This window comes from Ailuropoda melanoleuca, chromosome 16 (assembly GCF_002007445.2).
Source record: "Ailuropoda melanoleuca isolate Jingjing chromosome 16, ASM200744v2, whole genome shotgun sequence".
NCBI classification, from domain to species: Eukaryota; Metazoa; Chordata; class Mammalia; order Carnivora; family Ursidae; genus Ailuropoda; species Ailuropoda melanoleuca.
Window position 1 is genome coordinate 6,955,849 of NC_048233.1, and position 71,179 is coordinate 7,027,027.

The 71,179-nt window shown below is 49.6% G+C and overlaps 1 protein-coding gene across 2 annotated transcripts; it reads left to right on the forward strand.

Annotated features, from left to right (window-relative positions):
* The first annotated feature begins 3,257 nt into the window (after window positions 1-3,257).
* On the forward strand, window positions 3,258-35,588 carry CD9 (CD9 molecule). Of its 2 annotated transcripts, NM_001304912.1 has the most exon segments (8): window positions 3,402-3,467; window positions 23,952-24,054; window positions 30,238-30,335; window positions 31,045-31,119; window positions 32,832-32,930; window positions 33,082-33,171; window positions 33,844-33,927; window positions 35,032-35,097. In NM_001304912.1, coding segments are annotated over 8 exon segments (681 nt in total).
* The last annotated feature ends 35,591 nt before the right edge of the window (window positions 35,589-71,179 follow it).

Here is a 71,179-nt window from a genome sequence, read left to right on the forward strand (position 1 = left end):
TCCTCTCTCACTCCCCCTGCTTGTGTTCCCTCTCTCGCTGGCTGTCTCTCTGTCAAATAAATAAATAAAATCTTTAAAAAAAAAAAAAAAGGAGGGGGAAATGCTGCAGTAGCAACAGCAGAAGGGAGAAAACGGGCCCCGAAATGATCGCTGGTGGGGTGTCCAGGAGGGCAGTGAGTGGCCCGTAAGAGCGTGGGTCCTGCCTGTTGCCTCCCAGAGCTGGAGGGATGAGCAGTCCCAGGGAGATGGGTGTGGCAGGTCATTCGCTCGCCTGGCCCCTGAGTGTTCAAATGTTACCACCAGGGGGCGCACAAAAGCTAAAGTGGACCTTCAGCCTGAACCCGGGTTTTTCCAGAAACAGGATGCCCTGAGGGAAGGGAGGGGAAAGTTTCCCACTCCCAGCACCACTAAGCCTGGAAGCCCTCTCTGCCTCCATGTGATCTCTGACTCAGGGGCTTACCCAGATTTTCCCCTTCCAGCTAAAGCAAACCGTATTTTTTCCATCTCTCCCTTTCCGGGTTGCCTGTAGAACTGCCTATAATAAACACACTTTGGCCCAGAGGCTTTTTGCACCACAGATTGTCAGAATGCGGGGGACCCTGCCATCTCCTCATCCAAAATGCTCATTCTACAGGTGAGGAGCTCCACGCCCAGAGACAGGAAGTGACTAGTCCACAATACACCCAAGGGTCAGCCCAAGAATTCAGATGGCCATACTCACATTATAAGGACCCCCTTGACTGTATGTAACTTGGAGCTTCTCCATACCCCCCTCCATTGTTTCTGTAACAGTAATAGTAACAATTACTAACATTTCTAGTGCACTCGCGTGCCCGGCAGTGTACCAAGCCCTCCCAGGGGATTACCTCATGCAATATGCACATTACCCTAAGAAGTAGTTTCTATTATTAGCTTAAATATTTACCGAACTCTCCTCCCACCTGTGCTGGTTAATGGGTGGGGTGGGGGGAGGAGAGGAGAGAAGAATATCAAAAGCTAAAATCCTCTTTCCCTCGACCTGTTCTCCCTAGATAGGTGGCCGCTGCCTGAGACCAGCACAATGGGACATTGTCTGATTTGCTACTGCCCCCACATACTGCCCTCCCCCAACCGTCCTCAGTGGGACACTAGATTAGGGTGAGTGACAAAGGTGAAGCATGACCAAAATTCCTCCACTGCACCGCTCTTGGTATTATGCAACCCTGAAGGGAACCCTGGTCTCTGCTTCTCCTTCCTCAGCACAGTAGGCTCCCAAGAAGCATTGGAACACGTGAATGGAGTTCCCCATAATCTGGTTCCAGCTGTTCTGGCTAGGATCTCCCCGGGCCTCCTGCCTACACACGCAGACACACACACACACACACACACACACACACACACACACACACACGGTCCTCTCTTGGGGTTTTGCTGCACTCTCTAGCCTACACCCCATCACCCCATCTTGTTCACTGCTCTTTGTTTCTCACCTGACCTATTCTAGAGCCTCCTGACTGCTCTGTCACCTGTCACCTTCCTTATAATCTCCCAAAGCTCTGAGCCAAGGTCAGGACAGACAAACAATAGTGTTTATCCTGGAGCAGCTTGCTGCCTGCACCTCCCGCCCTCCCCCCCACTGCCTGCAATACAGGTAGCCATCAACCTAAATCTCGCAGCAAGGGGAGGCTCCCCCTCACCTCACCAGCTGGGGCTCCACCTTGACCTCCCGCGTCCCTCCCCCAACTCTGAGCTCCAGCCCACACCCCGGACAGCCCCAGGCCCCAGACTTGGCTGAAGATTCTCTTGTGAAACAACTTGCCCTTCGGTTCTGCAACATCACTTCCCCGTCTGTGTCAGGGGCCCCTCCTTTGTGCTCCCTCAGCCCCCGGCCCTATCTCTGTGGCCCCAAACAGTACTCTGCGCCATTGTCTGGCTGCCTGAATCCCCCCACCGGTGGACACGCAGCTCCTGTCCTAACGATTCCCCTTATGAGTATAGATACCGGAAAATGTTTTTGAACGAATCAATGAGACACCTGAGAGTGACAATAAGCAACAAAAGAAAGCTACAAAGTGCGACACCCTCTGTTTCTAGTGCGTGAGATTTAAGTTAGGTTCTTTTTTTGCTTGTTGGTATTTCCTGATGTTTCTTGCTTTTATAAGGGAAACTTCATTTTGAAAAAAAAATACAAAGGGGTTTGGGGACTTCAAAAGAAGAGGGAGTCTCCTCATCCTTTGGTGAGAAACAGGAGAGGAATGTTTGGGGAGCCTCGGAGTTTCTACAACTCTTAATAAGAGGGTAGGGCCAGGCAGCCAGAAAGCACACACCGCATGCCACAGGCAGGGCTAGGCCCGCAGAGGAGGGCAGCGTGCGCCAGGTAGAGCAGCGTTCAGCACAGACACAAGAGGAGAACAGACCGCAAGATGGGGAATTTCAACTTGGGGCACGGAGTGTGCGGAGTTACAGAAATTTGTTGAGCGGAGGAGACAGGGGCTCAGAACTCAGCATCCAGAGGTCAAAGGGTAAGAGGGACGGTGCTAGGGAGCGGAGGCAAGAACAGAAGCCTGGCTACGAACTCGCTCTTCTCTCAGGGCATCTAAACCCCAAGAGGAGGCACTCCAGGACTACCGGACTCTCAGCCATATTACTGTTCGGGAAACATATTTGAAAATTACTCCCATAAGCCTCCTACCTCTCTTCCCACCCGGACTGCCAGCTTCTAATTCCTGCTCGTCCACATGATGTGCCAAATGAAAGAGTGTACTCCATGAATGAACGTTTCCGAGGAGCTGCCTCAAGGAGAAATAAAGCCAGGCAGTTTCCCTTCCAATGGACCCCAGAGCAGGAAGAGCTCTCATTCTGCGGGCAGCCTGCCTTGAGTAAGGGGACTCGACCCCAACCCCCAAGAGACCTGAGAATGGTCTCCCAAAGTAGAGGGTTGCGGCAGGAAGACCAGAATCAACAAAGCGAGAACTGAAGGGCAAGGTCTCCATAGAACTCTTAGGTAAAGCAGGAGGGGGCTCAGGGGGTGGGGAGAGGGCAGTCTGGAATGATCCCAGGCCGGTTGAGAGGAAAGGGGACGGTAGGCTGCGGGAAGGAGGGTATGGTCAAATTGGTGGGGGAGAGGGGCGTGCGGGCTCCACGACTGCTGAGCCCCGACTCCCCGCGGAAGCTGGGCTGGAGCCCGCCTCGGGGCCTGGGCGGGGCAGGTGGGGCCAGGGGCCGGGTCGGCCGGGGGCGGGGTCCACCGCACATGCGCACCGCAGCCACCGCGCGCAGTAAGGAGTAGCACTTTTTAAAAGTGCAGCCCGGAGGCCAGCCCCAGCCGCGGAATCCTCGGTGTCAAGTCTGGTCCTCATCGTCCCGGCCGCGCGCCCTCCCAGTTCCACACCAGTCCGGCCCAGGCCAGTCTAGCCCGCACCATGCCGGTCAAAGGAGGCACCAAGTGCATCAAATACCTGCTCTTCGGATTTAACTTCATCTTCTGGGTGAGTGAGCGCGACCGCCGCGCGCTCCTCTTCGGAGCCACCTGTTCGTCCCGGGGACCCTGTCTGCGGTCGGGGCTGCCAGTAACTGGCACTGCCCGCGCCAGTGGACTCCGGGCGGGAGGAGACGAGGCACCGCGGCCGCCAGCTGGCTCCTCGACCGGGTCCGGGGACGAGCGGGGCGGGCACGATCGTAGGAGGCTCCTCCGAAGCCGAGCTGGCAGCGGGACGCGGGGGTCCCTAGGGAGCGGGGGCGTGAAGACCGGCCCTGGCCCTCTTTTTCGCCGAGGGTTTGGGGTAGAGATCGTGTCTGCTCCCCCCGCCCCCCGCGCCTCCGAGTGCAGGAGGGGAAGGCGGCAGGGAGAAACGGAGCACCCCTCTTCTGGGAACTTAAGGCCCTGGCCAAGGAGGACTGTAGCGGGCAGTACAGTTCGTGATCTGGGTGGGGTCTCACAAGTGGCCGGGGCCGCCAGGAGGGGGGATGCCGGCGCTCTGAGGACTTCAGTGGGGTGCGGAGAGCTCAGCCCAGAGCTGTTGACACTTTTACACTGGAAAGGGAGAGGGAGGGAGTACTGGGACCCCGTCCCTGAGTGAGAGTGGGAGACCCCCTCCACCCTCGAGGAGGTGCCTGCAGGCTTGATTCTGAGCGGCCGTGAGAAAGTCGGAACTCCCTCGAAACTACCTGAAGGACGAGCTTGTCTTTTTTTTTTTTTTTCCAAAGGCGATAAGTATCTGAACTGGAGAGAACTCTGGGAGAGTTGGGGAGAGGTGGGGCAAATGCCTGTTGGCGCTTTTAGTCCTGTGTTTCTCCATTTCCGGGGGAAGATCAGGTGCCATCCGCCCACTGCCAGCCCGGGTCCTCCCGCCTCGCCTACACCCCTATGCCACCCCACCCAGTGGCTAGGCGGGGCCACGGAGAGTGGTTACCTGGACAGGACACCAGCCGGGAGCTGCAGGACTCCCACTGCTGGCCGCACTCAGCCTATCTGCAAATGGAAAGCCTGAGGGAGGCAGCGGAAAAGGGGATGTCCTCTCCACACCTTATCTTGGGGGATTAAGGGACCACCCAGAGACAGAAAGAAGCAAGGAATAGGGAGCCTTTGTATCCTAAGTCTAGGGCCACATCCCCTGCTCACGGATGGACAGTATTTGCTCCTTTGCAGTCAGGAAGGAGTGTGGAAAGGCAGCCCCTGTACCACTAGAGAGATGGCTGTAGAAACAGGCATGCCACCAGAGCCTTGTAACAAAAAATATACTGTATTTATTCCCCGGGAGCTGGTCACTGGGGTCCCCATGAGCCTTGGGGCAAACCTTTTGAGATTTTAATCCTCTCTCCAGAGCTGACGTAAGAGACTGACCTACTCTTGGCAAGAGTCACCATGCACAACGCATGTTCTAGGAAGGATGGCACATAGAAGTGCCCCTGCCCAGCACTTGGCCTGTTTTAGGGAGACCCCCCCCCCCAGCAGTGGGCATTCCTCCCTCCTGGTGTTCCCACCAGCCCCCAGCAGCCAGCCTGCTCACTCCCAGGCTTGGCTTCCTCCTCTTACCAACCTCTGGCACCAGAAAAGAATGTGAGAAGGCGGGCTAGTCCTGCCCCGCCCCACCCCACCCCACCCCTGTCCTTTAGGGAGTCTTCCTCTCCCCTCTCCAGCACAATCTCCCCTGTCAGGCTGTTGCTTAGTCCTCAGCTATCTGCCTAGGGTGCATCAGGGGTTCGGGGCCAGGAAGGAGCTGCAGACTGCCATGTCTTCATTACGCACACACACGCACCCATCCATCTGCCTAGTGGCACATGCAGGAGCCTGATGGGAGGTATCTTCTAGGTCTCTTACTGTGTCCAGCTTACCACCCCACCCATATTCAGAGCTGCCCCTGCCTGGACCAGGCGCTGCTGGTCCACTATGTCTTCTGAAACAGACATGACTGAATGTGGGAATGTTTGGGTCCAGAATTAGGAATGACTTTGGTGATCATCCAGTCCAGCCCTGGTATTCACAGTGAGGAAGCAGAGAACCAGAGGGGGTGATGGCCCAGGATCCCAGAGACCAAACCAATATCACAAGCCCTGGGTCCCTGACTTGAGCCCAGTCCTCTTCTGTCTCCGTCACGAGATCAACAAGGGGACCTGGTAATGGGCTATGTTTTCCTGAATTAACGATTGTTCAGTAGTCCTGTATTAAGATTCCTGTAGAGATGATAGAATAAGGGAGTATCAGGATGCACTTGTGCAGTGTTTTACAGTCTGCAAAGGCCTCTTCCAAGTCCCATGATATAAGCCAGAGCAGGAAGCATTATCCCCATGGTACCAAAGCCAGGAAACCTGTCCCCAGAGAGGTTAACTTATCCAGGGTCATGTGGCAGGATAGCATCAGAAGTAAGTTTGAAGGCAGTCTGGTTGGCTTGAAGTCTAGTCTACTTTCCATCCCAACCTGCCGCCAGGCCCAGCTGGGCAGAAACAAGTTCTCAGAAATACCTGGAAAGGGACCTGGAAAGGGAACGGCTCAGATTGTTATGATGGCACCGGTTACCTTTCTCTCTTGAGACCAGGAATTTATAAACTTGGCATTTGGGACCTGATGTGGGCCTTCACGAGAGTTGTGAGGCCAGGAGGCACCAGCACCTCGTGAACAAAGGATGCTGGGAGGGGTGGCCTAGCAGGGACCCAGAGAGAAGAAGCCCACCTCAGTGGCAGTGGGGTAATTAGGGTGGGGAGATGGTACACCTCTGTGCTGGCCTCAGCCCCATGGGACCCCAGGTGACAGCTGAGCTTGCCTTCCCCGAGTAGGGCCTCTGATGCTCACAGCCGGACCAGCAACCAATCTGTTCACCCAACACCCCCACAACCCTAACTCCTTGGCTCTCAGTTGTTTCTCTATTTTCCTGTAGACCGCCCTGCCTGGCCACCACCCCGCACCCCCTAGACAGTGGAAATCTGGACAGGGACCTGGGTATTAGTCTAGCTCTGTCCTCACATCACTTCGACACCTTGGGGAGGTGGCTTTTGTAGTCCAGACCTCAGTTTGCTCGTCTGTAAAACCAATGGCTTGAGAGAAATGGTCACCAGAGGCCCCTTCCACTCAGTCTGTGAACCCAGCCCCAGTGCCTGCAGCAACAGCACTTTCCCACTCAACCCAAAACCCGGGTCCCGAGATGGAAATGCACAGGGAAATGCACATTGGGTCTTTACCTCCAGGGCCTGATTCTTGGTCTCTTTCCTGTTAACCTCACATTTCCCTCTATCGCCTGGGTGGGGTCCTTCTGTTTGGGGGTTCTCTGTTTTCCTGGCCCTCAGCCACCCATGGTAGTCCTGCCCACGGGTCAGCGCACAGCTCTGGATTCAGTCCCACCCTTCCCCATCACCACACAGAGCTGGTGTCTACTGGGGTTACGGGAGAGAATGTACGGGATGCCCTGGGCCTCGTAGCCTAGCCCCAGAACATAGTAAACTTCCAACCGAAGCCATTGTTACTCCGCAGTTGAGAAAGTAGATGGAGAGGGTGAGAGCACTTCCCCTAGAAGTGTGGAAATTGAAACCAGGGATGTAGGCAGGCATCCACACTCCACACATAGCCCCCCCNCCCCCCCCCCCCCCCGTCCTTTCCTTCTTTCCCTGCATCACTGCCAGACTCGTGATCCACCCACCTCCGTGATTCCCGCCTCAGGACACCCACTCCATTTCATGTGCAGCTCCACATTTGACTGTGGGGCGGCCGTACTTCCGAAAATGCACGACACGGCAGAGAAACCCTAAGACCTCAGGCTTCTGGGTCTGGCCAGGGTACGGACCTAGCGGGGTCGGCAAGGGGCAAAAGCCCCTCCCACCCAACTCGCTGCTTCCCCCAGAAGCTGTTGGCCTTCAGCGTTGGGCCGAGCAAGCAGCTGGGACTGCTGCCTAAAATGGCTCCCCACCTTTGGCACACAGACAGCGGGGAGCTCTGGTAAAGCTGGCCGTGTTTGCACTGAGGCTGGCAGGTCTGGGGAGAGGTGAGGCGAGGCCAGGTGTCTGCCTGTGCTAAGGAAGAGAGGGCTTCTCCCCTGCCCGGAATCTTGATGGCTTGCGCACTCTTCCCTGCAATGGTTGTCAACAACAAAACTCTGACCCCTGATTTTGGGGGGAGGGGAATTCCTCTGCACACACACCCCCTACCCCTTTCCTTGGCACCCCTTTCCGTGGCACCATTCCAGACCTTACTCTTTTGTACTCAAAGGAAGAGGTTTTGGGATTTGGAACCACTTCAATAAGCAGCCCCACGGAGGGCGGTCCTTGCCAGGGCACCTAACTAATTCTGCTAAATGAGTCCTCTGTGGCTTCACACATCACAAGTCCGCGTTCTCACACCCTTGTGTATTAGATGGGAATCTTCCCTGTTAGACGCAGAGCTGGGTGTCCCGTGTTTGATTTGTGTGTTTGCTTTCCGGCTCGATGCAATTTTATAAGGAGGTGTGGCTTTCGGTCACACAGTTTGAAACTTAATAATACACCTTGAACTTGCAGAAGCACCTTTTCTTCTGAAGAACCCAAGCCTTGGCAGTTCTTTCCTGGGTGCCCTGGCTGTGGGTAAGGGTAAGGGACCTGAGGTCAGGGGTTATCGTGGCTTCTGTGGCCTGTTGTCTCCTTGGTAGGCAAGGAGTATTCTCAGTAGACCTGTGTCCAGTGGGGGAGAAGAGAGTGAAGTTTGAGGAGGTGCATGTTTATATTCTGCATTCCCCCCTCCCCGGGGGCGGGGGGTCAGTGGGACTGACTCTGGGCCCACCACAGGTCTGTTTGACCAAAGCCGAGCAGAAACCGGCTCTCCGTCGCTTCCATACCGGAGAGCTTTGACTGACTTGTTCCGGGGTTTTGAAACTCTGGGCAAGAGCCTGTTGGCCCCGTTTTCTCAACTACTCGGAAATGTCCTCTGCAACTGAGGGAATTCAGGAGACCAGAAGGGCTAATCTTAATAGTATGTGTTTTTTTTGNTTTGTGTTTTTTTTTGTTTTTTTTTTTTTTTTTTTTTTTTTTACGGATTTATGTTTTTGAAGTCTGACTGCAGATCACTTGCCTGTTTCATTCTGTGGAAAAAGTAATGCTGGTCCAGGGACATTTTCATTTTCCATCAAGTGATGGCATGCAGCTGTGGAAAGCAGCATCCTGTCTCCAGATGAGATAATTTTATAATAATTACATCCATCCTGTAATTCCAGCTCCCCCCCCTTGCCCCCAACCACCACCACCACCACCCCGAAAAAGTACTTCGTTCTGAATCATTTTTAAGTACTGTGTGCCACTGTCCTAGACTCATGGACTTTAACCTTTTTAGGGAATTCCATAAAATCAGTGAGACCTTCCTCCAGAAAAATGCTTTTGCCTCTTTTCGGGGGGGGGGCTTTTTTCTGGAGGCCAATGAACACCTCATATTGGTTTTTCTCTTTTGGTTTCCAAGCAGCCTCTTCTCTGTTCTGAGTCCTCTGTTTCAGCCATGAGCAGGGGGTTGCCTCACCACTACCCAGGGACCGTGGGGGGGGATGCGGGGTGATTTGAGAAAGGCTAAGTTTCCTGATTATCCAGAGCAGCCTAGGCTGGAGAGCTCGCCTCCCCACCCATACTTGCTCTGACTCTCAGCTTAATCATTGCCCAAGGAGTGGCTTTGACTCTCGATTAATTTAATGAGTGTTCTGTATTTCTAGTCCACATGAAGAATCCGACTTTAGGAGCTTCTAGCCGTTTTGCTTCTTGGGTTAGGTTTTCCCATAGTTTGGGTGATTTGTGTTTGTTGAGGAAGAACTGAGTTCTGTCTTTCCCTCCGCCTCCTTCTCAACAAGTGGAGACTAGTATCAGCCAACCTTCCCCGTGCTTGCCCTTGAGGACTTTGAAAAGGGAGGAGTGTTCCCCTGGGGGAGGGGGTTGTTTGGGGATTTGGACTCCTGAGGAGGTGATACTCAGTTTGGTTGAATAGCAGGGGAGGGTGCAGTCCTCTGATGGAGAGGGGCCTGGCTTCATTTGATTCTAGCAAAGATCCCTGGGTGGAGAAGTGTGGGGACTATTGACTTGGAGAAAAATCAGAAATGGGTTTTTAAAGGTCCTTCTTGTTCAGTCTTCTTGTCAGGCATTGTGCAGGGATGCTGAAACGGTGTCTCTTGCTGGCTCTGCTAGGAAAGTCACCCTTCAAAGCTTAATCCTGTTACTGTTATGTTCAATGTACATTCCAGTTTCCAGCGAAAACCTCTCAGGCCGGGCAGGCCAATGACCCATGACTTCTACCAAGCCCTCACCTCCAAATTGCTCAGGACGCAGCCCTTGGCTTCTGTTTCCAGTATGAGCTGCATGTCAGCGTCCAAGTATAAAAACAACACAACACATGGATCATAGCAGAAATCCTTGACTGGGGCTTAAAAATACAATAAAGTAAATCAGACAGTTTTATTGAATTCAAAACAGGTTTCTATAGCATTCTAGTTTTATCTTTAAACCTATATCGATTGAATCAATAGCATGATAAATGATAAACTGATTTATTAAAATTTTATATAGAAAGATCAGCAAAGGGACACCTGGGTGGCTCACACCCGTCAGTGAAGGGTCTGCCTTTGGCTCAGGTCATGATCTGAGGGTCCTGGGACCGAGTCCCTTATCTGGCTCCTTGCTCAGTGGGGAGCCTGCCTCTCCTTGTGCCTGCCATTCCCCCGCTTGTGCGCTCTCTCTCTCTGTGACAAATAAGTAAATAAAATCTTTAAAAAAAAAAAAATCAGCAAAATCATACTTATGAACTCATTGCTTTGCAAGTCAGTAGAAGTTTGGTGTTTATAAAAGATAGTTTGCTATAGACTGGAATGTTTGTATTCCCCCAAAATTCATATGCTAAATCCTAAAACCCAGGGTGATGGTATTTGGAGGTGGGGCCTTTGGGGCGATTAGGTCAGGAGGATGGCGCTCTCGTGGATGGGATCAGTGCCCTTAAAAAAGAAGAGCCCCAGAGAGCTCCCTCCTCCCTTCCACCATGTGAGATTATGGCAAGAAGACAGCCCTCTGTGAACTGGGAAGCAGTTCCTCACCAGACACCAAGTCTGTTGGTACCTCGATCTCAGACTTGCCAGCCTCCAGAACCGTGAGAAATAATTTTTGTTGTTAAGCCACCCGATCAATGGTCGTTGCGTATAGCAGCCCAGACGGACTAAGACATAGTTGTTCACATGTTCAGATCAGCGGCACCCCTTCCCGTCTAGGTGAGCAGTTCAATGTGCCATTTTTCATGCCCAGCTCACATCGGTGCCCCCCTCTAGTGGGCAGCAGGCCTCCTCAACCCCGCAGCAGCCCTGCTCCAATCCAGAGAAAGAAACCCTTCCCACTAAGACTCTCCGTCCTGCTCACCCCGATGCAGTGTGAATGCTTCACGTTGCTTCTCATGATACGGGGCTATGGATTTAAATCCATTACTGTTATGCTCAGGCTTTCTAAAGCTTCCCTTCTGCCAGCCTGAGAACATCTTCTCATCCTCTACTTTCTCCCACTCCCACCATATTATTGTGGCTCTGACTCCCTAAGACAGATAACCCTAAAGAGGCCCAGAAAGTTTATTTCAAATAGAAATTAGCTTCTCTCCCAGTGCTGGGGAGGGCCCATTAGTATGAGAAGCTGCCATTATCCTCCTCCTGTGCCAGGTGCCTCCCAGGATCCCATAGTTGGGACTGTAACACAGGCCTGTGGTCATGCCTGCTCATGCCCTTTGGTGGCAGGATGGTGCTGTTCAGGAAAGGGCAGAGGTTCTAGGCCTCCCCTTGGGGCCATTCCTATAGGGGACACAAGGACGGTGGCCAGAGGGCAGCTGTAACTGTGTCTGCACTGCAAGGCTTGCAGCAGTAGCAAAGCTGGGAGGAGAAGAAAACATGCCAAGTTACTCTGGAGAATCTATTTCCCAGTGCAGTGCTCTGTCCACACTGACTTTCTGGCCAGTGCAGCAAGGGCGTGGATGAAGTTCTCAGGCCAGAGGCCAGCAGGAAGAAATGCATTCTCTCTCTTTCTCTGTCTCTAGACTCTGTCCATCAGGCAGCTGGCCTCAGAGAGAGGTCAGGGTCAGGTGGTGCCTCTAGGCCAGGTGGCCGGTGCAGGTGCCTTCCCGTCCTGAGCAGGTAAGGCCCTCTGCTATTTCAGGTGGGCTTCCCTGGGACCCTTTAAGGATAGACTCTTGAAATAGGATCAGCTATGGCTGGAAGGGAGACAGGACAAAAGTGAAAAATTCTGGCTCTGAAATTAACGACACTGATCAAGAAGACAGTTACGCAGAACGATTGAGAATCTGGGCTTTGCAGTCAGACTGTCCGGGGTTCAAGTTCTCACTCAGCCACTTACTTGCTCTGTGATCTCAGAGGAGCTGCTTCTGTGCCCAAGACTTCTCAGCTAAAAATTGAAAGTATATAGTACCTACTTGGTGGGTCTGTTGTGAAAATTAAAGAGTACAGGTGAAGAGCTGCAGGCGGGGTATGGGACCTGGCAAGTGTTAACGGTGCTAGCTGGCCAGGAACATACAGTTGACCCCTGAACAGTGCGGGGGTTAGGGGCACCAACACCCGTGCAGTCAAAAATCTCTTTAGAACTTTTGCCTTCGCCAGAACTTAACTACTAATAGCCTACTGTTGACCAGAAGCCTTACCAATAATGTGGTCAATTAACACGTACTCTGTATGTCATATGTATTATATGCTGCATTCTTACAATAAAGTAATTAAGAGAAATGAAAATGTTATTAAGAAAATTAAGGAAGAGAAAACACATTTACAGTCCTGTACTATGTTTACCCCCAAAATCTGCATATAAGCTGAAACCCATGTTGTGCAAATGGCAGCTATAATTAAGAGACCCGAAATGAAGGCCGAGATCATGGCAAAGGGGTGGGATAGATGATAGGTTGGACGCAGCAGTTGGAGACCTCGGCTCTTGCGCTTCCCCTGGCTTTGTGCTCAGAACGGACCATGCTGGGGAAGGAGGGCCATTTAAGTGAGCGGTGCTGGGTGTGCCTGTTGCCAGCACTGCCAGTCCACACACCACATGGCATGGCTTCAAAGGTGTAATCAGAGGGGCATCTCCCACCACTCAGGGTCATGCAGGCAAGTGGTAACCGGTCCCACAGATGGAACGAAAGCTAGCTGGTCCACATGGCTAAAGTGTGTAAACGAGCGGAGAGAGAGAGAGTGTGTGTGTGTATGTGTGATCACCAGGCATCTTAGACATACACAATGGAAAACAAATGTGTGGTAGTCTGGAATTTAAAGCAAAACATCCCCAAAACAATCCCCCACATCAGATGATTTTGGTTAAGATCAGAATGCCTGCTTTCAGCAGAAAACAGATTTATGGGCTGTCTGATGTGTGCTCCGTGTCTGGCAAGCAGGCAGTGGAAACTGGCAGTGAGGTTTCTTGTTTAGAAAAGGTTATCTTGGGCAGAGGCCCTCCTCTGGATTCTTCATCCCCAAACTACTTAATATTAACACACCATATTAGCTAAAACTTTTCTTCTCTCTTGGGCAGAATAGGGTTCTGGTTTTTAGAGGATGCTGACTTTGTCCTTGGAAGGGAGGATTTCTCAACTCTTTTTTTTTTTTTTTAAGATTCTTTTAATTTCTTTATCCAACAGAGATAGAGACAGCCAGCGAGAGAGGGAACACAAGCAGGGGGAGTGGGAGAGGAAGAAGCAGGCTTATAGAGGAAGAGCCTGATGTGGGGCTCGATCCCATAACGCCGGGATCACGCCCTGAGCCGAAGGCAGACGCTTAACCGCTGTGCCACCCAGGCGCCCCTCTCAACTCTTGAACTTGTTCAGACCAAGTCACTGCCAAATTACCAGAAAGGTGTGCTGAAAAAAAGCTTACAAGGCCCTTCATCCCCAGCCACACCCCAGAGAGGGGATCTCGCTAGCTCCCTTCCACCAGGCATGACCCAGGCAGTCAAGTAACTGACCTCTGCATGGCCTGTGCTGTGCCTGTGGCAGAGGGAGAGAGCTGATGGCTAAGTTGCTCCATACCTGCTCTGTGACCTTGGGCCAGTCACTTAACCTCTCTGAGACCTTTTCCTCATCTCCAACTGGGATGAGCGTAACTACTTCAAAGGGTATAAGGCAGTCCTACCAGCCCTTTTAGATTCAGAAGAGGCAGCAGGGCCTTCTCATAGAAGTCTAGCTCCCTTATATTCCTCTTCTCCCTGGGAAATCCCACTGTTGCTCATATAGGGCGTGTTCCCCTCTTAGCTGTGCACCAGCCTGAGGCCAGGCTGGAATACACCATGGCCCCAAAGAGTCCCGCTTAGCAACCTGATGACACCCGTACGCTGTAGCTGTTGAGCCCCTCTGCCCAGGAGAACCCCCCCCCCGCCAAGGGCACAGAATCCCCAGAAAGTGAACCCCTGCAAGGGTAGCAGGGCAGCTAAGCAGGTGCTTAGGACGTCAGCAGTGCAGGTAAGCCCAAGGAATCTTGGGGAAACTAAGCACATTTTTGAACTATTTTATATTTATTTTGTAATTCTGATTTTTTTAAATATTGAATTATATAGGTGGTGGGATAGGTGTCATCATTTTCTCAGTATCGAGGGCAGTAAATGGTCACAAGAGGCAGAAGTGTGCCTCCCCAGGGGCCTGGCTTCTCAAGGATGGTTGAGTTTGTCGTTGACCTCCCGGCGTTCCGTCAAGGAGCGGCACATGGTAGCAGGGCCCTTTACAACCCGGGGTGGTGGTTGGGGGTGGGAGTGGTTGACTTGTCAGAAATGCAGATTCCTGGGGGAGGCAGCAAATCAGCCACTCTCCTTACGCCTCACTTTCCTTATTTGAGTCATGAAGGTAATACTGCCAAAGTCTTAGGGCTGTTAGAAATGATGGCATATTTAACGTAAAGGGTAGCGCAGGGCCTGGCTCAGAGCAAGAGCTCAGATGTTGGTTGGAGCAGCTTTGCCTGTAGTTACTGTTACCACGGCCTCTCCGAACGTTTCAGAGGTTGAAGTTGTCCTAAACACATTCCTCTCTGTCGTCTTGCTTCAGTTCTATAAAGCCACCTCACGCAGGATTGTTCTGGGCTGAAACTTTACCACGTGGCTCCATCTCTTTCAGAAGGTGAATTCGAGAACTCGTCTTTCCATCTGTCCACAAAACGCCCATTTCAGAGATTTCCCCAGGGTGGGAAAGGTGGTTGAGGAGAGGGCCCTGTTTTGTACTTAGCTGGACGTGGCCCCAGCATCGGGGCCGTTTGGCAGAGCCCCCCCACCCCCACCTTGTGGAGTCTAACTGGGAGTTTAACAACAGCCATGGGAAGAAGAAATCCGCTCTGCCTCCAGACCAGGAAAGGTGACCTTGGCACCTCTTCTGTTCACTTCTCATTCTTCTCAAAAAGAGATAGATTCCTCTTATCTAGAACTTTCTTGATACCTTGAAGCCAGCTCCCAGAGTGTGGCAGGGCCAAAGTCACCATGGCTTCTATGTGGACACCACAGGAAGGAAAAAGAAGGTAGAGCTGTCCCAGAGGGTGCATTTTCATCGCTCGGTGATGGTCGGCTTGACACCACCACCTCTCCCAACCTCAACAGAGGGGGAGAGGAAGAAGAAAGAGAGAACAAACCCCAAGAAGAAGTTCGCGGTCGGTGCTCCATCCCTCTTGGCCTTCCCCTAGGCAGGGGCTGGTGCCCTGAGTCTAGATCACCTCACCACAGTAGACAAAGTAAGGTGCAGGTCAGAGCATTTTGCCAAATTCAGCATGTCCAGAGGACCTTCTTGTCCCCCAAGAAAAGTTCTTAGGGGTTCCCTGTCTTCCCATTCACTGGCTGGGCAGGGAGGGAGCACAGTGTCAGGAGGACGGGAACTTTGAGTCGTCTACACAGGTCTGGTTCAGTGGGAACACGGCCTCTTGCTGGCTGTGTCTCTTCCAGTGAGTTGTTACTTAACCTCTTAGAACCTGTTTCGTCTCTAAAATAAAGGTGACAAGGATTAAATGAGATGCTGTACGTCAGTCACCGCCTATACTGTGGGACATAGTGGAGAATAACTGCTCCTATTATATTATTGATTTTCCTTTGTCTAGCCTATGAAGGAGTTGCTCCTGACAGAAGAGGCTGCCAAAAGTCAACTCAGCCCTAACCAACGTGATTACCCATCAGCCTCTGCATGTATTCTTTAAAAAAAAAAAAATTCCCCTAGAATTTAGGGTTGGCTGAGGAAAAGAATCCACTCATCCATAATGGCAGCCCAGCCTAGGGAGAACTCAGGTTGCAAAAATCAGGAGGAAGTTTTTGCCAAGGGTGCCGTGCTATGGAGGCTGTGGGAATCGTTTTGGCTTCTTAGAAGAGAGGTCACGGGGCCAAGCCTGTGTGATGAATACTTCTTTGGAAGCCAAATGCGGGTTCTAACTTGACCCATATACTATGATTCCCCAGGCTCAGTGGGTTTAAGATGGAATTGTCCAGCCATTATCTCTTTCATACCTCTTGCTTCCTTCCTGTTTACCTGTCCTGTATCCTCCCCCTTAACTGTCACTGTGCAGCAGTTCAAGGTGGCCCTGAGGCCCGGTCCTATGGCTCTACAGTGCAAGGCGGGGCAGCTGAGCCCACAGTGTCCGGATTGCAGTATAAATTGGGATGGTGAAATTCTGCCCCATGTTGGGCTGAGCCGAGTGAGAGCTCATACCACCCCCCTACTGCCCACCCCCTCCATGGCTTCCTGCCCTTCAGCACTGACGTTTAGAAAGCTCGTCTCTGGCTTGAGAACCCCCAGAGGAAGCTTCTCCATGTGGTCCCGATTGTTGGGTGTTTATTACATAAAGGCCTGGAGCAGTGGTTCTCAGACATGAGGGAGCATCAGAATCATCTGGGGGGTGGGGGGAGTTGCTGGGCCCCACCCCACTCGTCTCTAATTCAGTAAGTCTAGGATGGGGACAGTGAATTTTTGTGTCTTAGTAAATTCCCAGGTGATGCTGCTTCTTCTGGTCTGGGGACCCCACGTCGCGACCTGCTGGCCTAGAAACCAGTTTCCCAGTGGCCCAGCTTCTGCCCTCAGTGGCTTGGTAAAAGCCCCAGAGCAGAAGTGGTCCAGAGGGCCGAGATGACCCCCAGGATGACCATACTCACAGAGGGACGTAGTCTCCAGGACCGCCACCTCTGGCGTTTTTTCAGCTCATCTCTAATAAAACTAAAGTTAATAACAGGCCCTTGTTGATATCTTCAAATTCTGCTGGGAAGTCACATTTTGCTTGTGATCCTTAGTGAAAGCAAATCAACGGCATTTTTTTCCTGCTCAGTCGGAGTTGGGTTTTCGGTGTTGTTTCTCTGCGCGGTGGGACTGGGTCCCAGAAGACTCCAGCCTCGGCCCCCTGGGTGCCTGTGCCCTTCCGAAGATGACAGCTTTGGCCTTCGTCTAGAAGTGGGAGAGGGGCGTGCCAGCAGAGGTTCCGGAGAGGTGGTAGGGACTGGGTTCCTGTTTGTGCTTGTCGCCAGTGCCCGGCCCGGCCTCCTGACTAGTGAATCAGCCCATCCAAGGCTTGGCAGTCAGCGGTGAGCCGGGGTTGCCATGGAGATGGGTGAGGCCTGAGCCCACAGGTCTGGGTGGCCTGACTTGTTTTTAAATGTTGAAGCCTGTGTGAACATAGAGGCCCTTATCTCCACTTCTGAGGCTTTCTTAAAGTGTGACTGGTATTTTGGGGCCCAGAAAAGGCTGGTAGGGGAAACTCACATCCTTGGTATTCGGTCTGTTACTGATTTCCCGGGTGCCATGGGCAACTATGCCTACAGGTCTCCCAGGCTGGGTACCTTCAAAAAAAAATAATAATAACAACCCGGGCTGGCACATATCTTTCTGAAGGAGGAAAGTAAAGAGGTAAAATCCCCTTCCTTTCTTTCCTGCTCCATGAATACCTCCTTCCCATTCAAATGGTAATTTGAATTACCATTCCTCTCTCATCCTCTCAGAGCTCCTGGGAGGCGTGTACTGGTGTGGGGAAGGTATATTTATCCGTCATCCCTCCACCGCAGGGCACTCGCACAGACCGACAGAAACCAGAACCTTAAATCGCCCCACTCCCTCCTGCCCGGCCCCAGCATCAGATCATAGAGGGACACGGCCGACAGCCATGGCCACCAGGTGCCGTGAATGTGTCTTGTGTCTCTCTCGAGGTTTATTGTTCTTTTTACTGGCATTATTTTCCCTACAGAATCCGGCCGGCTGTGCCACGTCGTGGCCTTCAGAGTGTCGTCTATGCGTCTCCTCATTGAATCCTCCCCTTCAAGCTAGGTTAAAGGCAAGACAGGCACCATGCGACCTTTTTTTCACATATGAGAACTCTGAGGTGTGGAGAAGCCAAGGAAAGTGCTTAGTGTCAAACAGCATCTAGGTGGCAGAGCAGAGTGAGACCCAGAGTCCACGGCTGGCCACGAATCTAGGGCTTCTCAGCAGAAGTATGCCAGAGGCTCCCCTGGCGGGGTGGGGGACTCAACGGATGCCCGTATGGCATTCCCTCAGGGGAAAGCAGGAAAGCAAGTACCCCTATTTCCCCTGCCTCTAGCCCCTTACTGCTGCCTGCCTCCAGCGCCACCAAAGTGGGGCTGTGACTACCTAAAGTCTGAGGCCGGCCTCAGAGAAACCATGCGTGGAGGAGAAGCCACTCTCCCTCCCCCTTCTGGGCTTTCTACGGCAGTTAGAGAGAGACATCATAATGAGTATTTTGTCCTTTAAAAAAAAAAAGTATGACCAGTCAGGTCATATTACAGAAGAAAAGAGGGGACCCGGAGGAAAGGGGGGCCTAGCCAAGACCTCCGTTTTGTTTACCATGAGAAGATTTTTCTTTGAAGTGGGATTTGTCCAAGGCAAACAGGGTTCTTTCCACTTGAGGGGGTGGGCTGTAGTGCTGAGCGTGTGGGTACGCACACACACACGTGCACACACGTGCGCACACACACACACACACGGCTGCTCTTTTCCTTCTTGTCACATCTTTCTGCGGGCTTTCTTCAAGTGTTTTCGTCAGTGGGGCTGCCTGTCTGTCAATACCACCTCAGCTTCTAACTAGAACCAGTTCTGCAAACTTGGCATAGGGTCCGGAGCAACCAGGTGCCCCTAAGTGGCATTACACTGTTGTTTTCAGTCCGCCTTCGGAATTAAAGACAGTTCCTCTAACTCCAGGTGTGTTTTAGCGTGAGATCTCTGGGCCTGGCCCTCCAGCCAGGTTGGTGGGGTGACTCACTGAACTGCTCATCTCCACAAGGGTGGCTTTGGCAAGGTGTGCGTTCAGTGGTGGCAGAGGGCCTGAGCTGGCGCGCTGCTGGTTCTCGTGTCGCCTGGAACCGGCATAAGCCCCAGGTGACAGGGTTACCTGTGCGCTCATCAAAGATCAGAGTGTCGAACTGGACTTCTTTGTGGGGTGAGGACAGTGACTCATGGGCTTTCCACAGAGTCTCATTTTCAAAAGACTTTATACGGATTCGTCCCTGAATCTCACTGTGATATTCGTCACGTGCCCTCGTGGATCTTTGAAGTAATCCTCTCCTCTACAGGATAATTATTTGTTGATTGATTGATTGATTGATTATTTATTCACTGTGTGTTCAAGGTGTGGTTGGGGCAGGGGACTAGAAGGCCTGAGAAACAGCCCTGCCCTGAAGGAGCTCGTGCTCCAGCGACACCCAAGCCCAGCACACCCACACCCACGAGAAGAAGGGCGTGTGCGAGGGCTCTGGAGAGAATACGCGCGAAGCTCGAGGGCTTGCGTTTCCTTGGGAGGAGACTGAGGACATCTTGGTGGGGAGGCAGCAGGCCTAGGTGGCCAGGACAGCCTTCGAGGAGGAAGGACTGGCATGAGCAGAGGCGAGAACACGGGAGACTTATTTGGGAACCTGAGTGATTCCATCTAAGGGGCATCTAAGGTGGGCTCAGGGTTCAGTGGTGTCATGCTTCTGAGAGATCAGAAAATGTGAACCACAGATAACACCTTAAGACTTAAAACTGAGGGATGCCTGGGTAGCTCAGTTGGTTAAGTGTCTGCCCTCAGCTCAGGTCATGATCCCAAGGTGATGGGATCAAGCCCCGCATTGGGCTCCCAGCTTAACCGGGGGTCTGCTTCTCTTTCTCCCTCTGCCTGCCGATCCCCCTGCTTGTGCTTTCTCTCTCTCTGACAAATAAATAAATGTAATCTTTTAAAAAATTATTATTTTTTTAAAAACCAAAAAACTTAAAACTGAGCGACTGACCTAAGCCACATGAGCCTTTCAGGGAAATGGCTGCTGTCCCACATGGAGGGCAGGAGGCAGGCTGGGTGTGTTATACAGTGACTACTTTCTGGGGTCCTGGGGGCAGATAAGCCACCAGCCTAGGTGTCAGAGCACCGAGCAACCAGAAGGGAGCAGTGACCCTGGAGGAAGATCAGATTATTGTTTGTTTGGAATTTTAGGATAGAGAGACCTAGAAGCTTTGAAAGAAAAAACCCAGCTTAGCTTTAGAACTGTTTCAGATCCACAGAAAGGTTGCAAAAAAAGTATAGAGAGCCCCCTACACCCGCATCAGTTTCCCTATGGTTAACACCTCTGTTACCACATTGCATGTGTCACAACTAAGGAAAAACCAACTGGTACATTACTATTGACTAAACCACGCTCCTTCAGATCTCACTTGTTTCACCAGTAAGACCCTCTCTCTGTGCCAGTATCCCATCCACGATACCACATGACAGTTATGTCTTCTTCATCTCTGATCTGTGACACTTTCGGTCTTCCTTGGTTTCTCGGAGATGACCGCAGTACTTCTGAGAAGCACTGGCCAAGTATTTTGTAGAATGTCCTCAATTTAAGTTTTTCTCCTGGCTGTCTTCTAAGAAAAAAATGGACATGCATGAAGAATTCAAGCATTTCCAACAAAACAATGGGGAAAAGCTCTCCTTTTTCTTTGTGCACTGTCAGATAGATGGGACCATTTTGGGGCCTGAAGGCAAAGAAGCTTTTCTTGGCAAAACCAAATGTTTCCCTTTGGCTTCCCTTCCCTTTGGCTTCCTTTGGGAAGGAGGTAACCAGGTAGAGCTGTCAGTGCCTCGGGCTGGGAGTCAAGGCTGTGGACTTTTCACTTCCATCCCTGCTACACAGTTGGTGATCGTGGACTGATTGCTATCCTTTTCAGGGGGGCCCTGTGAGCAGGAATTGGCTCACTGAGCGTCTAAATCCAACCTGCTCAGTTCCTGCATTGTTGTGAAAGCAAGATGGCAGCCGTGGTAAAGGTGTGGCCAGCGTTCCTGCCACAGGTCAGCTTATTCACCCTGATGGAAACCGGCAACTTCTTGGCTCCCCAGACCCATTTTCTTATTTTAAGGAGTCCCTTCATAATTGATTCCATGCCCTTTTTTCAAAGTTAAAGCTCTCTCTGGTTCTTGCCATTTGTTTTCTCCTAGGATTCCACGTAGCTAGGGGTGAGAGCCAGCTGGGGGACTGGGGCACCCCCCAGCACCACACCAAAAAGTGAATTCTTCTAGAAAGTACTCCAGACCCCGTTAGATAGTGCCACCTGCACAACCGGAGCCATTATTAGGTGATGCCAATTACATGTAGCCCTGTGACCCCGAGCCATCCATCATGACCCAGCCAACTGAAATAATTTCTCCAGTAGCATTCCAGAAAATAGGGCAGCTAATGGCTTACATATCTTCCCCCCAGGCCAGTAAACTCAGTAATTCAATCCAAAAAGACCCTAAGACTCACTCCTCTGATTTCTGTGAACCGTGGGCTCCCAGTCCTGCCCCTGACCCTCCCTTCCACCTGGTTTTCTTTTACCTTCCTCCTCTTCCTCTCTTTTGGTGAGTTTATAGGTATAAGAAAGTGAGATCAATTACTGCTTTTTCCATTTCTTCAGAACCAGCTGCTTTTTCGTCCTCATTTTAGTGAAGCGCTGTGGCTTTGATAACCAAGCAGCATGATGCTAGGTTTTGGGTGGGCTCCAAATGTGTGGGACTCCCGACTCTCTCTGGCTGTGTCCTTGGCCAGGGTGAGACCCAAAGTCTTTCTTCTCCTGGTTCCAGTTCTCCAGTATGATGTCCCTCTTGCCACCGGTGTGTGTAGACCAGATAAATGACCGGACTTCTATAGATTTGGTTCAGGCTTCTTGAAATGATAAAATGGAAGAGGCCTGACCGTTGCAGGTGTTTTTTTTGGGTACCCTGTTGCTGTCCATGGAATCATTCCCAAAGAGAAATAATTGAGCATAATGGAGAAATAATTGCGCGTAATTGAGAAAGCATAGAGCAGGAAGGACAGTAAAGGACACGGGCCTCTCTTCGGTCCCAGGAGTTCTCAGAAATAGCCCCACCAAGATGAGGGCAAGAGGGAGGACTGAGGACAAGGTTTGTGGCCAAGCGCTGACCGAAACTGAGACCTCCCTCTAGTGCACAGGAAGCCCCTGCCTACAGAGTTCTCAGGTTACCACGGTCATGTCCACAGGGAGGCCAGCAGCCTCAGTCTCCCACTGTCCAGGGCTCTCACTGGGCCTCCATATGTTGGGGGGAGATGAGAAAGTATTGCCTTCTTTCTTTTCACTCTCCAGGACCCCCGGAGAGTGAGGCCAGGGCCTGACCATCACAGTCAGGACCCCACTTAGTGTGTGCTTGTCCTGGACTCAGTGCATGGGGATGTCCCAGCTGGGCCCCACCGTGTCCCTGCCCCAACCAGTCTGAACCAGGGAACTCAGGCTAGAAACAGGGGAGAGACTCCTACTTCTTCCCCCATCCCCACCCCCGCCCAGTGCTGTGTCTGCTGTCTTTGGATTAGGCCAGGAGACCCTCACTCACCTGCAAGTCTTCTGTGAGTAAGAAGGAAAGCCTAGCATCCATGAGTTCTTCTCTGCATTGTGTAGCTACGGGGCACCTGGTGTTCCGTACTTCTTACCAATGTTTGGTGTTGCCTTCCATCAGATGAGAGCTAAGAGGTCTGGGGAGATGCTGAATGACTGTCCTCCACAGGGAGGAGTGCGACCCTGGTGACCGAGTGCTGATCAAGTTATTCTCACAAAGCCCACTTGGTGGTACCTCTTTCGGAAGGACTTCTAATATCATCTCCTTTATTTTAGCCATACTTAAATGGCAGGGAAGGGCCACATGTCACCATTCCCTTTCTACAGATGGGAAAACTGAGGCAGTAGAACTCGGAGCCAGGAATTGCAGAGCCTCGCTGTGGGAACACAGTGCTGGAGGTGTGGGCAAGGGTTTGACCCTACTGCAGGTGGAGGCCCTGGGTCATCACGTCTGCTGTCGCTGCCTCCACCCGAAACATCTGCACCCACCGTCTCCCCGGGAAAAGGAGAGAAGCAAACAGTTAGAGAGGGGCCTGCCCGCAGCACGGCAATCCCAGCTCCCTTAAGAGCAGGGCTCTGACACAGGGTGCCTCTGTCAAGGAGGGTGGGCCTGGAGCCACTCACTGGTGCCGTGCACCCTGCACTGCAGCCTAGGGGTCACTCGAGCAAGCCCCGGGCTGAATGAGAGATGGAGAGCTCCGCTCAGCACTGGGGTCGAGGACCACTTGGAGGGGGGCCGCCTGCACAGGCCTCTGGTTCAACAGTGCCAGGCCAGGATTTGGCACCTCGCTTGTATTTCTTAGTGAGAAAGCCTGCCCTTTAGGGTCCAGTATCTCAACTTGCCCACCTATGAAATGGGATTTTCGAAAGATCGGGAGATGACTCAGATGTGTCTTATCTGATGTTTATAAGGATCATTCATAAGGAAGCATGCGTCTAAAACATGGAACGGGGCAGGTCAGCCTGTAAGGTTTGCCAGCGTGGAAAGAAAAGGACAAATGTGGGCTGCTCAGGGGAAACTGCTCTGTCGCTTACTGAGCCGTGTGATCTCAGGAGGAATCACAACTGCCCTCATGCGTGCTTGACTGTGCCCTCTAGGCAACTGTCGTCCTTTTTATCGTATGGTACATATACAGAGTAGTGCAGGAAACACGAACGGTTTAAAGCATAATTACGACATGAATGTCCATGGCACCACCACCCAAGTCCAAAGCTAGACTGTTGCCAGTGCCCTAGACCCTGCCTTCCCAAGTGCTGTTCCCTTCCTCCCCCTACAGGGCACCCCACACTTGACTTCATGATAATCGCTTTCTTTTCTTTTCCTTTGTCATTTACATGTACCCTAAACAGTAGAGCATTTAACTATAAGGAGTCACACTGTATGTGCTTTTGTGTCGCTTGCTGCTTTTGTTTGGCATCTTGAGATGTACTCATAGTATTGCGCGTAGCTACAACGTCCATTGTCAATGCTGTGTAGTATTCCAGAGTCCGTAAAGTATCCATTCTGTCGCTGGACTGCCAGTAGGTAATTGTTCCCAGCCGGCTGATATTTTCAGCAAACGGATTGATTCCCACACCGGCTACTGTTACTAGAAGGTGCACAGTGAGAGGCAGAGACACAGGGTGGTCCCAGAGCCCTTTGCTAGTCTCCCCTCTGATGTCATGGCACTGTGCTCCCCTGGCAGCCAGGACTAACGCCCGCATCCGGGATATTTTGCAGCTTGCTGGGATTGCAGTCCTTGCCATCGGACTATGGCTCCGGTTCGACTCTCAGACCAAGAGCCTCTTTGAGCAAGATAATCAGTCTTCCAGTTTCTACACAGGTGAGTGGGGTGGGGGGAAACTGAGTACCTCCTCTAACTGTGGGGATTCTGTGTTGACCCGGGGATTGGCCTTGGGAAAGACTTTTGCTCTGGTCCCATTGGCCTGGCCTGTCCCTTTCAAGCCATGCTTTGTGTAGTCCAACCCACGAATTTGCATTTGACTGATGTGGTTTCTTTTACCATGCTGACTAAGTCTGGCATCCTGACCATCCCCCCAATAGGAAGTTGGCTCCGCCCAAGTTGCTCCCACTCTTGAGGGTTTAAGAACCTCTGTGCTTGTCCCTGACCCTCTCCTAATACTGTGTCCTCGTGCTCAGTTCCTTAATTCAAAAAACTTTGTCCTGGGGATCCAGAGTACCAGGAGTAGGAGAGGTGAGCCCTCCCCACTGTGCAGATAGGGCCTCTGAGACCTCAAAACACCTGCCTCCTGCTCGTACAGTCCAAATGAAGAAGAGACTAGCAGAGATGCCAGCCCAGCAGACCCCGGGTGCTGGTAAAGGCCTTGGCTATTTGGTTGGTTTGTTTTCTCAAGTGCTTTTGCTTAGGGCAAAGGTTTGCAATTTAAACACAAATAGACTTAGCAACTTACTCGTGGCTCCTGGGCATCTTTTTATCTTTTCTAGCATTATTCTGTCCCTTCCACCCACCACTGAGGCTTGTCAAATGCAGTTCCCCAGTTTCTAGTCAGCTCACAAAATCCAAAATCCCATAGCTCTTTGTTTTGGGGATAGGAAACACTTCATTTACGAGAAACAAGAGCAGCCCCCTATTTTTAGGACGATGCTGCCATGTCATCAGGCTCAAAGTGTAAGTTTGGTCATTTCCTTCCCACCCACCGAAGAAGTTATTTAAAAAAAAAAAAAAAGATGGAGAACACAGCCTCAAGAGAGTTATCGCCCAGGCCTTCTGGAAGGACGAGGTGGCGGGTGGGCACGCGGACCCCCTTCCTGCCTCCCAGATGCCACATGAGCCACGCCTGCATGGGCCACTTAGCTGCACGCGCCTGGCCCTGTGGAAGTTTCTTTGCTTGTATTGCCTGTTGCTATTGTTTTGGGGATTTTTTTAGGGTGTGTCTGCCTATTTCTGGAAAGAAAATGAGGGAAAAAAACGTGTGTTTTTTGAAAAAAATATGTGCGTGCGCATGTGCTCTCTCTCTCTCTCTCTCTCTCTCTCTCTCTCACACACACACACACACACACACACACACACACACACACGGAGTTTTTAGGGAGTAGGTCTCCAGAGTGCCCTGACTTGTTTTAGCAACAGCATTTTTGCAGGGCAGTGGGAGAAGGGGGGCCTGGAATGCTGCCCTGTGAAGAGGGAGCAGCACAGGGGTGCTGTGCTGAGGGGGACCTGGCGCCCTCTTGCCCTCCTTGTTGTCACACCAGGGAGCTGGGAGCCCCTGGGGGAGAGAGGAGAGCAGATCTGCACAGAAATATGAAAGCTGGTGGCAGCCATTAGGGCCAATGTCCTGAGGAGAGCCTGGCCTTCTGCTCAGGCTGCTATTGTCTTCTGCCGAGTGCCTGGCTGGCTTCAGTCTTTTGTTTTCTAGGACTCTGGCTAATTCCCTGTGTTTTTAGACGTAGGAGGCAAGGCTCTCATTGGCAAGTGGAGGAATTGGGAGGGAGACAGCCCCTTCATAATGTGTTGCTCACTGTCTCACACATGTTGTTACGTGATTTAATCCTCGTAACTCTTTAGGGTACATGGAATGATTCCCATCTTATCAACGAAGGAACCAAGGCCTAGAGGTTAAAGAGCTTGCCCAAGCTGGTACCCGTCAAGAGACAGGGCTAGAATTTAAACCCAGGCCTATGAAAGCTGCTTCTCGGACTATCCATGCTAGATTGTGGGGAGGACTCCCCATGTAGGAAGAGAAAGTATCTCTACCAACTGGATGTTCCCCACTGGGGGGGATGGGCAGAGTTGGAAGCTCCTTTGGCCTTTGACCTCACCCAAATTGTAGCTGGGAGAGGGAAGCCCCCAGCGCTGGTAGCCCTGGCCAGCAGATGACAGATGGGGAAGTCATGCGGGGTGGCCGGACAGTGACGAGCACGTGGTGGGAGGAGCACAGCCTGCCTCTGGGAATCACAGGATGCAGGATGGCCAGTGGTCCTACCCGGAGTGACCAGAGGCACAGGCCAAAGAGACACACAGGGATCCGTAATTGGATGCCCCCTCAGCTCCAACAGAGGAATACAAACACTTTGCTTCCCTAGGAGAGGGCTCAGCTGTGGAGATGGTGTTCTGCTTGCAGAAGCCCAAGCGAAGGAGGGCAACGCAAGTGACACTGGAGCATCCGTCAGACAAGTGACCACTTGGGTCTGGCTGGGCCTTGCACTTCACTGAGTGCATTGGGAAACTGAGTCATTGTCGTTTATGGGCAAAGGGCCAAGGAGGCTTCACTCTGGATCCCCTTCCCCCTTGAGCTGTGACACCAGCCTTTGTGTTGACCCATGCCCCCTCTTCGGCAGAGTGCCAGCTTCACCCCTGCCAATATTCCGGGCATCGTGGGGTGACCATACCTTACACAGGGGGCCCTCTCCTTCTGCCAGGCAGCCCACCAGCCAGCCTGACCATGCAACTGACCCTTCAGAAAACCTGAAGCACCCAGGGGTGGATTTTCTCCGGGGGGGCGGGGGGGGGGGGCAACGGCTTTTAAAATAGAGAAAGAATGCGTAACCAGGCAGAGAAGCAAGTGAAAAAAGAAACTTTCCAACATTCACAACAGTCAGTAGTGAATCCACAGCAGCTGACGGCCTTATATGGGCCTTCTCTCCAATTCAGGCCCTGGGAGATTCAGCCTGTCAGCAGTATCCGTAATCCCAGGCCGCAAACATGTTGGGGAACTTCATTTTCTTGGTCCCAGGCCAGCAGCCCTTCTTAACTCCTTGGTGTCCTTCCAGAACTATAGCCACTGAGTGAGGGCCTCTGGGGGCTCCAGCCAGAGGCCGTGGATGTCCACCCTTCCCTGGGACCATTCCTCTTTTTATGACAAAGTGTCTGATAGTTTCTGGGATTCGCGGCTTTTGCCCTCAGTGAGCTTACGGCCCTGGGCCATTTGTTTTGTTGCTCTGTGCCCAGTTCTCCCCAGCCTCAAACTGGCAGAGCGCACACACCCACACCTCTGTGAGACAGAGACGGAGTGTGCTTGGCAAACGGAGTCCACCGTGGTGCTTATTAATGTGAACAGCCATCAGTGAGAGAGAGCAGGACCAAGAGAGAGCCCTTGGGGAGCAGCATAGGGTTCCTCTGAACCCCTGATGGAGTATTCGGAGGCACTGATCTGTTGTAAGGGGCAAGCTGGGGCTGGGGTGGTAGCAGGAGGCTGATGTGTCCCTCTGGAGCTGAAGCCCAGAGCCCTGATATGCAGGTGAAAAGAATGCTCAGTTTTGTGGATAAAGGACACCCTGGCATATGCTTCTGCTCTACCAAAGGCTTTTTTCCTCTGACCAGGCCTATAATGTCAGCCTGAAAAAAGAATAAACAGCCCTTAAGCAAATTAATACAGAAATCCTGGAGAAGGCTCCGTGACGAATAACTTTTTCCATGAGTCAGACAGAAAGCTAACATTCACTTGTTTTGTAAAGGGGAACGCTTTGTCATTGATCATTGCCAGCCTTTGCTCACAACCTCAGGATGTCGGCTAGGAGGAGCCTGTCCGAGGGAAGCCCTGCAGGGCCCTGCTAAGCAGCCGCCAAGCCCTCCAGTGGTTCCACAGCTTCGGGGGGGGGGGGGCGTTTGCAGAGGAGCTGCCCTCTAGCTTCATGGCCACTGCTCAAATGCCTGTAAACAGCTTCCAGGGAATTGCTTACCTTCCTCCCCAACTGGAGAGGGTGAAGCCAAGACACCACATGTCTGCAGAGATCCAAGCAAGATTGAGCACCAGAAGCCTTTGTCCTTCAGTCTTCATCTGCTGAGCCCAAGAATGAATATGCACCATAAACAAGAAGCCCATTAGGAGGAGACTCCATTGCACGGGCGCTCTCTCGTGCTCTCTCTCTCCCTCTGCATGGGGGAATGCTTTTTCCTCACCACTGCTGCTGACCCAACTCTCCTGACTTCTGCCAGGACTGTCCTGGTTTACAAACCGGGGTCTGGACTCAGAGGAAACATGTCTGTCTGTTCTTTCCCACTCCACTCTATTCCATGTGCTTGCAAATCCTTTTGCTCTCTTAACACCCCCTATGTATTCAGCCCCTGCTGTGGAGCTCAAAGGAGTGACCTCATCCTTCGTGGTCTTGCCCCCATGAGATGGGGAGAAACCGGGGCCATTTGACTGCTACGGCTCGCTGGTGTCCCCATGGCAGAGCCTGGAGCCGAGGGAGGTCGCCCCTCCCACCGCACCCATGCAGTGCGTGGGGCTGAGCCACCTGTCCGAGTCCAGCCCACCGCCCCACACTATCAGACGGCCCAGAAGGATAGGACCTGACTCGAGGACAAGCTACATTTGTCCCCATGCCCAGTCTGGGCCGGGCATGCACAGGAACAATACCCATATTCATACGACATAGGGGTTTGCCAGTAAACCCACGTGACTTGACATCACGACAGATGTGGGGGGAAAGGGGCTAGACACAAACGCTCCCTTGTGTGCGCTCCGCTCAGGGCTGCCCGGGAGCCTCAGCTGCAGGCGGGCTGCATGGTTCATTGCCTGCAAAGCCTCGGCTCTGGACTAGGGGTGCAGATGCGGGACAGTGAAGTCACTGTAACACCTGCCAAGGTTCTCACTGCACTATCCTGTTGTGCATTGTATGGAAACATCACAGACGCTCTCAGTTTCAGCCAGCACTTCGGGGAAGTCTCTCGAGCCCCAGTGAGTAAGGAGGGATCAAGTGTGTGAAAATGCATCACTGTCATCCCTCCCTCGTATTATTCAGAATAATAGCAGCTAGCCTTTCTCATGCACTTTTGCTCCTGTTCCTTTGTCTGCACAGCGAGCCATGAGGTAGGCATCGTTACCACCTGTCGCAGGGAGCAATGCAGTAGCTTTCCCAGGGTCGCGGAGCTGGCTCTCAAACCCAGACATGCTCCCGCCACTGACAAGAGCCCCTCCCCAGGTTGAATAGAACACGCCTACAAGACAGGAAGGCACGGAACCTCTCTGCCAGTTTCCCCACGGGGCCTGTGCGCTGGGGAGCAGGCCAGCTGTGGCTTCTCCAGAGTGTAACTGCAAGACGGGCCCCTCTGGGCATTCCCTGGGGGGCGACGGAGTGACCAGGGCCAGGCTCCACTGTGTTTCTTCCCGCTGTGGGGCCCAGGCAAAAGGCACTGCCCTTCTCACTGCCACCTCCCCAACAGTTACTCAGATTGAGGACTTCGAAACCGCATCCTCACCCTCCATTTGAAGGAGGGTCCTTTCACCCTTCACCTAGAACAAATGAATTGCAACTATAAGACCTCTTTAGTGTGCTCAAAGGGATGTTTTGAAATTTTCCAGCCACCAGGCTCTCTACTGATAAAGACACCGAGACCCAGAGGGGGAACTGTCTTACCCAAGATCACACCGCAGTTAGTAGCTGAGTTGGGATCAAAGCAAGGGTCTTCTGACACCAGGCCTGTGTTCTGTGCAGTAGAGCAAGTACTCGTACCTTTCCCAACACATGCCCTTGGGTCTTACTAAGCACGTGTGCCTCGCTGCCCCGTGGGAGCAGGGCAGGGAGGCGGCCCTTCTGGGAATGAGGCAGAGCTGGCCCACCCTGAGCATGGCTCTGTGAATGCATACAGCCCCTTCCTACTGAAAGCTTGCGCTGACAGACTCTTCTGTCCGGGAGAGTCTAGCAGGAGGCTCGTCCGAGTCTCAGGAAGTCGGCCCCACTTTGTAGGGCCTATTTGAATTAGCATGAGTGGATTCATCTTGCTGGAAACAGCTGACAAACTGGATGGGTTTGTGTCCTGAGTCGAATCTGGGGATTTCTGTGGATCTCTTTGTCCCAGTTAGGGGGTCATGTGCACCTTCCAGGAAGGGGAAGGTAAAATGGGAGTGAGGGCTTGATGGGGCGGGGTCCTAGATGAGAGATTGGTGGGAAGGAGACTTAAGAGCAGAGATGGAGGAGGCTGTTTTTAAGGATGGGGCAGAGCCCAGATTCTTATAGAGGGGAAAAAGAAATTACAGGACATATCTGGGCCTCCACACTAATGACCGCGTTCTTGCCCTCTGTTCTCTCCCTCTCCCCTCAGGAGTTTATATTCTGATTGGAGCCGGTGCCCTCATGATGCTGGTGGGTTTCCTGGGCTGCTGTGGGGCCGTGCAAGAGTCCCAGTGCATGCTGGGATTGGTGAGTACCCCTTCCGCTCCCCGCGGCCACTCTGACCCCCAGATCAAGATCTCCTAGAACACATGGGGTGGGATGGGGTGAAGAGGGTACCCTAAGGGCTTGAGCTCTCCTCAGCTCCTCCACTGCAGGCCGGGCCCCAGCCTCCGAGCCAGGCAGCCATCTTGTCCTCCTCCCCTGCAGTGATGCCTTGCTCCTCTTCCTTTCTGGAGCCTCTCTGTCTTATCACTTCCCTTAGGCGACTAAATGCCAGGACTTTGTTTTCCCCTTTTTCGAGGACCACGTTTGCTTTTTTTCCCTGAATCCACAGGTACCTTCACTTTTTCTTATTTTAAAATTTGTTAGTTTTCTTCAAATTCCAAAGTGTATTCACTTTCTTTATTTCCTCAAATCCCTGTGGTTTTTGTGAGTGAGCAATTGTATTTTATCACTGACTCTTCACTAACACCTTAGAAATACCAATTCTGGAGTCGGCTATGCCCCGTTCTTTCCTCCTGAGGAATCTCTTCCAACTACGGCTTTCACTCCTTGCCTTGGCTTAACACTCACAGTTCTATAAACTTCTTCCCCATCCCTTCCAGGCTGTTCATTTGTGCCCCCAGATACCCAACCCCCAGAGACTTGTTGTTCTTCCTTGTTCTCCAGAATACCCTTTGGTTGCTCTCGTTGGCTGGCTGGGATTTCTCCTCATCCTACCTTCTTTGCCTTCTAGTTCTTTGTCTTCCTCATGGTGATATTTGCCATTGAGATAGCTGCGGCCATCTGGGGATATTCCCACAAAGATGAGGTAGGTTTCTCCTGTAAGATCTCTTGGGAGTGATACAGGTTTGGGAATTTGGGGGCGGGAGTGATGAGGGCGGAAGGGTGTCCCAGCTGGCCACTTCAGTCAGCTTTCAGCCATCACACATGCCTCTTACTTCACCACATTCCCACATGCCCATCAGAGTGTGAGCTCCCCCGGGGCAGGGGATGTGGGTGTCGTGCCAGTCACTTCTTCCAGTTCCCCATCTGGTTGACACATAATAGACATTCAGGAAATATTCACTGGGTCCGTGTATGTGTATGTGTGTCTCACACCTCGGCAGCCCTGTACCCATCTTCTCTGGAAAGATGGCTTAGGAGAACAAGGCTTTGAGTGGGCTGGACCCCCCTGCTCCTTCACCTAGTCTCTGAATATGTGCCACCATGAGCCAAGTACTGGCCAGACCCCATGTGAGTCCAGAGATGTGCCTGCTGTGGGCCCCACTTGAAGCAGCTGCCACCTACATGTGGGAGGATACGTATTTAATTAAGTGTCATGGAAGTCATTTGTATCCAGAAGTTCCATGGGGTTGGAGAAGGTAGCATGCCAGAGGGAAATCTCTTCTGGCTTCATGGAGAAGTGGGCATCGACCTAAGCCTTGGAAGAGAGAGAGGATTTCAGGAGGAAAGTTGGTGGGAGACTGAGTACTTTTTTAAGATTTTATTTATTTATTTATTTATTTATTTGAGAGCGAGCAGGAGAGAGAAGAGGAAAGCACCAGTGGGGCAGGGGCAGCAGAGGGAGAGGGAGAAGCAGACTCCCCACTGAGCAGGGAACCCAACGTGGGGCTCGATCCCAGGACCCTGGATCATGACCTGAGCCAAAGGCAGACACTTAACTGACTCAGCCACCCAGGTGCCCCCCAAGTACTTTCCTTTAAAGACAGCTGAATGTGGGCTCCCATAGGGAGCCACTGAAGAGTTGTGGGCCAGGATGGGCCATGTCAGAACAGTGTTTTAGGAAGGGCTATCTTGGTGTGTCCAGCGGCAGGGAGACTGGATGCTGGAACCCTGTTTAGAGAGAGAGAGAGGTTTAACTCTCCAGATACAAATGCTGTAACCGTAGAAATAGGAAGGGATGCTAGTAGAAACTGCTGAAGGAGAGATTCTGGGTGTTGGTCAGTTAATTGATTGGGGGCGGCGGGGGGCGGGGGGCCTCGAGGGACAGGCTTTTGTTAAACTAGGGAATACTCAGGTGCAAGAGGAGAATAATTGTCCATCATATTATAATAGCTAATACTTATTCCAGATTTACTCTGTACCAGACACTGTGCTAAGGACTGAACGTGCGATATCTCATGTAAATCCTCACCATGACCTCTGAGGCACGGACTGCTATAATCTGTGTCCTACATACGCGTAGAAACTGAGGTACAGAGAGGTTTGGTAATGTGCCAGAAGTCACACAGCCTCTCAGTGAAGAAGAAAAAAATGGAAGCCTGAGGAACTAGTGTGGTCAGGAGTAGGATTTTGTTGTTGTCATTGTCATTACTGTTGCTCGGACTAAGGAGAGTTCCATTTTGTTCACAAGTAGAAGGGAAGGAGCCAAGTGGGATGGAAGGGACCGGGTCGGGGTGGGTTCCTAGGGACGTGGGAGGAGACAAGAAGGGCCCCGGAGGCACTGGGAGAAGCAGGACTAGTCTGGTGGCTTCAGTCTCCTCTAGCTCTGTCTACCCGTCTCTTGTCTGTCCATCGCAGGTGATTAAGGAAGTCTCTGAGTTCTACAGGGACACCTACAACAAGCTGAAGTCCAAGGACGAGCCCCAGCGGAAAACCCTGAAAGCCATCCACTACGCGGTACGTCTCCTCCGCAAACGCTCCTTCGGAACGCGTGCTCACGGCAAGGGGGGCGGGGCGGGGGGGTTGGCGCACCAGACCCCGCGTCTGTATTCTGGTCACCTGCCTTACTCGTCTCTCTCACACCCTGTCCCTGCCCTTCCCTCTGCAGTTGAACTGCTGTGGTATGATTGGCGGAGTGGAACAGTTCATCTCCGACATCTGCCCCCAGAAGGATGCTCTGTCAACCGTCACCGTGAAGGTAAACTCGCATCCCCACACGGCTGCTCTGGACAGATCCCACCAGGGCTGAAGTGAACTGTTGCCGTCTCGTTCTGGGGGGACAGGCACCCAAGGGCTTCAAAACTACTTCTTGCACCTGTGAGAGGGCACCATGGTGGCCATGTCTTTTCTCCCCGGCCCCGGGGCCTCTGTTTCCTCAGGGGCAGCAGAGCAAGGAACAGACCAGGGAAATAACAAAGTGTTCTAGCTGCCTGCAATGATTGGGCCCCTGGAGCTGCCTGCTGCTGCCTCACATGCTGCCTGCCCCAGCCCTCAAGCCAGCAGGACGGGTGTGCTCTGAATTCTGCACTCTTTGCATTTTAGATGTATCAACAGCTTATGATTGGAAGCTGGAGCTAATGTCCAGATTTCAGAATAATTGGAAGTAACCTGATGGCCTGATCTGAGCTAGACCCCAAAGCAGGAGCTTACCCTTCTTCCTTCCCTTATTTCTTACCCGGACTTTAGGGACCCAACTCCATATCCCTCGGTTCTCCTTTCCGTCCACCAGCCAGGACACCTGGGCACTCCTGTCTCCAGCCCTTTCTGTGGGACCCCCAGTGCTCCTGGCATGAGACAGGTGCTGTGGGAGGGAGAAGGTGCACTGGAGCAGAAATTGTATGTGACCTGAGTCTTGGTTTGCCCCCCTCAGCCCTGCCCTGAGGCCATAAAAGAGGTCTTTCACAACAAATTCCACATTATCGGCGCAGTGGGCATCGGGATTGCCGTGGTGATGGTGAGTATTGAGGACGCCGGGAGGGAATGATCGTCTTAGTGGTTGACACCTGTTAAGCATACCCTCTGGCCAGGCACAACTAATGTAATCCTCACCATACCTATGAGGTGGGAGCTGTGGGTATTCTCCTTTTACAGACTAGGAAGTGGAGAGACGAGAGGTTGAGCTGATCAAAGCCTCTGAGCTCATGAGTGAGGCATCTGGGATTTGAGCTCCATGTGTCTCCAGAATGTGTTGTCTTAACCATTAAGGTTCAGGGGTAACTGTAAGGTGATGCCGGTGCTGCCGGTCCACGGACCACGCTTTGAGTAACGAGGGTGTAGGTCACCCAGACCTGTTAGTTATCCTGGGATAATCTTCAGGACATGTTTTTGTTATGCGCCTGCTTTTCTTTTCCCCAAGAAAGTAGTTCAGTAAAAGTTACATGGATGGGAATTGTTCTCACACACATACACACACACCATAGTCTGAAAAGGTGGACAGCCAGAACAAAGATTCCAGGCTTCAGATAATCTGCTGTCCTGCTAATCAGCCCCTGGAAATCATTAAGGGCAGCTAAGGTTCCCTAGGGTCACCCCCACTTGCCCCAAGAGGGAGTGATAAGAATCATGTAGGGGACTTAGCCCTCCTCTGAGCCAGTAAGACTATCCCAGAAGTGAGAACTGCTTCCTTTCTTAGTGGTTCTTTATACCTAAGAAAGGCTTGAGGGTACTTTCAGTAAAAACCATAACAATACTTTTAAAAGGGAATATCAAACACAGACACACACATAGATGGAAAGTACAGGCCTGTGTGGATCACTGGAATACCTGGCATTGAGCTTTAAATTTATCTCTGAGTTTATATGTCACACTCTGGAAGTTTCCTCGGGGAAGTGGCTTGTGCAGTTTACGTGAGCAAGTGGCCACAGACCCACGGCATCCCAGCAGTCGGTGACCCTTCCCATTACCCAGCCCCGCCTCTCCTCCTTCGGCACTCTTCAGCGTGCCTGGCCCTGTGGTCGCTGTTCTTGTTTGTCTTGGCCCGAGTGACTCACGTCTTTCCTCTCCCTCACCCTCGCCTCAGCAGAGCCGCTCGGTTCCTGATGTTCCATCTCTCTTCTAGATATTTGGTATGATCTTCAGTATGATCCTGTGCTGTGCGATCCGCAGGAGCCGAGAGATGGTCTAGAGTCAGCTTGCACCCCTGAGCAGGAAAGTCCACCCCTAAAGAGTGTTGGTTATTTTCTTGGGGTTTTGTGTTTTTTGTGTTTTGGGTTTTTTTTGTTTTTGTTTTTGTTTTTTTTGGTGTTGTGTTGTTTTTGTTTTTTGACTTTTTTTTTTTGCCACTAACCTTAGTATTCATTCTGCATTTCTAAACAAAAAAGTTATTCCATGTTTGTCTTTTTAATGCTTTATTCAATATTGGTATTTGTAGTTGAGAGAGTTGGGGATTTGGTTTGCTTTGGTTTATATTTTTTTGGTTGTTTTTGCTTATTATGTTAAGCAGAAATCCTGCAATGAAAGGTACTATATTTGCTAGACCCTAGACAAAAGATATTGTACATAAAGAGTTTTTTTTGTCTTTAAAGAGATAAAAAAATGTCTATCAAACTTAATCAGGTTGTAACTTATGTTGAAGACAATTTGATACATAATAAATGATGATGACAATATCCTGGACTGGCTTTTGTTTTTTGCTTCCTTTTTATTTTTAAAGCTATTTATTTTTCAAATGTCTTCTAACAGCATTTATATGAGAAATAGGTCGGAAAGTTGGTCTCCCTACAGGACTAATGAAGAAAGCGAAAGAGGAAGGAATTTTGATCCAAGACCACACAGATGTTAATAGAGTCCACACTAGAACCCATGACTCTTGTAGCATCGGGTTGTATCTCGGGAAGACAGCAGTAAATGACCTCTCTGATGGCAGGGGACTTTGTTTTATTCACTGCTCTACCCCCAGCACCTGGAACCCACTGTCTCTAGTGCGTGGGGCTCAATAAATATTTGTTGGCAATTAATATTTGTTGGTCGAATAAATGAGGGCGTTTGATTAGGGAGGCAGAATATTAAATGTTAAATATTATATATTGCAATTTACATTTTGTGTGTGTGTGTGTGTAATTAGCTGTGCAGATTCGACCTTGTACAATCTTTAGAGTTGGTTCCACAATCTCTTTAAGACCATAGTCTTTGCATCAGACACTGGAACTTGAAGCCATGTGGTCACGGGGCAGTCAGGAAGGACAGCTGGATGTAGTTGGGGAGAGCGAGAAAGGCCAGAACCCAAGCATGAGCTAGCACCCATGAAGACAGACAAATCTGTGTCAATTCTTGTTCCTCTGATGGGGGTGTGGGTCCTGCAGAGTCCAGGACCCTATGTGTTGGAGCTAAACACACACAGGCCAGGAGCTGCAGTAGCTGACATGAGCCAGCAAAAAAGCAACCGTTTTGTGTGAGCTGCAGAATGCCTCATTGCCTTTCAGGCCTCCCATGCGAGAGGGGAAAAGCCCAGGGTTAGCATGCTTGTGTCTCATTGCTATTCTGTGGCCCCAGGAACCTTACTGATCCAAGCATTTGCGGGCTAATTGTACTGTTTCAATGTGGAAATAGCAGGTCCACTGTTCTTCTTATGAAAGTGTGAATGAGCCCGTCTTAAGTCAGCATCACCATCCCTGATGAATTCTAATATCTGCCCTGTTGGTGACTGCCAGCTCCCTCTAGGAAATGCAGCTTCCGTCTATGGACTTTCCACTCTGCTGCTTTGCTGAGGAGTGGGTGGGGTCAGAGTATAACAGATTTGCTACTACTTACATTGAGGAATACCTCGGGATTATACCGTCTTCTCAGTTTGTCATAAATAACGGGCCAGTTGGCTAGCTTAAGCTAAAGCTTAAGAACACAAGTGGTGTCTCCCGGAACCCAAGAGTGGAAATACAGTTGAGCCGTAGGAAGTTTCTGGAACCATGGACTAGGAACTGCTGCAGCTTTGCACTTCTGAGTGCTGTGTTCTGCTCTCCAAAGAGACCACTTGTTTCTGCTACTCAGTCCACATGGGTTGGAAAAAGGGCTGATGTTCAACCCCCAAGTTTATGCAGACAACCTCTAGTAGCCTCGCTTGAAATTTCCAGGGAGAGATTTCAGTGCAATATCTATCCCTGACTTCAGTGGAGGGGTACGTGTAGTAAAGACTCAGCCACCCTCTGACCTATAGACTGAACCGAAGACCAGAAGAGGAGGGACTGTTGAGAGCTGGCGGACACCCAGAAAGAAGCCAGCTGGTCCATGCTGCCCTCAGTCCAGCCCAACGAGCTCACCCTGACTCCTGGTAGACGGGGCTAGTTGAAGCTCTGCAACTAAGCCAATACCAAGATGGGCCACAACTCTCAGGGCCTGAAGGGCTTTTGGAACAAAGGCCTTTAGGAAGTTTTAGGTCACAAAAAGGCAATAGGCTGCCAATAGCAATAATAGCTATGGGTCCAGAAAGAACCTTCTTGAGCAAAAGAGAAATGGATACACAACTGGGTGTGTCAGCCTCTTGTTCAACTGGGAAAGGCAGTACAGGGGCAGCAAATTTGAATATAAACAGGTGGATAGTAAAGGTTATTAAAGGTTATTACTTTACCTGGTGCCCTTCAAGGACTGAAAGTGCTTTAAAATCCCCAAACTCCACGCCTTCTCGAGTGGAGCTGAGTGGTGCCAAGGTGGCGGCAAGACCACAGGTATCCGGCACTCCTTCCATGCTGTTACAATTTCCCCGGGGAAGGAGTTTTAACTAGTGCATTAGGACACTCCCAAAGGGCAGTGTGTTTTTGTTTCACTGAAAATGAGGGCAGCTCACAAGCTGCTTGGGCACAGGATGGAGTAGTATGGGTGGTCTTACAGCACAATCAGGCAGATCCGTAGCTGGGGGAGCACTCCCATACAAGGGGAGAGATTCATTGGTGGGCTGGGGATGGGCGGCACCCTGTTTTGCCCGATCTGGTCAATGTTTTAAATAACTGGGAATATTATTAAATATTATAAGTTTCACAGAGCTCTGAGGAATACCCAGTAATGTATCAGAATTATAGTTCAAAGAGATCTCAGGATCTGGAATCATGGATTATGACACCCAAAGGATGTATCTTACCAGGAATAAATAATAAGTAAATGAAATCAAGCAGTCTACATAATATGTTTTAACACAGCTCCTCATCCTTACACTTGTAGCTGAAGAATAAGTTAAGCGCATGTTTGGCTGGCTAGATAATAGGGTTTTTTCCCTTATGCATTAAGTCTGAAGGCAACCACGCGTGTTCGTTTAGCAGCTAAGCACTGGCAAAGATGGCGTCTCTGTGATTGGCTTCCCTTTGTCACAAGGTAGCTGCCACAGCTCCAACCATCTCTACATTCACAGCAGGAAGTAAGAGGCAAATCCTTGCTACAAGTACCCCTTTTATCTAAAATGCAAAAGCTCAGAAGCTGACTTCCATTTGTGCATCATTAACCAAAATCTGTCCCATGAGTACTCAGCTACAGGGGTGGCTGAGAACATGAGTATTTAATTATGCCAACCTACAAAGAAGATGGGAAAGGGACAAATGAGTTATGGGTATTTTATTCCATTTTAAAGTTGGAGGACTTGAGGTTTGGAGAAGCTAAGCATTTGCCCCCAGATCATACAGTTAATATATTGGATACAGATTTGAATCCAATTCTTTCTCTAGTCTTTTTGCACATTTCACGTAGTGGTGCCTCCAGGATTAATATCATAGGAAGAAATTTAACAGGAACATACTGGAACCACTTGATTGGAAGAACTCATTACATAAATGCCGGATTAAGAAAGAATTTCCTTTGGAAAAAAAGACAAGGAAATGTAGCTTAGCACATCCTTAAAAGAAGCCAAAACTGTGAGCTGAGGCTGCCATGGGTGCCATCCAAAGAGGTAGGTGTTCAGATGGAGGGAGATAATAAAGCCACCACAGATGCAGCAGTCAGGCCCCAGGGCAGTATGATGCTCCAATCAGGCCTCTCAAAAAGTAAGGGAGCCAAATACAAAGACCTGGAGGTAGGGGAGACCTCATTGGGGAGGGGCCTAAAACCATGTCATCCGAGAGGAGAGTGAAGGACCAAAGGATTCTAACCTGGGCCAGCTGAGGGAAACCTACAATACAGCAATCTCGGTTTTCAAATTTCTAAAGGACTGTAAGGTGGACCAGGGACATATGTGGTCCCAAAGGCCGCAATGAGAACTCATGGTGGAATTCACAGGGAACAGATGGTGGCTTAATAAAAAGAAAACTCCATAGAACCTGGGGCTGTCCAACAGAGTAGTGGGCCCCAAAGTGTGAAGGAGGCTCCGGGAGAAGCTGGAGATGGGGTGTGCCAATTCCTGTACCAATGGGGCCTTGAGGAATTCCTACACCCCTCCCATCTCTAAAATCACGTGGAGATGTAAGTCTCCAAGCAAATACTCCATGTTGGGGTGGAAGAATTTTCTCTGCCCTTCAAGGTCCTTCCAGTTGGACTAAGAATCAAATGGACATGAGACAGATTATGACAGGAGAAAGCCATATTTAATAGCATACATATGGGGAATCCGCACAGACATGGAAATTCCAAAGACAGTCAGGCAACATGATGCTTATATGAGCTAAGGAGAGGGGTAAAGTTCTGAGGAAACAAAGAGTTGGAGAAAGACTAGGAAGGTGAAAGGAGTTGTTTGGAAAACAAAGGTTGCCTTATTATATAGATAAGTGTCTTAGGTAAAGAGGAATCTTTGTAATAGGGCTCTTCCTGGGACATGCAGTCAGTTGAGGGGAAGGTAGAGAGCTTTCCCTGAATCTGCTAGGTTTTGATTGCTTTTAACTCAATGTTCATGCCAAAGTGGTGCTGCTTGCCGTTTGGCCCTCCATCAGGAACCAGTGCTCTCTATATACGTGTTTTTCTTTTCATTATGGGGGCGGGGCAAGAGTGAGGGGAGAACCTCTGAAAAAGAAAGTAATAGGAACCATGAATATTTCTATGGGCAACCCCAAAATATTTCAAAAAAATATTTTATATCCGAAACTTACATTTTTTCCATACTCAGTGCCATTGTTGGGCTCTCCAAGATGCAAGGAGAAGAGCACCCCAGCCCTTAAATAATAGGGTTTGTTGAAAGGATATTCAGCATCTCAGCAGCCATACCACAACTTCTGCATTTTGGCACTTCTAGCCTGGATGGTGCAACAGGCCTAACAGAGCTCTGCAAATGCATCTCTGCTTCTCCCTGCCTCTCACACTCAAGCTCCCTTAGCAGAGAGGGTCTAATGACTAGTTTGGCACTATCCAATAAGAAGCATCCCCATTGGCATCTCTTGTCAGGACACCCTTCCCTGGTCCCATGGTTGTGGCCAAGGGAGCAGTGTTAATGTTCAGGATGCCCTTTGGATGGCCTTCCAAGCGCAGGAAATTAGGCAGAAAAGACTCCCCCGGACAACTTTCCTGGCCAGAGCTAACTGGCTCAAAGATGCCTAGGTCAGCCACCCTAGATGAGCCCCGCCTCAGAGTCTTTCCCCCAAGGGGATCTCACTGGAATTCTCAGAGTAAATATGCCTGGTGAGGATGTTATCCTTAAGTGTGACCACACTCCAAGAAAGGTAGAATTTTATGTGTGTGTCTCTGAGAAAGGGAAGTTACAGAGAGGTCTATGAACCATGGAAAGTTAATGGCAGAGGCCGCTACAGGTTCATGAGTCCCAAGCCAGGGATCGTCAGAAGCTAAGGACTCTTAGCCCACCCGAGCTAAGTTCTCTCCTCATCCCCTCGGCCCACCCCACCCACCCTCAGTTTTAATGCTGGCTTGGAGAGGCCTGAGAAGCTAATGTAATAGTTTTTACTCAAGCATAGGCCAGCAGACCCCTGGAGAGCTAATTCAATTTCTTTACTTTTAAATTAGATTTCCCCAAACCATCTGCTTCCCCTGTAGCAATGCAGACAGGATCAGATCTTATCCCAGTGTGGAATCTCTACTACCCTGCAGGGCTCTAGGAGCCAGAACTGACCTAGCCAAGCAAGGCAGTGAGGGACTCATGGGGGCTATTCCAACATACCCTGCAAGGACAGTCACTGGTACCCACAAACCTCATAGAAGGGTTTGGGCTGTCCCCCGACCCTCCGCACTGCCCTGGGAGTTAGGGAAACATGAGGAGTATTCCCTATTCTTAACACATGAGGACACTGAGGGCCAAAGAAAAGAGGCGTGACTTGCCCAGGACCACAAAGTTCAGTCAAGCCTAGAGAAGCCCATTGGCTATGGGGGAAGGTCAGAGAGAGACTCTAAAACAGATCTACATTCTAGCATTCAACTAGCATGGTCTTGGACCTTGGTTTCTTCATGTGTAAGTAGGAGCTGATACAACATATCTCACAAGGAAGTTTTGAAAATAGAAAGGGTTAAAAAAAAAAAAGTGAGCTACCAAGCTGTGAAAAGACATGGAGGAACCTTAAATGCATATTGCTAAGTGAAAGAAGCTAATCTGAAAAGGCTACACACTATGGGATTCCAACAATATGACATTCTGGAAAAGGCAAAACTAAGGAGACAGTAAAAAGATCAGTGGTTGCCAAGCATTAGGAAGGGAGAGAGGATGAATAGGAGAACAGGGGATTTTTAAGATAGTGAAACTGTTCTGTATGATACTGTATGTAATGGTGGAGACATGGCATCATGCATTTGTCAAAACCCAGGGAATATACAATGTCAAGGTAAACTATGGACTTCGAGTGATGACCGTGTGTCAGCATTGGTTCATCAGTTGTAACAAATGCACCACTTTGATGCCAGTGTTGATGGTGTGGGAGGTTTTATGTGTAAGGGGCAGAGGGAAGGAGGAGGTGTTTGGGAGCTCTGTACTTTCCAGCCAATGTTCCTGTGAACCTAAAACTGCTCTAACAAATAAAGTCTATTAATTTAAAACAATCTTAAAATGTTAATCTGTATGTAACAGGATGATAACATGGAAGTTTCAACTCAGACATCAAGATACAGTAGATATAAGATTCCACAGTGGGGTGCCAGGTGCAAATTTTCTATGGATCCATCTAAACACTGGTTACATGACCCTGAGCCTTCTTGCCATGGTGGTGCTGGGTGGCAGCAAATTCCATGAACTTCCATGAGGAGTTAGAGGCTACTCATTGGCATGCAGGCCAGAGTAACTATTCTTTTCTTTTCTTTTTTTTTTCAGTTTGTGTTATTTTTCATCATGGTAAGTGCACTCTTTAATCCCCATCCCGTTTCCCCCCAACCCTCCACCCACCTCCTTTCTGGTAACCATCAGTTTGTTCTCTATAGTTAAGAGTCTATTTCTTGGTTTGTCTCTTTCTCTTTTTTTTTTTTTCTTTGCTCTTTGGTTTAGTTTTTAAATTCCACATATGATTGAGATCATATGGCATTTGTCTTTCTCTGACTGACTTATTTCACTTAACATTACACTCTCAGCTCCATCCATGTTGTTGCAAAGATTTCATTCTTTTTTATGGCTGAGTAATATTCTATATATATATATATGGCACATCTTCTTTACCCACTCGTCAGTCAATGGGCACTTGGGCTTCTTCCATAGTTTGGCTATTGTAAATAATGCTGCAATAAACGTAGAGGTGGATGTATCCCTTTGAATTAGTGTTTTTGTATTTTGGGGGTAAATACCCAATAGTGTGATTCCTGGATCGTAGGGTAGTTCTGTTTTTAACTTTTTGAGGAAACTCCATACTGTTTTTCAGAGTTGCTGCACCAGTTTGCATTCCCACCAACAGTGCAAGAACATTCTTTTTTCTCCACATCCTTACCAACACTTGTTGTTTCTTGAGTTTTTTATTTTAGCCATTCTGACAGGTATGAGGTGATATCTCATTGTAGTTTCGATTTGCATTTCCCTGATGATGAGTGGTGTTGAGCATCTGTTCATGTGTCTGTTGGCTTTATGGATGTCTTCTTTGGAGAAATGTCTGCTCATGTCTTCTGCCCATGTTTAATTGGATTGCTTTTTGGGTGTTGCATTGCATCAGTTCTTTGTATATTTTGGATACTAATCCTTTATTGGATATGTCATTTGCAGATATCTTCTCCCATCCCATTAGTTGCCTTTTAGTTTTGTTGATTGTTTCCCTCACTGTGTAGAAGTTTTTTATTTTGATGTAGTCCCAATAATCTATTTTTGCTTTTATTTCCCTTGCCTCAGGAGACATATCTAGAAAAATGTTGCTATAGCCTATGTCAGAGATATTACAGTCTGTGCTATCTTCTAGGATTTTTATGGTTTCAGGTCTCATGTTTATGTCTTTAATCTGTTTTGAATTTATTTTTGTGTATGGTAAAAAAAAAAAAGCGATTCAGTTTCATTTTTTTGCATATAGCTGTCCACTTTTCCGAATACCATTTGTCTTTTTCCCATTGTATATTCATTCCCCCTGTGTCAAAGATTAATTGACCATATACTTGCGGGTGTATTTCTGGGCTTTCTGTTCTATTCTATTAATCTATGTGTTTATTTCTATGCCAGTAACATACTGTTGTAATTACTACCCTTTGTAATATAAGTTGAAATCTGGAATTGTCCCTTGACCTCTCTTTCTCTATTGTATTCTCTTAGCAATATCCCAACCCTCATTGCATCTAGATTTCTACTTACACCACATGTACATCTGAGCAGTGAACAGCTTGGCTGACTGATACCATTTGAATTTCTACCCACAGATCTCAACTGGGTCCTTAACTATCTTACCATAGTTTTCTGATGATCTCCTGCTCTCTCAAAGGACACATTTATATTTTCTCTCTACTCTCTGAGTCATTTCTATAGAGAAATAGCCATTTTATTCCATCTTGTATGTCACTTCCTCCACTTCTTCCCCCACCATCCCTTTACCAAATATGCCCTTGCACTTGCCTCCCCTCCCGTTATAATGAATGGATTTCTCTTTGCCCCAAGTACAGCCACCATCAATACATTGCTCCAGTCCACTGTGCTCATTCACAGAAAGCTGTGGACTCTCATCTTTTACCCTTTTTCACCCCATCAACATATGGTCACAAAAAAAACTCTCATATTTAAAAATAAATCCCATCTTAGACCCCACAGCTTCTTTCAATGACACAGAGAGAGAGACAGCCAGTGAGAGAGGGAACACAAGCAGGGGGAGTGGGAGACGGAGAAGCAGGATCCCAGCAGAGAAGGGAGCCCAATGTGGGGCTCGATCTCAGGACCTTGGGAGTTAACGACTGAGCCACTCAGCGCCCCTTGTCTTTCTTTTTCAAATTGCTTTGGCTATTTGAGGTCTTTTGTGGTTCCATACAAATTTTAGGATTGTTTGTTCTAGCTCTGTGAAAAATGCTGTTGGTATTTTGATAAGGATCGCATTAAATCTGTAGATTGCTTTGGGTCGTATAGACATTTTAACAATATTTGTTCTTCCAACCCATGAGTACAAATGTCTTTCTCGCTCTTTGCATCATCTTGAATTTCTTTCATCAGTGTTTTATAGCTTTCAGAGTACAGATCTTTCACCTCTTTGGTTAAGTTTATTCCTAGGTATTTTATTGGTTGTGGTGTATTTTATTGGTCTTAATTTCACTCTCTGCTGCTTTATTATTAGTGTATAGAAATGCAACAGATTTCCATACATTGATTTTTGTATCCTACAACTTTACTGAATTCACTTATCAGTTCTAGTAGTTTTTTTGGTGGAGTCTTTAGGGTTTTCTACATACAGTATCATATCATCTGCATATAGTGAGAGTTTTCCTTCTTCCTTGCCAATTTGTATGCCTTCAGAGTAACGATTCTGACATGTGGGATGATACAGCTTTGGTAAAGGTTGATGGTAAACTTATAGCTTTGTTTAAGAGTGCTATATGGTAAAATTTTTGAAGCTTCTGACCAACACTGTGGAACACATAAAACAAAGTCTGTTAAAAGCATTAGCAAAAAGAAGATGGAGAAGGAGGAGAGGAAGGGGGAGGAGGAAGTCAAGGGAAGAGAAGGAGAAGGGGGAGGGAAGAAGAAGAGAAGGAAAAGAAGGAGATGGAAGGGGAAGGAGGAGGAGGGGAGAGAGAGAGAGGAGGAGGAGGAGAGATGGATGGAGAGGAGGGAAAAGGAGCAGGAGCACGCAACTCCAATGAAACAATGAGGAGTGGAAGAAACAACGGACAATTATTCTGACATTTGGACGAAGGCAACGGCATTTACTGAACTACCTTGCTTTGGTTTGGAAATAAAGAGGAGCAAACTCTCCTTGGTCCATTTTTCTTCCTTTTTAAAGGAGTTATCAGTAATTAAAGGAACTGGAGAATGAAGATGAAATGTAAAGATGATATTCAGCAAATTAAAGTTAGGAATCCTCTGAATCTCTTGAAAACAAATCCAACCCCATGATATCAAGAGAGACCCAAGGGAACATCTTCTTATCTCTTCTGCCATGTCTCCCGCCCCCACTAGCCCTAGAAAAACCTAGACTCAAATTCAGTGGCCACCACCCTTTATATCAGGCTGCTCCCCTCATTTCCTTCTGGACCAGAGTGGAGTCCCTCATCTCATCCTCCCAGATCCTACAGATGATGTGGATGTAATGGAAGGTGTATCCATAGTTTGGTCCATGACTTATTAGGTGCCCTCGGGGTTAAAAGCAGAGGCAGAGAAGGAGGGTCATAGCAGTCAGTTCAGTACAAATCTCTCCCAGGGAGAGCAGTACTTTATTAAACCCTGGCTTACATAATCAAATGTTACATCATTTTCTCCACAAATAATTGGCCGTTATATTTAATATAATTTGCATCTTTTTTCAGTTGTGGCTGGTTGGATATCATTAAATAACCAATGTATAATCAGAGTCTGACCAAGAAGACAGAATCTAAAATAGGTAACTCATCAGAAAGAATTGAATACAGGGAGTTGGTTAAGCACATCTTTTCTGAAAAATGGCAAAAGAGAAGGAGGGAATGCTGAAGTAATAACCAGAAGAAGCTTAGAGGAGGGGCCATGTTCCCACTGCTGCTGGCACCCAGAGGGCTGGGGAGAGGCTGATTCTATGCCTCTGCTCATTGGCCTGGGATATCTAAAACCTCCTCCAACTGGGAGCTCAGAAAATGCAGTTAAGTGAGCAGAGGTGAGTGAGCAAGAAAGGAAACGCTGGGCACACTCCTTTCCAAGCACAAGGAAAGCAGCCACAACTTGAACTATAATTGGAAGCTTTGACTATCACCTGTGACTAAACCTTGTAATTCTGGAACAAAAACTGTGTTTTGCAACTCAAAGTCGCTGTAGGACTTTACCCTAAAAGTTATCAAAATAGTCCTAAGACTGCCACACATCCGTCCTGGACCAAGATGAACCGCTTCCGTTAAACACGATTTAAGAACAGGATGAGACAAAAGAGATTGGCTGTAAGGTTACAACCCATGGGCCCTGCTTCTTGGGCCTACTAAGTGCAAACAGAAAGTGCCTCGCACATAGTGGTGCACGATAAGTAGCCCTGGTATTACTGAATCCGAGGTCTCTGACCCCTCCCGCAATGATACATGGACACAGAGCTCATTGGCATCAGGAGTCCCCTTTTCTGAGGGGGAGGGACTGCCCCAAACTCAGCTTTCCACAACTGACCATCCCATGGACCCACAGTTGTCCTCTGCTGCCGACAAGCAGCACCCAAATCCAGACTGGCTGGCCCCAACAGCCTGTGGGCTTTCTCACTGACAAGGTTGCTTTTGTATTTGCCCTATGAAAAGGGCCAGGGTCTTTTTATTAGAATGTGACAACTTAGTTTTGCTGACCCTGGGCTTGTACATTTTATTTTTCCCCACCACTCTAAATAAATAAAGCCTACTGTTCCTTTATCCATGCCATGGAATATTGGGGGATTCATCCTGAATCCCGATGCTTAACAGGTAGGGACCCAGATAGAGCCCATCTGTGTAACAGCCCAACCCAATTCTGGGGAACCCAGACATGCAAGGCCCTCTATATTCTGGTCTCATTCCCTCTCCACCCCAAATGCAGGCCTTACCCCAACTGAGTCCCCTTTGAATCAGCTTTTTCACTTAATATACACTGTGCCCACCACTACCACTTAATGCCACCACTGGGTCCCTCCCCCCTCGAGGCCCAGCCTAGCCCCTCATTACCCCACCATCATAGCTTTCAGCCCAAAGGGCCCGCTGACTCTCAGATGTCCTTACTCTGCTCGTGGAGGACACAGTTGTTACTGGAAGGGAGGGGCTGCCCTGCGGGTCTCCTTGCACCCACGAGAGGCTGTGTGGTTACTTTTAGCCAATGCAATAAAAGTACAAGTGATGAGTGTAACTTCCAGCCTACAGTGCTTAAGATGCAGTTGTGCGTTCCCGACGCCCGCCTAGCGGCTGAATCCCAAGGACAGAGAGGAAGGAAGAAAGGATCTTGGGTCCCCGAATGACCACACAAGTCCCCCTTGTTGAAACTGTGCACTGACACACACACAGGGAAAAATAGCTTGTATTGCCTTAAACCCAGATTTCCTGGTTTATCTGTTAGAGATAAACAGGCTGGCTGCCTTTGACCCCTGCTTCCCTTGACCTTCTGCAGCACTCAGAGCCAAGGCCACCTGATGCCACACTCTACCTTAACTGGTTAAGACGCTTTGGGCTACAAGTTTCGGGAGGCTGAACTCAAAAAATCTTAACCAATGAGGAACTTACTCATGTACAAGAAATTCAGAGTTAGAGCAGCTCCATGGCTGACCCGCCTTGGCACACCGGCTTTCTCCCTAGAGTTTGTCCCTGAGTGGTCACCAGCTGCCTGTACCAGCTCAAGGCTTCACCTCCTCCCCCAACATCTATATTTAAATAACAGAAGAGAAAGTATTTCTTCTGTTGTCTTTTTTTTTTCTAAACATGAAAATTATTCCCCAAATTCCCTCAGAAGACATCCCCTCACATCTCATTGGGCAAAATGGATTACATACTCATTCTTTTTTTTCCCCCAATACTCTTACTTTTAAAAAAAAAAATTCTTCATTGAAGTACGGTTGACGCACAATGTTATATTAGTTTCAAGTGTACCACATAGTGGCTTGACAAGTCTATACGTCATGCTGTGCTCACCGCGAGTGTAGCCGCCATCTGTCACCATATAAGGCTAGTACAATACCATTGACTCTGTTCCCCGCGCTGTGCCTTTCCACTCCATGACTTACTCATTCCATACCTGGAAGCCTGTGCCTCCCACTCCCCTTCACCAATTTTTCTCTACCTTCCACCGCCCTCTCTGATTACACATTCATTCTTAAACCCAGGCAAGTGGAGTGGAATTACCAAAAGTGGGTCAGACTAAGCAAGAGGGGTCGCAGCCTCACCTGGGGCATATGGCCTCTGGACACCTGGAGTAGGGTAGGATCTTGTGATTGGGTAGAGCCCTAACACCGTGAGCCAGGTTCAGAGATGTCCCATGCTGTCCTTCCATCGTCTCAATCTGCAGAAGGTATAAACTAGGAGGTATAAACAGACCTGGAGTCTGAAGCAGCAAGATTTTGTAGAGATAGTGTTGGAGACACTTTTTACCAGGTACTGAAAACTTCAAGAAATGATGAGGAGTGACCTAGGAGTTTGTAAATAACTAAACCTTAATCCTTGCTCCATGGCTTCTAATTCTTTCCTGCATTATGACTCAAGCCTCAGTTTTGTCGTTTGTTGAATGTGGGGAACCTCTAAGGTCTCAAGTTCCCTGATTGTAACCTCCTGAGGCCGGGGCCCAGCCTTCCCTCTTTCCCTATAACCCCCATGCAGCTCAGGATACAAGGTTGGCATTCAGTGGAAATAGTAGCCATTCAAGAATTCTGATGTTAGGGCGCCTGGGTGACTCAGTCAGTTAAGCGTCCAACTCTTGATCTCAGCTCAGGTCTTGATCTCAGTGCCGTGAGTTCAGGCCCTGCATTGGGCTCCATGCTGGGTGTAGAGTTTACTTTTAAAAAATAATTAATTAAAAAATAAAAATAAAAACAAAGGAATTTTGATGTTTACATTTCAACTCTGTGAGAGAAACCGTGATGTTGTGAGTTATCATAAGAAATATGTATTTGTATGGGGCGTCTGGGTGGCGCAGTCGTTGAGCGTCTGCCTTCGGCTCAGGGAGTGATCCCGGGGTTCTGGGATCGAGCCCCACATCGGGTTCCTCCGCTGGGAGCCTGCTTCTTCCTCTCCCACTCCCCCTGCTTGTGTTCCCTCTCTCGCTGGCTGTCTCTGTCAAATAAATAAATAAAATCTTAAAAAAAAAAGAAATATGTATTTGTATATGTATTTGTATCCCATTTCTGGCATACAGCTGCTTTAGGAACTTCCTCGGAATTTCCTTAGTGATAAGAACAGTAACGGTGTCTTGATATTCATAGCAAACTCTTTTCAACCACACCTGTGGTTATATGAATGAGGTGACTTTTGGAACAGCACCCAAGGGTAGGGGTTGGGTGTTGGGGGAACCAACCATGTGAATGGAGAGTTGGAACTTTCAGTCCCACCCCCTTGACAACTGGGGAGAGGAAAGAGGCTAGAGGCTGAATTAATCTCCAGTGGCCAATGATTTAATCCATTTCTCTATGTAATGAAGCCTCCATAAAAACCCAGAAGGATAGGATTTGGAGAGCTTTCACATTGGTGAACAAGAACATATCCACGTGCCACTGTGTCGGGCCCCAAACTCCACAGGGACAGAAGCTCCCGTATTGGAAACCCCACCCCGTGTATCTCTTCATCTGGCTGTTGATTCATATCCTTTAACATCCTTTGTAATAACCAGTAATCTAGGAAGTAAACTGGTTCCTGAGTTCTGTGAGCAGCTCTAGCAAATTAATCAAATCCACAGAGGGGATCCTGGGAAGCTCCCACTGATAGCCAGTCAGTCAGAGGCACAAACAATCTGGGCTTGCGATTGGGGTCTGAAGCAGGGCGGTAGTGGGGGGCCAGTCTTGTGGGACTGAGCCCTCAACCTGTGGCATCTGATGCTGTCTCTAGGGGGATGGTGTCAGGATTGAGAGGAATTGTAGGACGCCCCACTGGTGTCAGAGAATTCCTTGGTGTAGGGAAAAAACCCACACATTAGAATTGGTGTCAGAATTGTAGGACCCAACCTGCACGCAATGTAGGGATTTGTAGTTGTATTGGAGCGTGAAATCTGAACGACGTGCTGGGAGGACGCTCTGTAAGAGTGAATCACTCAGCCGTTGACGGAGGCTGCAGGGTTGCATCGCAAAGGCTTCCCTGGGAAAACAGACCTGAGTTCAAATCCTGACTCTGCCCCTGAGTGACCTTGGACAAGTCACTTAACCTCGGAACTCCCGGCTCTCCTCCTTAAAATGAAGGGAATTTGTACCTTGCCGGGGCTACAGGACACAGAGAAGAGCCCAGTAAATGAAGGTTCACCTTGCTATTGTACTGCTGTGAGCACTAATGAGCGTGCTTAGAGACAGGAGGGATGAGTGAGGAAACCAGCCTCTGGGGCTGTGACCCAGCAGTCAGGAGCAGGTTGCTAGGGCTACTGCGGCAGGTTGGAATGTGCTGGTGGGGGGAAAAAAGAGCCAGCAGGCTCTGGGCTGGCTGGGTAGGCGCAGGAAAGGATTAGAATGAGAAGTCTGAGAGCAAGGAACAAGCAGCACCTCATTGCAATCATCTACGGACTCCCAGGACATTCTTGAAGAGTTGGGACCCTGGTAAGGTATCTTTTTCTCCGCTACTACTCCTATAAAGTCTTGGTGATTTCAGGATTCACAATAACTCCTTCCAATGACCTGGCCTGTCAGTTTTCTGACCCTCTCACCCACTCTCAAGACCAGTGGCTTTCAAACTTGTTTGTCCATGACCCACCCGTACGCGTGACTCAGTATAACACCCACCATATATAAATACCCACACCCACACATACCTAAATGAGATAGAGTTTCATAATGTGATACTTACCCTTGCTACACACAGTGTGCGCTGCTCTTTCCTACTCTGTTCTCCTTCGTTTGTACAGATCCACCAACTTCAATTTTATGATTCACCAATGGGCAAAGTCTCTCAGTTTGAAAAACACTGTCCTAGACTTTTTCATGACTTCACTCCATTTTGGGAAATCAAAACACTGAAGAGAAACCCATGAAAGAGATCGAGGTCAAGCAGCCAATGAGATAGAAGAACAGAGAACCTTCCTCCACTCAATCCAGGTATCACACTCTTCAATTTCTCCCTGTCACTGAAACTCACTGTCTCTCGTAGCCCAGATCCAACGATCTCCGGACCGTACCCAGAGCCTCCCAATCATTGATCTTATCGCCTTCCCTCTGCCTTTCAGCTCCATGATGTAACTTTCTCTTTATCTGGCTTAGATTACATAGCTCCTAATAATAATAATCCATTAATAGATTGATTTGAGAAACAGCTGTCCACTCTGGGCCAAGCACTCTTCTAGGTGCTGGTGACACAGCAAGAAAGCAAGCAAGGGCCCTGCCTGCACAGAGGCCAGGAACGCTGGAGCAGAGTGAGCGAAAGGGAGAGTCACAGGAGAGGAGCTCAGAAGGAAGCAAGAGGGCAGGTGGTCTCATAGGCCCTTCCAAGGACGGCAGGTTTTCCTCTGAATGAGATGGGCGGTCATTGCAGGATTTGAGCAGAGAGAGTGTTCTGATCTGACTTACGTCTTAAAGATTTCGCTCTGGTTGGAGAATGGATGCGAGGGAAGCCAAGGAGGAGGGTGCAGGTTAGGGTACTACTGGATAAGTCCAGGTGACAGATGATGCTGGCTTCCACCAGGGCAGTAGGGGAAGAGGCAGCAAGAAGCGGGTACCATTTTGAAGGTACACCTAACGGGATAAAGTCAAGGATGACTCCAAGGTTGGGGGCCTGAGAAGCCTGAAGTATGGAGTTGCTTGTTACCGATATGGGAAGACTTTAGGAGGAGGTCTGGGGCATGAAGGAATCAGTTGAATTGTAGATACGAGAGTTAGAAAGCCAAGTAGAGAAAGACATAGTCGGAAGTTCAATATATGAAGTTCAGGAGGGGGCTTTGGGCAGCTAAAAATGGGAGACGTTAGTATATACTTGATAGGAAAGCCACGAGTCTGGATGAGAGGACTTATGAATAAGTGACAACAGGAGGGAGAAGAGGTCCAAGGACAGGGCCAGGAGGTCAGGCAGGCGAAGAGAAAGGGGCAAAGGAGACCAGGAAGGAGCAGTCAGTGAGGGGAAGGGATCTACTGGACGGAAATGACCACACGGGTGCATCCAGGGATGTGTAGCTAACGTTCTCAACGGTACTGTTGATCACTGCAAAGAGCTGGAAGAGCCCGAGAGGCCATCGCAGGCGAGAGAATTAATAGATTGTTTCCTTTGCATGACGACATACTTCACAGCAGTGACCATGAATGAATGCAGTCACCCTTTTAAAAATGTAAGTCAGATCATGTAGTCGGCTCAAACTCCTCAGTGGCTTTCCTTCTCTGGGTGAAAACCGGCTTTACCAACACCTGCAGGCTCTGAGATCCTCATCATTCTCCTTCTGGCTCAGGCCAAGCAGGGGCACGCCTCCACTGCCTGTTCCTTCTGCCTGGAGAGCTCATCCCCCAGGTATATCCACAGGCAGTTTTCCCACTGCCCTTCAAATGACAGCTCCTCTGTCACGACTTCCCAGCCAGCCCTCCTCGCTGTCAGCTATCTCCTTTAACCTGCTTTGTTTTTTTTCCATAGCCCCTGTCACCCCGATTTGCCTCCCCTGACCAGAATAGAAGCTCCTAGGAGCCCGGGCATTGTTTTGTGCTAGCGCGTGGCAAGGTGCCCAGCTCTAGGGCCACCTCCAGGGTAGGCAAGGCGGTCCTGGGCAAGTATTCCTTTTCTGGGCCACTGTCTAGATAAACAGTTTGAGTCACACAAAATCAATATGTCAGCACCATTCCAGCAGCTCAACCTTCTGTGATCCCACACCCACCAGCAGGAGAGAGCTGACTCCAGGCCTTTCTTCCGGAACTGAGGCCTGGCTACGAGCCCCCAGAGGACCCTTGGGCATGAGTCCTGGAGCTCCTCAGGTCAAGTTCATGCGTGGAGTAGCGAGGGTGAGAGGGCTCACTGGAGTGGAAAGGGTGGCAGTGGAGACCGTGCCCAGGTCTACAGGTGGTGCTGCCCGGTGCATAGAATGTATCCCTAAAAATCACTGAATGGATATCCTGAACTTGACTTTTTTCCTTCCCTCTTCTTCTGTCCAAACACTGGCTAAGAGACCCTAGGTGCCCGCCTAAACAGAGACTGCCTGCCGCGGAGTGCAGCTTGCCAGGTCACATACAGGGGTACACACAGAGAACAGCAGCAGCACCCCTGTCCATGCCTAGGGTTGGGTTGTTTGGGGGTGTCATTCAGGAAAGCAGGAGATCTCAATGTCCATGAATGAGCTTTCTGGGCCTCCAGGATCTGAGCCTACAGCGCTCACACGGGGATACAGTCCCCACTGCCTTCGTGAGCGACCTTGGCTGGAACCACAGATCAAATCTCCCAATAGTATCTGGTGAGGCTTTTCGAAGAGCCCGAGAAGCCAGGCTGGGGGATGGGTGGGGGTGCCAGGGGAGGCCCCACTCCTCTGAGGGGCCAGAGGCTATAGAGGGCAGGGCCAGCCTCTCTGCTCCCTGGACCTTGACCTGAACATGGGGCTCTGCTACAAAGCACGTGTCGTGTCGTATCCTACCTTCCTTGTCCTCTGAGCAGCCCTCCTGATGCAGGTGTCGTGATCCCCATGTTGAAGAAAGTAAGGCTCAGAAAGTTTAAGCAATTGGCCCCAGTGACACAGTAAGTGATGGAGATGGGAGTCAGGACTGAAGCATGCCTGTTTGCCTCCAAAGCCCACAGCACAGCATCCCATACCCCACATCAGGTTCCCTGCTCGGCGGGGAGTCTGCTTCTCCCTCTCCCTCTGCCCCTCCCCCTGCTTGCTCTCTCTCTTTCCCTCAAATAAATAAAATCCTTAAAAAAAAGAAAGAAAGAAAACATGAGGGAGATCATTTTACTTCTGAGAGGAAGACGATGATGACAACAGAGGGCATAGGAAGGAAGATGAGGAAGGGGGGGAATGCCAAGCAACAGAGAGTGGGAGCTGGGGCTGTAGACATGGTCTCATTTCCAATTTGCAGCCCTCACAGCTGCTCTGTAACTCCTCTCCATCTCCGCAGGCCATCAGGAAAACCTGCCATACAGACGCTTCTTGGTGGTGTGGGCAGGAGGTGAGTTTTGAAAGAAAGGAAAAAAGTTGTGAGGTTGACAAACGGGATCTGCCCAGTCAGTTGTGGTAAGATCACCGCCAGGGCAGAGGCAGGAACTCAGGGCCCACTGACCAAGAGAGCACGTTCCAGCCTCCACGCCCGGCAGTCCGAGAAATCCTGAGGAAGACCCTGGACTTTCCACAACGGGGGTGAAGGAACAAGCCAATCTGATCCCAAAAGGGAGAGGTGGCATGGCTCAGCTGCCCAGCACGTCCCTTCCGGTGAAAGCGTGTGCGTACTTTCCATCTGGGTCGAAAGAGACTTCACACAGCTCTGTTCTGGTCACCTGGGTATTGGTTTTCGAGTGTCTCACCCAGAAAGCATTCTGGAGTCCAGTAAGGAGGAGATGACTCCTTGATGACTGCACGCCACCATAGCTCTGCGGCCCCAAGTTAACCTTGTCACTTCTCTGAGTCTCTTTTCTCTCTTCATCGATAGAGATCCCAGTAACTACCTCCCAGGTCACAGGGATTAATAAGACAGAAAGGTCCCTGTGATGGTTAGTTTTATGTATCAACTTGGCTTGACCACAATACCCAGATATTTGGTTAAACATTATTCTGGGTGTTTGTGTGACATCGTTTTGGGGCGAGACTTACATTAAAATTGGTGGACTTGGAGTAAAGCCGATTGCCCTCCATTATATGGATGGGCCTCATCCAATCAGTTGAAGGCCTGAATAGACTCAAAAGCCAGACCTCCCTGAGCAAGAAGAATTTCTGCTGCAAGTGGCCTTTGGACATGAACCAAAACCTTGGCTTTTTCCTGGCTCTTCACCCTGACAGCCCACCATGCAGATTTCGGAATTGCCACTCTCCATAATCACATGAGCCAGTTTCTTAAAACAAACCCCTTTCTAGATATATCTAGATATATATAGATGCATCCTACCGGTTCTATCTCCCTGGAGAGCCCTAATAAAAACCCCTCACCATATCCAGCAGGCTGTGTGTGGTCACAGCCTCTGCCCCCAGGGTTCCTGTGAAACTGAAAAGAGACAAGCTTTGCACAAAAGTTGGGTTTTATCAGCTCTGGATCTTATCACCTCTTCTTGCCTCCCTACTGGTGGGTTGAAGCCAGAGTCCCTTGATTCTGAAGCAGCTTCTAAGACTCATAAACAACTTCCCTAATTGCTGGTCTGGTGGCCAGGGGCCTGTTTTCTTGTGGGTGTAGGATTGCTGGGGCAACATTACCATCTTCTTCCTCCAGGAGAGAGGGTCCCCACTGCGTCAAATGTGTAAAATCTGAGATGTATCCCTCAAGCCAAAGAGGTGTAAGCATGGAAGTGCCCTCGGAAACACTGGCTACTGCTCTCATGTCGCACATGGGGAACAGAGGCACAGAGAGGAGAGGCTATTTGCCCAGCACGGTTAAGGACAGAACCAAGAGCAGAGCACTGGCCCACTGGCATCATGCTGCATGGTTTCAGGTAACTTCAGTCACTGAGAAACAGGTCAAGGAAATTTCTCTAGATCACAGCGCACTCGGTAGAGGTGCTGGAATGTGAACCCAGGTCCACCACACTTGGAAACCCACTTGCCCCCAGGACAGCAAACCAAGACTTAACTGAAGTTTCAGCTTCTCCAGGAGTGGAATTTTAAATCAGTCCATCTGGAATTTTCTAGTCAGTTCCAGTGAGGTAATCTGTCACATGGGCCCTCTCCATCTCTCAAAAGAAGATGAGGAAATCCACCTAATGAAATGAGACCCCCTGCCCTTCTCCCTAAAGGAAGATGATCAGGGGCCACCTGGCTGGCTCAGTCAGTAGAGCAAGTGACTCTTGATCTCGGGGGTTGTAAGTTTGAGCCCCACGTTGGGTATAGAGATTACTTAGAAAAATAAATAAAGGAAGGAAGATGACCTGGCCTGAAACAATCTTTGCTTTTGCTAGTAACGTTCTTGCCCCACCTTCCTTCCTAAAAAAACCCTCCATATTGTACAATTCCTGGGAGCTCCCCTCTGCCTGCTGGACAGGATGCTGCCAAATTCATAAAACACTTAATAAAGCCAATTAGACCTTCAAATTTACTTGGTTCAATTTTGGTTTTTAGCAGACGTCACTGACCTTGCACAAATCGGTTTGCTAGACCACTACCCACAGGAGGCAGGTAGTGACGTGGCTAAGTACACAGGCTCTGGAGGCAGATGGCCTGGCTTTGAAACCAGAATTATCTACTTGCTATGTAGGGATTGCACTCAGTGTCATCACACTTAACCTCTCCAGGCTCGGTTTCCACATCTGTAAAATGGGCTCGTAGTAGTACCTACCTCTTTGGGTTGTTGTTGTGAGGATTCAAAGGGTCAGTTCATGCGAGTGTCTAGAACAGCACTTGACACATAGAGCTCAATAAGTATTTGACCAAGAAACACGAGGGCTAAAGAAGGAATGAAACTGGGCGAGGGGAAGCCTAAGCTGAGCCTAAGCAAATCTTTCGAAAAGTCTGACTCTTAAGTGGAAGAGGAAAACAGTGGAAGCCGACGGGGCGTCATGGGAGGGTTTACTTTTGAAGACACAAAGAGTCTGAGCGTGTTTAAATGCTGATTAGAAGGAGCCAGAGGAGAGTTTGAAGATTTGGAGAGTGCAGGGGAGGAGTCAAGTTTCAGGTGCCCAAGAGAGGATGGGAGGGAGGTGTGGTGGGGTAGATGCCAATAAATGGGTAGGTGGGTGTGGGTGGGAGACCCAGGAGGCCTTCTATTTACACCCTGAGGTAGAGATGTCGCCACTAACTCAAAATGAGGTGAGTGGGCGGGAGGCAGAAGGTCCAACCTGCCCTTCAGGAAAATGGAGGAAACCACTTTGGACTCAGGCTGAGAATAACCCCTCACTTCATAGGACTTGACAATTCACAGGCCTGTTTCTCACCTCGCCCTCAGTCCACCCCGCAACAACCCCAAGGATTATTCCTGTCATTCTTTTGCGGGAAGGAATCAGCTGAGGGGGGTTGAGGCCCCAGCTTGATAGTGGGACCCTAGACCTAGAGCCAGGTTTTCTGAGTGGGGCCTCTGCACACTGTCCCGTAGGCCTTGTTGGCAGTGCACGCACAAATGCACACAAACACTTGTGCACTCACGCGTGCACACACAAACCCCTCCCTAGGTGCCGCTCCCCCTCTCACCCTTCAGAATGCAAATGAGCCAGGGCCACCTTGTTACAAGGTTGACCTCCAATCTACCCTCTTGAGGGGAGAAGCTAGTTAACGATTCACAAGTGAAAAAAACAAGGAGCAGGACAATGGGAATAGTATGCTAACATTTATGTAATAAGTGGGGGGAAAGAATGTGTGTGGCAATGTGTCTGCTTGTATGTGCATAAAACATTTCTGGAAGGAGTCTGACAATTCTTCAACAGTTGCCTCAGGGGAGGGAGCTGCCAGGAGGGAAGGAGAGAGATTTTTCTGTGCATTTCCTTCTGTGCCTTTTGAATTTTAAAATAGTTAAATAAGTAAATATATGCTTTGAAATACAAATTAGTGCTTTGACTATTATGAGTAATGCACCACTTAAAACACACCCCACAACTGAGCTATGTTGTGACTTCATGACTGGAAATTCACTGTTCCCCCACCCCATGGCCCTTCTGCCCCTTCCTTTCTCTCCCCTCCTTGGCTTCTGGTCCAAATCTTACCCCTACATCAGGCTCCGGTCCTAAGGCATCCCTATGAACCACAGACACCAGTGACCCAAGTGCGGGCGGCCACAGGCCTCAGGCACAGGCCTTGTGAATGTGGCAGGACAGACCACATCAGGCTCTGCGATCTGGGACTGTTCTCCAACATCTCTTGGCTGCCACAATCTCTCTCACTCAATTTGATCTCAAACTGAGGGGATTCTTGTAAGGAATTTACAGCAAGAAGTGTCTGAGGATTCCAGGAACAGCCATACGGTGGGCCTTCTAATTCAGGAAGGAGGCAGTGCTCGGGACCCAGGGCACTCCAGATCCCGGACCACCTCTCCAGTGGGCTGCCCCTTTACCCCCTTTCTAGGCAGGCTCCTGCTTGTGCCCCCTCTCTATCAGAAGGCCCAGCCCTCACGGTCAGTCCCTTGTGGGCACAGTCCTGACACCAAAGCCCCACCACAAGCCCCTGGTTCAGGATGGTTCCTCTCAGAAGGCCTGAGGCAGGGTGGTCATATGGTACACCCCAAAGTCTCCAGGACACATCCAGGCTGGCCTGGCCTCACCTGACCCCCAGCACTGCCTCTCTTGGATGAGCTCCTGTGAACAGTGGCGTGGATACCTTCCCCGAGTCTAAGAGCCAGAACGAACAGCACCGATATTTGCTATAAGGGAGAAGGTCCAGATTTATAAATACCTGACTACAAAGGGCCCACACAGGCACACCCCTGCCTCCTCTCTCTTCCTCCACCACCACAGCCTCCGGGCCGCTCCCACTTCCTGCTTCTGCCAGCCTCCAGCCCTCGGAAAAATATTTGGAGATTTTGGACAATCCACGCACATAAAAATAAGGAAAACTAAACCACAGAAACAGCATGGGGGCTTTAAAGCAGAAAGATCTCAATGTGATTTCTACATCAGCTACCTCCTAGCTCCACGATCTTGGGGCACTTAACCTCCCTGAGCCTCGGTCTTGTCACCTGTGAAGAGGAAGCAACAATATCTAATTCACAAGGTCGCCAGGAGAATTAAAAGAAAGAATGCAGGTGACAAAGCACACAGCAACGCTCCATAAATGACTCTTACCCTTCCCCTCTCCCTGCACTTTTCCTCTTCAGTCTTCCCTGCAATAAATTCCCCTGACTTCAGTTAACCAGAGTCCCTCTCTGTCGGCTGCCACCGAGAACACAGACTGACAGAGGCTGTGACCCTCTCCAGCCCTCACCTCCCAGCCCCCACAGAGCTTTACAGCCCGAGACACTTGTCATGTTTTCGCTGGCCCAGCACTGTGAATACCCTCCCTGTGTTGGGGGAACTCCCCTTTTGCAAGGTAGAAGTCGGAGAACTTGCTTTACCAGCCTCCTTTGTAGCTGGGGAGCAGGCATGTGACCCGAGAGCCACCAGCCAGGGGCAACTTGCAGGTGAAGACAGAGTGGAAGGACGCCGCTACCGCGTGGGCCGCACGTTGGGGCGGGAGATGGAGGAGACGAGCGCCGGTGTCTGGGGGCAGCTGGAGAGGCGGTGCTGGTGTTTGCGGGCCAGCGAGGGCAGCCCGAGAGGCACCGCGCGTGACCGGGGGGGCGGGGGCCTGTCTGATGCCGTGGGAGATAGGTTCTGGGTAGACCGCAAACTAGTTTCCCTGGTCCTCCCCGAGGTTCCCGGGGATCAAATATTCCAACACAAGTTCCTTTTCCGACCACAACAGGAACGACTTCTGTATTTGCAACTACAGACTGATACACACGCAGCATGTGCAGTACCGGGTTGTTCGATTTCAGCCTCACGAAGGTGTAACCGGCATAAAAAGTCGTGAGATAGTTAAAGTGTCCATCATCGTGGTGATTTGATAGACATATGCTCCGTGAAAGGGGACCCCCATTCTAGTTCATTAACATCTCCATCACCCCACATGCTCACATATTTATCCTTCCTTCCTTCCTTCCTTCCTTCCTTCCTTCCTTCCTTCCTTTTCTTTCTTTCTCTTTCTCTCCTTCCTTCCTTCTTCCTGTCTTCTTTTCTTTTTCTTCTTTTCCTTTCTTGGTGAGAACATTTAAGTTCCACTCTCTTAACAATTTCAATTATACAGCACATTACGGTTACTTATAGTCACCATGCTATACATTAGAGCCTCAGACCTTATTCATGTTACAGCTGAAAGTTTACACCCTTTTACTAACCTCTCCCTATTTCCCCCAGCTCCCAGCATCCACCTTTCTTCATTCTTTTCCTGTGAGTTTGACTTTGTTTTCTTTTTAAGATTCCACATATAAGTCATATCATGTAGTATTTTGTCTTTCTCTGCCTGGTTTCTTTCACTTAGTATAAAGCCCTCAAGATCCATCCATGTCATTACAAACAGTAGGATTTCCCTCTTTTTCATGACTGGATAGTATTCCCATGTGTGTGTGTATATATACATGTGTACATATATATATCATATGTACATAGAGCCCCTGTGTGTATACATATGTACATATATACATACATGTATATATATACACATACATATATATCCCATTATCTTGGCTGTTGTAAATAATGCAGCAATGACCACAGGAGTACAGATATCTCTTGAATATCCTGTTTTCCTTTCCTTTAGATAGATACACAGTGGTGGGATTTCTAGATCAAAAGGTAATTCTATTTTTAATTTTTTGCGGAACTTCCATACCATTTTCCACAGTAGCTGCACCAGTTTATATTCCCACCAACAGTGCACAAGGATTCTCTTTTCTCCACATCTTCACTGACACTTATTCTTGTTTTTTTAATGAGAGCCATTCTAATAGGTGTGTTGTGATATCTCATTATGGTTTTGATTTGCATCTCCCTGATAACTGGTGACGTTGAGCACCTTTTCACGTACTGTTGGCCATTTGTGTGCCTTTTTTAGAAAAATACCTATTCAGTTCGTCTGGCCATTTTTAATCCAGTTAGGGGTTTTTTTGTGGATTTTGTTTGTTTGCTATTGAATTGTATGAGTTCTTTATATATTTTACTTATTAACCCCTAGCAGATATGATTTGCAAATATTTTCTCCCATTCCATAAATTAACTTTTCATTTTGTTGATGACTTCCTTTGCTGTGCAGAAACTTTTTTCGTTTGATGCAATCCCTCCTGTTTATTTTTGCTTTTGGTGCCTTTGCTTTGGTGTCAAATCAAAAAATCACTGCCCAGGCTGATGTCAAGGGGCTTATCCCCTATGTTTTTTTCTAGAAGTTTTATGGTTTCAGGTCTTACATTCAAGTCTTGAATCTATTTTGAGTTGATTTTTGCATATGATGTGAGTTAGGGGTCAGTTTCATTCTTTTGCATGCGGCTGTCTAATTTTCCCAGTACCATTTATTGAAGAAACTATCTTTTCCTCATTGTATATTCTTGTGTCCTTTGTCATAAATCAATTGACTAAATATGTGTGGGTTTATTTCTGGGCTCTCTCTTCTGTTTGATTGACCTGTATGCCTGTTTTTATGCCAATACCAAACTGTTCTGATTACTGTAGCTTTGCAATATAGTTTGAAATCAGCAAGCATGATGACTACAGCTTTGTTCTTTACTGTCAAGATTGCTTTGGTTCTGCAAGGTGGCTCCATACAAATTTTAAGATTGTTTTTTCTATTTCTGTAAAAAATGCCATTGGAATTTTGATAGGGATTACATTGCATCTATAGATTACTTTGGGTAGTATGAACATTTTAACAATATTAATTCTTCCATACATGAACATGAACATGAACTACCCTTCCATTTACTTGTGTCTTCTTCAATTTCTTTGATCAATGTCTTATAGTTTTCAACGCACAGATCTTTGACCTCCTGGCTGTATTTTATTCTTTCTGATGCAATTGCAGATGGGAGTCTTTTCTTTTCTCTTCTTTTTTAGAGAGGGGTGGGGGGCAGAGGGAGAGGGAGAAAGAGAATCTTAAGAAGGCTCCACACCCAGCACGGAGGCCGATGCAGGGCTCAGTCACAACCCTGAGATTATGACCTGAGCCAAAATCAAGAATTGGATGCTTAACAAACTGAGACACCCAGGCACGCCACACATAGGAGTGTTGTCTTAGTTTCTCTTTCTGATAGTTAATTATTAGCATATAGAAACCTAACTGATTTTTGTGCAGTTGACCCTTGAACAATGCTGGAGTTAGAGGTGTTGACCCCCAACAGTTGAAAATCCTTGTATAACTTCTGACTCCCCCAAAACTTAACTACTAATAGCTAATGTTGATCAGAAGCCTTACCAATAACAGAAATAGTTAACACATAATTTATATATGTATTATTCACTGTATTGAAAATGTTATTAAGAAAATCATAAGGAAGAGAAAATACATTTACAATACTGTATTTGTCAGGAAAAAAAATCCACCTATAAGCAGACCTATACAGATCAAACCCATGTTTTCAAGGGTCAGTGGTATATTGATTTTGTATCCTGCAACTTTACTGAATTTTTTTATTAGTTCTAACTGTTTTTTGGTGGAGTCTTTAGGATTTTCTATATATAATATCATGTCGTCTGCAGTTAGAAACAGTTTTACTTTTTCCTTTCCAATCTGGATGGTTTTTTTTTTTCCTTGCCTAACTGCTCTGGCTAGGACTTCTAGTACTATGTCGAATAACTGTGGTGAGAGTGGGCACTCTTGTCTCGTTTGTGATCCTAGACGGAAAACCCTTTGGTTTTCACTGTTCAGTATGATGTCAACTGTGGGCTTGTCGTACGTAGCCTCTGTTGTGTTGATGTATGTTCCCTCTATACCTAGTTTTGTTTGCAACATATTCCTCTGTTTCTCGACCTTTCTTGACTCTTTGCATTGGTTTCTGCACATTAGATAAAACAGCCTTCGCTTCCAGTCTTGAAGGATGGGCATGATGTAGGAGATGAACATTATCGTTCAGCCAAGCCTGAGCCCTTAGTTGTCTCTCAAAACTACGTATTGTCCAAGCCATCTTCTTTGTTCTTAGTGGCCCCCAGCAGTTTAGAGCATGCCAAGACCTGTCAGTGTCCCAGAGGGGAGGACTTTAGTCAGCACTTAGATGCAAGCTTATTGGAAGCTGGACCTTTAGACAGCAGCTTTTAAACTATGCAAATAGATCTCCTTCAGAGAAAGACTGAGAGATGGACATTTCTGTCTGTTCTGAGCCCTAGGAGGATAGCTGGTTAAGAACTGTTTCTTTTCGGGGGCACCTGAGTGGGTCAGTTGGTTAAGCATCCAACTCTTGATTTTGGTTTGGATCATGATCTCAGGGTCCCGGGATTAAGCCCTGCATCAGGCTCCATGCTCAGTGACGAATCTGCTTGAGATTTTCTCTCTCCCTCTCCCTCTGCCCCTCCTCTCTCTCTCCAAAACAAATAAATAAATCTTTAAAAAAAAAAAAAAAGAACTATTTCCTTCTCTTCTTCCTTCCTTCCTCCCTCTCTTTCTTTCTTTCTTCCTTTCTTCTTTCTCTTTTTTGGCCACAATCCTGTGGCCATAAGCACAAGCCCTGCTAGCCACCAGAACCAAGTGATCAAAGTGGCCAAGGGCTACATCCTCCAGGTAGCAGCTGAAAAGCCAGAGCCCCAAACATATGCACAAGCTTGTTCCAAAGAGACACAGCCTACCTGGAGCAGGCCAGAGGGTGAACGCAGAGACAAGCCTGCTAGCCTCCCCAGCTCGGCTCTCTGGGACAATCACAAGTTAGCCCCTAGCTGTGTGCTAAATTAGAAGGCTGACCCCCAGGCAGCAGATTTTAAAGTATGCAAATATGCCTCTTTCTGGGAAATATAGAGGTGGACATTTCTGTCTGCTTTCTCCATACTGAGTCCTGGGGGTATCCATTAAGGACCATTTCTTTGTTTGCTATATAGCCTTGTGGGTCCTATGGATGCAAGTCCCACTGGTTTTCAGAGTAGGTATTTGGGGACCCTAGCCCTCAAGTGGAAGTCCTAAAAGTTAGGGTATAAGATATTGGGTCCAAGCCCTTCGCTCCTCAGGGAGAAATTGGGAGTTGTGAGTTCTTTCCCAGCTTCATGTCCCTGTGCTATGGTGGGGGGTAGGGGTTTTGGCAAGAGTCTGTCCCAGCCTTTCCTATGCATTTTGACGGGGGTATTTTCTCATCCATCCAATGTATAGAAGTCACTGATTTGATTTCTGGATTTCTTTCAGAAGAAACAGCTCCACTTGTAGCTATAGATTAGGTGAGTCCCTGGGAAGAGGTGAGATTAGGAGCCTCCTACGTCGCCATCTTGGACCAGACCATACCTGGTTGTTTTTCATACTGTTACACTGCATTAAATTTCACCACTGTGGAATTGATTATAAAATATCCACTTTAAAGACTCCTGGGAGCAACATTCGTTGCATTGATTAGGAGCCTTTGCTTTCCTTACCAACCATCCATGAGATCAGACGCACAAAGGAAACAGGAGATTTGGCTACTTAGAGCAACGGGAACAGAGGTAGTCTGTACTGGGTTAGGGGGTGCAGCGAGGTTCTCCAGAGGCCTCCTTGGGGGCCTAAGTGCTGATGTGGGAGATCCTAAAATGTAGGTCAGACACAGAAAAGGAAGGAAGAAGGTGTCATAGCAAACCACTTCCCCCTTGCTCACTGCGCTCCAAACCCACTGGGCTTTGGATTGCATCTTATTGGTGCCAGGCAGATTCCAGCTCCAGGGCCCTGGCTCGGGCTCTTCCTCTCCTCCAATAGCTGCAGAGATCCCTCACCACCCCTTCAGGTCTGCTCAAATGTCAGCTTCCCAATAAGGCTTACCCCAAACACCCTATATCAAATTTCAATCATGCCTGCCCCAGCACCCCTTACCTCCTTTATCCTGCTCATTTTTTTTTTGAGATTTATTTATTCAGGGGCGCCTGGGTGGCACAGTCGTTAAGCATCTGCCTTCAGCTCAGGGCGTGATCCCGCTTATGGGATCGAGCCCCACATCAGGCTCCTCCGCTATGAGCCTGCTTCTTCCTCTCCCACTCCCCCTGCTGTGTTCCCTCTCTCGCTGGCTGTCTCTCTGTTAAATAAATAAATAAAATCTTTAAAAAAAAAAGATTTACTCATTTGAGAGAGAGACGGGGGCAGGGGAAGGGCAGAAGAAGAAGGAGAGAGAAACCCAAGCACAGTCGGTGCTGAGTGCGGAGCCCAACGTGGGGCTCGATCCCACAACCTTGAAATCAGACCTGAGCCAAAAAGAGTTGGATGCTTAAACAACTGTGTCACCCAGGCACCCCTCCTTTATCCTGCTCTTATTTTTCTATGACACTCATCATCTTCTGACATTATACGTACATATAATTTACTGTCTGTCTCTCTGCCTGACGGGGATCTTTGTCTATTTTGCTCATTAATATATCCCAAGTACCCAGAACTGTACCTGGAACATAGGGTGGTTAAATTTATACACCAAATATTTAGATATTTATGTAAGTCTACCCTTCACGAGGCCCCATGCCACCCATGTCTACACAATGAAGACACAGTCCTTGCATTTATGAAGCTTAAAGTCAAGCTTGTTATCTGCTGAAACCAAGACATGTTAAGAAATGAATGACTAGATAACGTGCTCACCTACCTAGGAAGAGTGTGTCATCTTTACAGATTAACTTTTTAATCCAGAGAAATGGTCCTCCTCTGACTTGAGGGTTTCAGCCTGGCTATTTCTGAGCTGGGCTACGTCTGGGTCTGTCTCAGATTACACCGAGGAGGCTACCCCACCCACACAGCCAGCCTGCGGGAGCCCTGACCACAAAGGAGTCCTGAGACTACCGCCTTCCTTCCTCATTGTGGAGATATTCTCTGGATCTGTCAGGGTCTCAGCAGCAGACAGAGAATGCATCCCAAGGGGGTGACTGAGAAGAGTTTCATACAGGGGCCAACCACAGAGGGACAGGCAGGGCTGAAGGACACCACCTAGGGATGGTGAAGCAGCCCAGGGCTGGCAAGAGCTGGAAGCCACTGCCTGTCTGTGGCATGAAGAAGCCAGGGGGAGGAAGCAGGAGCCAGCAAGGCCCGGAGCTTCCGGGAAGGACTACCTGCCAGGACCTGGGGCCTTTACGAGAGGAACAAAGCCACTGCCAATCAGCAGCCCAGTGGCAGGTGAGCCAGGGGGATGAGTGCCCATCCCATTCTCATCTCATCCTCCAGGTCCTGGGATGCCTCCCATGGGCTGACGAGAAGCCAGAGGGCAAGGGAGCCCACTAGAAGAGGTCTGCTGGGAAGCAGAGCAGGTGGAGAAGGGCGCAGAGGAGGGATGGAGGGGCAAATGGAATATCCGACACACTCTCTCTGATTTCCTTTGGTCAGGCTGGGAAACTGAGGCACAAGCAGCTAAATCTGGGGAATCTGTACTCCGTATCAGTCACGGGCTTGAGGTTTTAGAGTGGCAAGGAAAAGGCACAACAAACATTATTCAGTCCTAAGAAGAGGGGAAACAGCAGTGTGCTTGTCTGAACATCACCACGGCAACCACGGCCCTGCCTTCCAGACCCAAGCCCTGGGAATGGCTGGAAGTCACTTTTTCCATCACCCACCCATTCCATTCCTGTCCCTCCTTCCTTCCTCCTAGGTCCCAGAGTAACTTCCCTTGTTGCCTCCTTTCCCAAAGAGCGTTGTTAAGAGAACAATGGATGGCAGCTCCAGGAGGGCCGCGGCCTTTGGGTAGGGACGAATGATGTTATGTTGCCGAGGAAGGAACAGAATGAGGTGGCACGGGGGTGCCAAAAGAACCCAGTGAGACTGAGAGCCAGTTACAAGGGAGTCAGCCATGAGGGGTGACCTGGCAACCTCACGTGTTTAGACTGTTGTCAATAAGCAACTTTTACTGTGTTGGCCACACAAGGACGTATCAAACTGTGGCTGCCCTGCCCCTGCCCCTCCCCCAGCCAGGGAGATGGGAGGAAGAAGCCTTTCATCCATCCTTCCTTGTCAGTGCAGCCAAAATGGTTACCAGTGAGCGGCAGATTCTAGAGGGGCGTGGGACCACGTCTCTCTTCAGAGGAGACTACTAGAAGACAGATGTGCCTTTCTGCTTGGAAAAGGAAGGGAAGGGGCCAGAGCCTTGTTTGGTGAGCACTTTATGACACCCTTATGTGATGCGGGTGCCTAAGAGGCCTCCATGCCTGGGTCAGTCCTGCAGAGCTGCGTTACTGTAGAAATCAGGGCCAGGGGTGGCTTGTAACTGCAGTTTCTCTCCCTCAGGCCTCCCCCCGAGCCCAGCTCTGCAGCTTCTCTCACGGCACATTAAGCCACACACCCCCCCGCCCAGTTCCAACCTGTCCTTCTAGACTTGGCTGCTTCCCGTTCTTTATCCGCATAAAGTATTTATTCTCTGGTCATTAATGCTACACTCTCCCTCTGAAATGCCAAAGCACATACTCCTTATACTACTCAGTTTTCACCCAGCATTACCCACTCCTTTTTCTGTATGGATTGCCTTGCTTCCCAACAAAAAGCCTAGAACCCTCTCATACCTAACCCCATACCAGGCACATAGGGTAGGCTCTCAGTGAGTACTCTCTGACTCAATGAGGAAGACAGACAAGCTTCTAGGATATACCACTGTCAGGAACTTTAATATCCACTGCTGACATCTTGGGCCTTCCCTACAAAAGGCTATATTACCCCTCACTCTGCCAACCAGGAAAGAGAAAGCTCAGTTTACCCAACTCAATGAATATAGATAACATCGGTGTCACCACTAATTTGTAGTCACCAAAGCACGCCTTTGCAGACTATCTTCTCTGAACCACACAGTAACCTGTGACCATTTAACAGATAATATGCAATTTGAGGGCCAGAGAGGTTAAGTGATATGACCCAGGGCACACAATTAGCTCAGCACACGGGTCCCTAGTCTCCCAGCCTAACACCTACTATAGTATGTGCACCTGGCATCCAGTTTAACACTTGGTATCCAGGGGCTCCTGGGGGGCTCAGTCAGTTAAGCATCTGACTCTTGATTTTGGCTCAGGTCATGATCTCAGGGTGGTGAGATCGAGCCCCACATCGGGCTCTGCACCGGGAGCTGAACCTGCTTAAGATCCTCTTTCTCCCTCTCCCTCCCCTCCCCACCCTCTCTGTCACTCCAAAAAAAAAAAAGAAAGAAAGAAAAAGGCTATCAAGCTGGGAGATGACAGATACTGTACTCCAGGGTGAACTATGACACCGAAAAGAGAGGGAGAAACAATGTGACCGAGGGGAGGGAAAGCAATCACTCTCCCCAGCTCACTTGTTGTCTTGATAGCACAGTGTACCAGAGATCTGGGGAAAGAAGACAGATATGAGGGTTCACTAAGGTCCTGAGGCTGCCCACATGCTGGTCTGAGCCCTCAGAGCTCAAGGGTCCCCACTTCAGCTGACAAGCTAAGAGGTGTGACCGCCCTGCCCAGGACCTGCTAGGAGTGAACCCCACTTGATGGGTGAGAATGCTGATGCCTGGTAAGGGGAGAAATCCTATAAACTGAGGCAGGGGCCAGGAGAGGTTGAGAAGGGACACGACTCCAAAGCAGTGACACAGAGAATCTGGGACACGGCTCAAAGTCAGTTAGAAGAAAGTGGTTTCGGTGTGGGTAGGGGGATGGGGTCACAGGGGGACAAGCATTAAGGAAGACACGTGATGTGGTGAGCACTGGGTGTTATCCGCAACTGATGAATTACTGAACCCTGCATCTGAAACTAAGGGTGTGCTATGTGTTGGCTACTTGAATTTAAACAAAATATTAAAACAAGAAGAAGGAAGTGGGTTCTACACCAGAGGTTGGCAAACATGGCTGCACAAGAAAACGGCAGCCTCTTAAAATTACCGATTCCTGGGGCCACCTCAACCCTACTGCCCCAGTCCTTGCGGCAGCGGTGCTCCATCCCAGCTGCACACCAGAATCGTCCCAGTGCCCAGGCTGACTACCAGATCCAGTCCATCAGCATCTCTGGAGGGTAGGCTTTCTTCAAGTCCTGAAGTATACACACTCACCGAGTATCCATGTAGGACCAAGGCTGGAATCTCCACTCTCCAGTGGGCTGCGGGTGTGTGTTTAACATGCTCCCTGACTCTAGCGAACCCCAAGTCCACCTCATTCTGTGGACAGGTATTTGAGAAACCCCGCTAAAGGTAACTTTCCTTAAAGCGGCAAGCGTGGTCTACCAAACCAGCAGGTGGAGGCCAGCGGCCAGGTCCTGGCACAATGCAGATGGTCAACAAGGGGACAAGAGTGCCACTCCGTGGTTCTCTTCTGGCCTGTGGCACTTCAGGAAAGCTATGCCGCATGGGCTTCTGGCAGGAGGAACAGAGCTGACAAGGCCAGAGGAAAAAATGGCTTCTCCCTCTGGTGCTGGGTTTAAGGCTGTCCTCTTCAGACATCCCGAACGCATACCATTTCCAGTGTATTACCCGATGCCACTCATAGTCGAAGTCAGTCGCCGGCACACCGTGTCCGAAGGCAGGGGATCTGGGTTTAATCCCACGCAGTACTTGCTAGCTGTGTGATCTGGAGAAAGCTACCCAGGTTCTCTGAGCTTCCGTTTCCTCAGCTGCCACATGGAGACGATCATGGTATTTATGTCTTTGTGTAGTTGTGAGAATCAAATAAGATCATTAATACGCGAAGAGCAGTCGGAACAATACCGGGCATGCAGTAAGTGCCCTATAAAGATTAGCTATATAAGTATACAGTGGCCGACTATGCGCCAGGCACTATTTTAGGCACTCTCCACGCACCCAGGAACTCTGGGCTCCTTCTCCCAGGCCCTGGGACAAGTCACTTCCTTTCCTGGGAGGGATCTCCAAAGCGAGGCTGATAGCCCAGGCTTGGCGGGTCGCCCGAAGCCTTTACAGCCCAAAGTTCCAAGCGAGGCCCTCCCGGGTCACCTTCTCCAACCTGCACTAGGACCCACGGGTTCCTATTCTTTCCGACTTGCTCTGAGAAGAGGTGAAAAACCCGGGCACACCCAAGAAACAGAGCAGGCTCTTTCCCGTGTGGTTTTGGCAGGGGGCATGTTTCCCTCTGCGCTACGCCCACAGCCCAGCCCTGGCACACAGAGCAGGCCCGCAGATCCCGGTCCAGACCAAGGCGGGGCCCTGAGCCCCTTCTAGAGGGAAGCAATTCCCGGCGGGAGGGTGAGGGACACCCTGCGCTGCAGGAAATGCCACCTACGCCCAGACCCCGAACCCCCTGGGAGCAGCCAGGGCCTCCGGGAATGGGGGGAGGGGGCGGCAGCCCCGGAATCCCGGGGGCGCCCAGGGCCCAGGCAACCAGAGACTCCTCCTGAAGCCCTGGTCCTACAAAGAAAACCTGCGGGGCCAGCGCGCACCCCGGCTTCGGGAAGGCCAGGAGCCTCTGGGCTGGGCCCGAAAGGAGTCCCGAGGGGGCCGGGCCGAGGAGAGGGGACATGCCGACAGGGCGGCGCCCAGGGCCCGCCAGGCTCCCAGGGCCGGCGAGGGGGGAAAGCGAGGCCGGGACGGGGCGCGGGCCAGCTGACTCATCCTCCCACCGCCGCGGTGACTCACCCGCGGGCGCCGCCGCCCTACGCGGCCGGCTGTGGCCCCGGCGGCCGGCCTGCGGCGCCCCCTTCGCGGCCCCACGCTGCCCCACGCCTGCTGCCCGCCCTCCGGTCCGACCGCCGCCGAGCCGCTGAGCTGGGAGTGTCTCTCTCTGTCTCTGTCTCCCTCTTTCTCTGTCCCTCTCCCTACAATGCATTGCCCTTTAAAAAGACGAGTTTCTGGGGCGCCTGGGTGGCTCAGTCGTTGAGCGTCTGCCTTTGGCTCAGGACGTGATCCCGGGGTCCTGGAATCGAGCCCCACATCGGGCTCCCTGATGCTCGCTGGGAGCCTGCTTCTTTCTNACCCCCACACCCCCACCCCGCACTGCGAAGCGCAGGATTTTCACCCAGTAGGCCCTCCATGAAAATGTACCAAATGAATGAATGCGTGAGGGACTTGGAGTGCAGGGCAGGGGGGCAGGCAAAAGGAGAGCAGGGGTCCCCATCCACCCACTCTCCAGCTACACTTACCCCTAGAAATCTCACAGGACTTCCTCATCACTGGGCCTCTTCCTCGTCCTTCATCCCCAGGGAACTGAGGTACTACTGTGAGCACCCCCTACCCCGTGCCTGCTCACCATGTTGGTCCCAGGGGAATCCCAGGCCTAGCCCCCAGCATCCTGAACCCCAGCCCTCAGCCTGGCACAATTACCCATTTCCCCTTCCTGGGGAAAGAATTCTCTGGAGATGAACAGGAGACTAATGATAGTGGCCAACATTTACCCAGTACCTGTACAAAACATCTTGCTATGCCTTTTATGTGCTTTATTTTATTTAATGCTCACAGCCACCTGGGGGAAGTAGGTGCTGTTCTGTGTCTATACTCAGAGAAAGAGATAAAAACTTAATAGCATAATGACAATTTGTA

Excerpts from the sequence above, each read along its gene's own strand:
- CD9 (XM_034644575.1), top strand. The coding sequence starts at position 30,270 with ATGATGCTGGTGGGTTTCCTGGGCTGCTGTGGGGCCGTGCAAGAGTCC. Across the intron at positions 31,120-32,831 it reads GATATTCCCACAAAGATGAG|GTGATTAAGGAAGTCTCTGA; the intron begins GTAGGTTTCTCC and ends TGTCCATCGCAG. Across the intron at positions 33,928-35,031 it reads TCGGGATTGCCGTGGTGATG|ATATTTGGTATGATCTTCAG; the intron begins GTGAGTATTGAG and ends TCTCTCTTCTAG.